Here is a 72,089-nt window from a genome sequence, read left to right on the forward strand (position 1 = left end):
CTGTCACAAATATGACTCCTCTCCTCCCTCGTACACACAAACCCAGCAGTTTCACCACAGTTCTGCCACCTCTCTCAAGGCCACCGAGTACAATCAACTATAGACAAACAGGTGGTTTTTCGTTTTAATGTATGTCCAAATTTGTGTCGCAATGTATGGTGGTGCAGTGTATGACTGGGCGTTCGAGACCAAGTGAGTTGGGAAGGGGGAATGTATTGTACTGCACAGTCTTGAATACACTACCTCCTACAGGGACGCCTTCTGACTCTCCTCTTGATACTCTTCTGCAGGAGTAAATGCACAAGCCAGTTTTCATCGTAGTGCAAAATGCTAACTGAAATAGTTGCAAAACAAATCGCATTTGCGAGAGATTAAGCTATTGCCATTGTAAATGACAATGCCATTTATTTATCTGTTTTCAAAACCAACACATAAATAAAAAGTTTGTCATTCACAATGCCAATAGCTCAAACTTTTCCAAAGGCGAAACCGTTGCATTATAAATGCTTGTTTTGTGTTTTTATCACAATGTGCTTTTATGGTACTGTTAATGAATAAAAATATGTATTTATTATTAAAAGTTATCTGTAGAATAAATATAAAAATGAATGTTACATTAAATAAAAGTACATTAACGTAGTTTATCATGAAGCAAAATGTAAGTTTTTGGTATGTATTTTTTTATTAAATGAGATACTTTTATATTTTTTTAAGTTAAAATAAGGTAATTACATGTAATAGTTCCCATCTCCATTAATTGCCTCCATTATTTTCTAATCAAGACGGTTGCAGTACAAGTGGTTGGACATGTGTGATGCTGGAATTTCTCCATCTCTTAGCTAGAGAGCATTTACAACTTTTGTGGGCAACTATCTAAGTACAGTTTGTGAATACCAATGCACTTACTCTTTTGTGGGTGAGTGCATGTCCCTACATAAAATCCTTGTAGACCCCTTTAAACTTCCTTACTCCTCCCTAACCCCTCCCATGTATTTATAAACAAGCGCCCACTTTCCAGCCACACACCCGTGCATCGCACATTTGCAACTAAAATGCATACCTGTATGGGCGAGAATCTCTATAGTTGGAGTGGGGATCTCTACACATAAAAGAAAGGAAATAAGGAGGAATAGACCAGGGTAGCGAACAGCATTTTGCAATTTTGTAATGCATTAGTAGTACTATTGTAGTACTACTGAGCATGCTTCAAAATGTATTTTGTGAGCAAACCCCTAATTCATGATTCAATTTATATGGACAACTGACATGATATCTTGTTTGCCCTTTTGCTAGTGTACTATTTGCTTTGTGTCAAGATCATATTCTCCTTCGCCATGGTAAGTGAGTGTTACTTCGTTGTACATACTCACAAGAAAGATCGCATGCACAGACAAAAAAGATGCAGCCTATTTGTGGAATGTTGCTTAATGTCTGTCACGTTATCTGTGCGTCTGGTGCTCCATGCTCTCAAAACGTATTTATTTAAGGTGTTATATAAGTGCTTACATCTCGCCAAACTGACCACATCAGAGGACTGAAGAGTAGGATATAAGTGAGAGTAGAGGAGAATCTCAGGGAAGAAAATATGGAGGGATCCGAAGATGAAATGAAGAGGATTCGTGCGTCTAAATTATGCTATGTCGCAACATTTGAAACAAGAAAATAGTGAGTGTCTTTACATTATTACCTTACGAACGCTTCTGCGAAGAGGATGTTTTTCGTGCCTTTCCTGATCTGCCAGCTGTCTCCTTGAATTCTCAGTGCAGGTGGTAGGGTGTTCCATTGTCGTGGGCCTGCCCATATTAGTGATTTACCTGCGAATGCCAGACTTTTTGTTATCATAGATTGAATGAGATGATGAGAACTGGTAGATCTAAGATTCCTTGTTGGTTGGTACAGTGCAGCCAATGGTTGGATATATTTTTTTTTAGGGGGGGGAAGATTTCTGCTGGGCTTTATCTATAATACATCGTATTTTGAAAGTTATCTTGTATTGTAGTGGGAGCTAATGGAGATTCATCAGTGCCGGTGAGGTTGCTGTGAATTTGCTGATGTGAAGACAGATTCTGGCTGCTTGGGTTTGAACCGTTGGTAGTTCTTGGTTTACGTTTTTCAGCCCTCCATGGCTACTGTTACAAAAATCCACTTTAGGGACGATCGGCCCTTCTAAGCTCAATGAGATGGCTGGAGAGATCAGATGATTCTCAGCTTGGACAGCCGACAATCCGTGCTCTTAACTGAGTTTATCTACGGGTCAAAAGACATGTCCGTGTTGAAGATAATTTTCTGATTTTTAGCACTTGCGGATGCATAGGAGATTGACTCAAGCTTTTTGGCTAACTAGATAGAAAAGCATTTTGTATTTTTGCGCCGTAATTGAAAATGAGGACTTTGGTTTTGACCCCATTGCAGCATAAGAACCTTTCCATCATTCAAGGGATAATCAGCCTGATTCATGAAAACCGAATTCTGCGAATCCTAAATTGCGATTGACAGCGAATCGCAATTTAGAATTCGCAGACCGGCATTCATCAAAATCTGCGAGAAAATAGAGCGAATCGCACGCGGCCTCAAAAAGCGTTAGCGATTTTCAAAAATCGCAGAAAAATTGATATTTCCGTCAAAATCTGTGTAGAAATTGCGATATCGCAATTTGCGAGATCGCTAAATGCGATCTCGCAATTAGCGAGATCGCAAAAAACGGGAAGTCGCATTTCGAGCACAGTGATGACATCACAACCAGGAAGCAGGCAGTTCCCACCCCCATTCAGAACAGTGAGGCAGATCTCGAGGCTGCGCCTCACAGAGCTCCTTCCAGGACACCTCCAAACTTGCAAATCCTTCACTTTTGTGACTGCAGCAATGGCAGAGGATGCAGCACCAGGGCCCAGTGACACCGGGCGCAAGCGGAAGCTCAAATTTTCTGAGCAGGAGTTGGGGCACCTGATAGACGGAGTGGTTGAAAACCACCCAAAACTATTTGGAAAGGACTCCAGGAGGGTGCCTGAGGCGGAGAAACGCCAACTGTGGCTGGGGATCGGCGCAAAAGTCAACGCTGTGGGCATGACACACAGGTCGATCGAGGAGCTGAAAAAGAGGTGGTACGACCTCCGAGGTCGTGCCAAGGAGAGGGTGGCAGAGAGGCTGGGCAAGACCCTGGCTACGGGAGGTGGAGATCCTACAGTCCCTCCCAACACCCCCTTGGAGGACCGTGTGGAGGACACACTTGAGCGAGAGGCGTGTATAGGGGTCATCAATCTGGACTCATCCCGACCCACCCAAGACAGCCAAGGTAAGTGGCATGCGACTGCGACCCTGTCCCCTAACAATGGCCATGACCCTATAGCCTCCCATAATCATCCCAAGTCATGCAATCCATGCACATTAGGTCATGCCCAAAAGCATTGTGGGACATGTAGTCTGCCCACAATGTACAAAAACCCCAATGCAGCCAGACATGCCCCAAAGTACGCAATGCCACAGCCAGTCAGGGAATGTCAGCCAGCATGCATGTAGCAACTGCACGTGTGACAGATGCATGCAATTAATCTACGTCCACTTCCCCTCACAGGTGGCGCTGACAACAACAGCAGCGACAGCGACAGGCTGCTCATAGACGAGGCACCAGAGGATGCAGAGGAGGTGCCAACAGCCACACATCCTGCACCATCAGGCGCTCCACCAATCCCTGCTGCCAGAGCACCACCATCTGCGCCAGCAACATCAGGCGCTGCACCAATCCCTGCTGGCAGAGCACCAGCATCTGCGCCAGCACCATCAGGCGCTGCACCAATCCCTGCTGGCAGAGCAACAACATCTGCGCCAGCACCATCAGGTGCTGCACCAATCCCTGCTGCCAGAGCACCACCATCTGCGCCAGCACCATCAGGCGCTGCACCATTGTCAACTGCAACACCACCACCAGAGGGACCCTCTACATCTGGTGCTGCCAGTGCGGTGACAGTGCGCACACCCACTGTGGCCAGCCAGCACAGCAGGCATGGCAGGTATCGCCAGCAGAGCACAGCACGCAGCGGCAGGAGGGGGATGGCTGCGCGCGTGCCAGGGCTCAGCATAGAGCGCCGGATGCTGCGCATCATTCAATTGCAGGCACGACGGCAAGGGTCAATACAACTCCAGCTCCACAACATTGGCCGCAATGTAGCTAATGTGTCGGACAGGATAGAGCGGATGACAACTGCCATGGAGGCTAACACTGCGGCCATCATCTCGCAGCGCAACACCGCCCGCCGCCGCCACCGCCAGCTACTTACGCGGCTATCAGCCTACACGCGCTCAAACTATGTCATTGGGAATGCCACCTCCCAGCCCTCACGTCGGTCCCTGGCTATGCAGCAGCAGATGGTGCAATGCTGCGAGGATGTGGCACGAGTCTTGGGGCAGGTCACCAGTGCCGTACTGGCACTACATCCTACTAGCCCAGCCAATGTTGGTGGGGACGACACCAGTGAGGGCACCTCCAGTGTCAGCAGCCTGTCTGCCTCACAGGTCGGTGTGCTACGCCGCAGCACCAGGCCCACTACAGGGTCACCTGCCGTCCCTGAGGAAGAGCCAGAGAGGCGATTGGGTGCCGCACGCCGGAGGCGCACTTGACTTTATTGTACATTGGCAGGGACATGCTGATGAGAGAAGCATGTCCTGTGTATTGTTTGGAGCAGTATGGCGCAATACTGCTCGCATGTAAAGAATAGCAAAATAACATTATTATTGTGCCTTCAACAATAATATTTATTCTAGCATCGTACATCGGCCTCCTGTCATTATTTCCATTGGCATGCAAATGTGATTTGTTGGATGAGGGGAGTGTGTGCACTAGAAACTGTTCATTGTGATGTGGTTGCGGCGTCTGTGTCCTTCAGCTGGGTTCTCCCCGCGTGCATGACGCACATGTGCAGGTGTCCAGTCGTCCCCTTCCGACTCACTGCCAGAGTTCTCTACAGGTATCCGGCACTTGGTAGCAATGTTGTGTAGTATTGCACACACAGCCACAATGCGGCAGCACACATCAGGACTGTAGTACATGGCCCCACCAGTCTTGTGCAGTATGCGGAATCTGATCTTCAGTAGCCCAAATGTCCTCTCAATGCAATTCCTTGTGCGTATGTGTGCTACATTGTAGCGCAGTTGCTGTGGTGTAGCAGGGTTGAGGTATGGGGTGAGGAGGTATTCACGGAGGGCGTTGCCACTGTCATCTGAATGAGAGGAGCAGAGGGTGAGTGCCTGTGCAGCGCAGCTACTTCATCGCAGTGTAACATTGTGGGCCAAATGTACTTACCAAGTAGGTGTCCTTCACCAAAGTCTCCCCTGGCCAGTCGTGTGTGGAGGCCGCAGTGCCGGATTATGAAGGAGTCATGTGTACTCCCCGGGTACTGTGCCACTATGTCCGTGATGTATGTCTTAGCATTGCACACCATCTGGATGTTGAGGGAGTGGTAGGACTTGCGATTGCGGTACATGTACTCCGTTGCAGCTGGTGGGCACATGTGGATGTGGGTACAGTCAATGCATCCTATCACATGTGGGAAATGCGCAACATTGTAGAATTGATGCTTGGTCTCATCCAAATCCTGTTGGCTGGTGGGAAATTTGATGTGGTGGTGTAGCTGGGTCAGCATTGCGTCTAGGAAACTCCTTAGGCAGCGGGACATGGTGGGCTGGGATATCCCCCCAGCAGCCGCAACTATCCCCTGGAAGCTCCCGGAGGCCAGAAGGTGCAGGCTGCACAATACCTGGACATGTGTGGGCACGGCATTGGTCCGCCTTGTTGGGTGCTGCATCAGGGGGTCAAGGTCCTGAATTAGCTTGATGATCATTGGCCCATTCAGGCGGTACTTTGCGTATATTTGCTCTCTGGTTTGGCCCAGCAGGGTGACCCACTGGCGGAATATCCTCTCCTGGATTCTGCGTCTCCTCCGTGCTGCTCGCTGTAGCCTTCGCCGCCTGACCACCATGTAGAGTCCTGGCATTGTGAGACTCCTAATGGTGCTGCTGCATCTCCTTAAGTGTGTTTGGTCAGGCCTGCACCTGTTACTGATTGGGCAACGGATTTTCAAAAAAAAATTTGCAATGGCTTTGATGGTTACCACCTGCTTTGGGTTGTCCTTAAATTGCGCCTCGCAATCAGCGATTTACGGGTTTTTCGCAATTTGCGATTTTTCATGAATAGCGATTGCGATTGTATTGCGATTTTGCTATTTTATTCGCAGAATCCGTGGTTTCTCGCAATTTCCGATTCGCTAATTTTCTACTGCCGGGATTCTGCGAATGTTTTTGCGATTTCGCTATTCTGTGTTTGCGATTTCGCTTTTTTCTTCTAGAATACCGATTTTGTCAATTGCGCTCGCAATAGCATTTTCGCAGCTATTGCGCGCGCAATTTTGCTTCATGAATCGAGCTGAATGTGTCTCATACATACTGGGAATTTATATTGGTCAGACAAGTTTTTGTAAAAGCGTAGTACCAGATACTGAGAGGCTCGTAGGATGGATAACCAGGGTTCTAAGAGAGAATGCAGTTCAGCAGCGGCTGTGCTGACATATGCTACAGTTTGAATTTAGTATGAGGAAGATTTGATAGGCATGGCTGACCTGGAACTGATAATAACAGATGATTTGTGTTAGAGAGCTTATATATGAATGTATTAATAATGGCGAAAGAGGAGATCCTTAGGGGATCATCGCAATGAAATTGTTTCCATATGGATTCTTCAGCACCATTTCTGACCTGGAGGCCATTTGCGATGTCGACGGACCAGAGTCCGTCAGACATTGCTCTAAAAATTGCACTGAACGCCCTCATCTCATCCATTCCAACCCAGCTATTAGGATGTGAACAATCCTATACTTTGCTATGAGAGCATTCATACTGAACGGAATGCATGCTCTTGCTGTAAAGAGCAGGGGTGGAGGTCATCCCTGGACACTGTGGCAGACACATCAAGGTGCCTGTCACTGGGTGCAGGGATCAACAGGGGGTCACCATAGGTGTCCACTAGGCCGCCATTTGACGGCCTTGCACCCATTGGGGCCCTGCTGGGGTTCCTCAAAGACAGTTTTCCATATATATTTAACAATGCCGTTTATTCCTCTTCCAAAAAGAACCAATGGGATTGGTGCTTGTATAGCAGGTTATTAATTTCCTTTTGCTGATAAATGATAGACTGTGGTCTGATCTGAAATTGGAAATTACTTCAGTGTCGTTAGTTTTCAAACTGGGGCATGATGTTTGCTTGGTTTAGCAATGACAGATTTCTAAACCAAGCAAATTGACAGTGACAGAGTGAGGGAAACTTTGAAAATAGGACTTATGCTGCTAGGAAAATTATTTTCCATCTGGATGCAAATCTATCGTGGATCTGGTTACACTAAACAACGACTGCAAAGGAGCTAATTTGATTACATCTTGGGCAGAGGCCCTTTTGACTGATGTTCCTAATACAATATACTGTTAATTTGTCACCCAAAACAAATTCCAGGACTATTACAGCATTAGGACCAAAATAACAGGGATCTTTAAAAAAAAATACGTTTTGAAAACTGACACAGTGTTCTATGTTGAATAAACAGTGATCCAGATGGATTATCCTATGTATACTTTTAGGATCAGTAAAAGTATCACCCTTTTTAATCTACAGATCTGCACTTGCTCTTGCTGAAAGGCCCTCCGAGCCCTATTCATACTACTTTGGATCTTCAGTAAGGCATGTCGGCAACTGTAAGCATAGAAATGTAACTCAGCTCCATAGTGCTTGCAAGATATTGGACATTGAGGGAATGATTTTGAAGGGAAGCATTGGAAGAGAGAGGGTAAAAGTATTTAGCTTTTCTTGTAGTGTTTCCATGTCACACAGAAATGGACACAATACAGTGATGTGCTGTGCCTGTAAAGCCGTTGCAAAGAAGCGGAAGCCGAAGCTGACCTTACCACAGAGTGGACGAGCGCGGACCCCGGAACCCTCGAAGGAAAAACCGAAGGAGAAAAATCTCCACTCCGGGGTTGGTCGAGGTTCTGTCAAGGGGGTTGCCACTCGCTTCTTGCCTGTAGCCTGCAGCTCATCTCGGTGCAGCACAGCCAAGTACCACGTATGCAATGTGTGGCAAGTGCAGCTGCCCTAGTCGGCAGCCACAGAATGTGTGCCCTAGTCAGTCTGTGAAGGCGGGCCGGTTAGAAGTGGATGCCGCCAGCTGCCCTTCACTCTTGCCCTTTCCTTTCGTCCGTGTGTCCGGTGAGTAGTCCGATTGAGGGTGGGGAGTGGCAAAGGTGTGGGGCCTCACTGTGTTGAGGTTCGCTGGTTTGTTTCAACCAGTACTGGACGTTTCCAGGATGACGTATTAAATCACTTTTAAATCCCTACTAGATTCCGATGCTCACTTATGCCCACAGAGCCATAAGATCCATATAGACACTGGCAATAAAATAAAAGTAATGTATAGGTCCTAAAAGCCTCCCAGAACTAGATACTGAAGCGGCCTGATTCAAACAAGTGTGGCTTGCAGCAGTAGTATTGCATGTATCTTCATATATTGTACCATATACTCTCATCCCATCATCACAATCCATTTTGAAGATAAGGATTACCTCAATACATTTAAGACAATTTTGAGATCTCTCCTTTTGCGTGGGGCAGCACACCAGCAATCCAAACAATGAAAAAAATAAGCAAAATAAATCTAAAATGGCGCTAGACATCGATTATTCAATCTAGCATCAATATCAGGTATCACTATTACAATCAGAATTTCAGGGTCCCGTACCTGCAAATCAATACAGAAGAAGCCAAGTATAGATAGGGATTAGGCTTGGCTATCGACTATTCTCACTAAAAGAACATCTCTAGAGAGTAATTGAAGGTTAAAAACCCCGGGTAAACTGCAAAGGTCCATCATCTTTTGTTCTTGGAATGCACATGGTCTCTCAAGTCTACTATAAGACCAAGAGACAAAAAACTTCCTACAGAATTTTTTTAATTCTTTTGTTCCAAGAAACATGGAAAATCGATAAAGAAGCTATTATTTGTTACAAAGAATATTCCACCATCGCAACCCGTACATCACCTTTGGTCAAGCGATAGGTGAGTTGTCTACTTATATTTCATTGGAACTAGGCACTAAACTCAAGGAAATTGCCTATCAACTTATGTGGTTACATTGTATTAAAATACAACATCAATAATCATAATAAATGTGTACCTAAGTACTAAAAAGTCGATCAAAATAACTCAGCTCAGTACCGCCTGGGAAGTAATTGATACTTTGACTCACCAATACCCTACTACGGGCCTGATCATTTCAGGCGATTACAACATGCACTTGGTCAATGGGTCCTCCTCAGATAAGCTAAATAAAGATACAAATCAGAGTTGCTGTTATCATCTTCAAAAATATGAACTTATGATGTTACAAGAAGATCATCAACTTAAGGTAGGTGTGCCAAACTTTTAAAAATTCCAGGCAAAATTCTATAATCAACTACACTATTCTCTCTAGGCGATTGATATCTGTAATTGAGGAGTATCATTTTGCCACCCAAGTAGAGAGTGACCATAATCCTCAAATCATATCATTAGCCCTAACTGCAGAATACCAACCAAAAATGAAAAATCTTGACCAATTGCCAACCTTCTTTGACATGGCATGCACATAACCAATCTGAAATCTTGGCTGCTGCAGAAACTAAAATAAAACTGACACTCAGAGATTTTCAAGCAGGAAAACAACTGACTCTGTCTATGTTCTTTACTAACAGACCTCTTCCCCCTCAAAACAACTGTCGGGTGCAGCCCAATTAAGCCAAAAAACAATAGGTGGTACTCGCACAAATTGTACCTTCAAAAGAAGGCCCTCAAGAAAGCAACACTGGCAACATATAAACAACCAAAGTTTGTTCATGAATATATCAAAATGCACCTTTTAGCAAACTTGAGAATATCATATCAGAACGAGATCTGGAAGGCAAAAAGGGCCTACCATGAAGAAATATTTATAAAGTTGCACTACGCTGGTAAAGCTAGCAACGCGAAAGCTTTTTGGGGAACAATTAATGATCTAGAGCATAGTAGTAGTTGAGCAAATAGAAGGAACATCTCAGAATCAAGTTGGGATTCTTACCTCTCCAAAGTGCATGGGGACCCACCAGCAATGAATACAGTAAATTTTGTTCAACACAAAACATCAGTATCTTGCGAGGGAATCAGAAAAATGAAAAACCCCAGGAAAAACCTCCATGATGAATACCAACTACTATTGGAGTCCATACAAGAGGAGGAGACCATAAAGATGATAGGTATGATCACATCAAACAGTGCTCCTGGCCCCAATGGAATTCCCAACGTGGTGTTTAAGAACAAATCAGATCTGTGGTCAAGAATTCTTACACCACTGTTTAAAGAAACCGTAATCCAACCCATCTACAAGAGAAATTCCCTCTGACAATCCTACTAATTATCACCTCATTTCTCTAACTGATGTGAAGGATAACATCTTAATTAAACAACAGGGGGTGGTGATGGACAGAGTTTCTGAATTAAGCAGAATACTCTCACCCAGTCAAGAGATCCGGGCTTAATCCAACACCGTTTTTTAGCTCACTGCACCATCCCAGCTCAGAACCTGGCTACATGCAAATTAGTCTGTCCCTGGCCCAGTGTATCATGGGAACAGGGCAAACCAAACTACCAAGCCAATTCTTTCACTTGGAAGGAAACAAGCTACCGGGGACCGGTTTCTGGCATTTCAGCCGTCTTCGGCCCGGCTTGCTTGAATCCTGATGGTGCAATGAGCTAGGGACTCACGTCTGAGTATACCCTTCCACGCTTATGGTGGACAAAATAATTAAACAACAGGGGGTGGTGATGGACAGAGTTTCTGAATTAAGCAGAATACTCTCACCCAGTCCCTTGACCCCCAGCGCCATGAGACACTTACATGTGAGTAGTCACGATCTATAAGAACCCTGATTGACTTGAGAGCAACATAAGGAGAACAATGAGAAGAGGTCAGATGAATGATAGGAAATGGGAAGCAAAATATGGAATATGGAGTAGGATGCACAGCATATTCAAACAATAGCTAAACATCAAATCAAGCAAGTGACACCACAGTTAGCTCATAGTTGCAAATATATGACTGTGATTAAAATATAGCAGCTCATATTTTATAGGATTATGTTGTTCTTTCTTTGGCTGCACACATGTTAGTTTCCATATTGACACAGTTACGTGAACATGAAATGACAGTGGTGTGGGTTTTGACGCAGCATTGGCCTAAAAGTGACTGAGTGAAATCTTGCAGATTTCACTCAGCCACTTTTAGGAGGCGTTCCAGCGCAGGAACGCCCTCCCCTGCGTCAGAACGCCTCCTGATGGCGCAGGGCTTTACAACGTGACACATCTCTCAGATGCGTCACGTTGATAATACCAAGCACCATGGCGCATCTTCTGTGCTGCCGCTGCGTCAAAAAAGTGACACAACTGCAGCGCAAAAGAGGCGCAAGCGGCTTGTAAATCTGCCCCATACTGCTTTTACTACACTGCAGCTGCGTAAAGGGCCAAAAGATGTGTCTCCAGTGACCATGTGTGCCTTTTTTGAGATTTTGCGGAGAAATCCGCAAATTCACGGAACGCGAATTCGCAAATTTCGCACATGCTTACTCAACACGGACAAAACAGAGGTACTCATCCTGGGCCCACACCCCAACACCTGAAAGGACACCTGGTGACCCCCGACCTCGGAAGCCCGCCCTCCCCCACGGACCATGCTTGAAGCAGGCGCAAGCCTTGACGCAGCATTGGGGAGATAGGGCCCCCCACAGCATTGCGAAGCTTGCGACGCAGATCCAGCAAGGCGCTGCTTTTACGACACAGATGCGTGACACATCTGTGCCATTTTTGCCACACAGTGTGCCGCATTGTAAATGCGGTAGACCATGGGTGGGGAAGCTGCGGCGCACAATAACTGGTGCATCCCTGGGGATGCGCCAGTTATTGTAAATATGCCCCTATACATTTTGCCAACGAGGGAGCACTTACTGATTAGACAGTAGAAAGTACTCCAGTTGTGTAGAGGTATTGCACAAAACGGTGGCATCTTCGTGGACAAACACGCAGGGCGGGATTCATTCTGCCCCCTGTTAGACTCGTTTTTCCCTTGTCTTTCTGCCCTTCTGCCCTCTGTTAGACTAGTTTTTCCCTTCTTTTTCTGCCCTTCTGCCCCCTGTTAGACTTGTTTTTTGTGCCCTTCTGCCCTCTGTTAGACTCGTTATTCCCTTGTTTTTCTGCCCTTCTGCCCTCTGTTAGACTCGTTTTTTGTGCCCTTCTGCCCTCTGTTATTCCCTTGTTTTTCTGCCCTTCTGTCCTCTGTTAGGCTCGTTTTTTGTGCCCTTCTGCCCTCTGTTAGACTCGTTTTTGTGCCTTTCTGCCCCCTGTTAGACTCGTTTTTGTGCCCTTCTGCCCTCTGTTAGACTCGTTTTTTCCTTGTTTTTCTGCCCTTCTGCCCTCTGTTAGCCTCGTTTTTTGTGCCCTTCTGCCCTCTGTTAGACTCGTTTTTCCCTTTTTTTTCCCTTCTGCCCTTTGTTAGACTGCTTTTTGTGCCTTTCTGCCCTCTGCATCACCACATCATCACTCAGTGCTACCGGAGCATCACTCAGCACCACCACATTATCACTCAGCACCACCACATTATCACTCAGCACCACCACAGCATCACTCAACACCACCACAGCATCACTCAGCACCACCACATCACCACTAAGCACTACCACAGCACCACTCAGTGCCACCAAAGCATCACTCAGCACCACCACATTATCACTCAGCACCACCACAACACCACTCAGCACCATCACAGCATCACTCAGCACCACCACAGCATCACTCAGCACCACCACAGCACCACTGAGCACCACCACAGCACCACTGAGCACCACCACAGCACTACTCAGCGCCACCACAGCATCACTCTGCGGCACCACAGCATCACTCAGCACCACCACATTATCACTCAGCACCACCACAGCACCACTCAGCACCACCACAGCATCACTCAGCACCCCCACAGCATCATTCAGCACCACCAAAACACCACTCAGCACCACCACAGCACCACTCAGCACCACCACAGCACCACTCAGCGCCACAACAGCATCACTCAGCACCACCACAGCATCACTCGGCACCACCACATTATCACTCAGCACCACCACATCACCACTAAGCACTACCACAGCACTACTCAGTACCACCAAAGCATCAAACAGCACCACCACATTATCACTCAGCACCACCACAACACCACTCAGCACCACCACAGCATCACTCAGCACCACCACAGCATCACTCAGCACCACCACAGCACAACTGAGCAACACCACAGCACCACTCAGCACCACCACAGCACCACTCAGCGCCACCACAGCATCACTCTGCGGCACCACAGCATCACTCAGCACCACCACATTATCACTCAGCATCACCACAGCACCACTCAGCACCACCACAGCATCATTCAGCACCACCACAACACCACTCAGGACCACCACAGCACCACTCAGCACCACCACAGCACCACTCAGCGCCACCACAGCATCACTCAGCACCACCACAGCATCACTCGGCACCACCACATTATCACTCATCACCACCACAGCACCACTCAGCACCACCACAGCATCACTCAGCACCACAACAGCATCACTCAGCACCACCACAGCACCACTCAGCACAAGCCCAGCATCACTCAGCACCACCACAGCACCACTCAGCACCACCACAGCATCACTCAGCACCACCACAGCATCACTCGGCACCACCACATTATCACTCAGCACCCCACAGCACCACTCAGCACCACCACAGCATCACTCAGCACCACAATAGCATCACTCAGCACCACCACAGCACCACTCAGCACAAGCCCAGCATCACTCAGCACCACCACAGCACCACTCAGCGCCACCACAGCATCACTCAGCACCACCACAGCATCACTCGGCACCACCACATTATCACTCGGCACCACCACATTATCACTCAGCACCACCACAGCATCACTCAGCACCACCACAGCACCACTGAGCACCACCACTGCACCACTCAGCACCACCACAGCACCACTCAGCGTCACCACAGCATCACTCTGTGGCACCACAGCATCACTCTGCGGCACCACATTATCACTCAGCACCACAACAGCACCACTCAGCACCACCACAGCATCACTCAGCACCACCACAGCATCATTCAGCACCACCACAACACCACTCAGCACCACCACAGCACCACTCAGCACCACCACAGCACCATTCAGCGCCACCACAGCATCACTCAGCACCACCACAGCATCACTCGGCACCACCACATTATCACTCAGCACCACCACAGCACCACTCAGCACCACCACAGCACCACTCAGCATCACCACAGCACCACTGAGCACCACCACAGCACCACTCAGCACCACCCCAGCATCAATCTGCGCAACCATTCAACAACAACTGGTTCAAATATGTTCTCTCAATGTTTCAAGCTTTATTACAAATTTCAAAAAAAGATGTTAATATTTCACTTCTGTTCTTGGATTTTCGTCACAATAAAATACACTGAACATAATCTTCACAAAAGTTATTTACGTTTAAGCTATTGCCATTATAAATTAAAATCACTTTTATTTAAGTATTAATTATTTAAAAAAATTAAAAGCCATTGTAATTTGTAATATCAATATATCTTAGTCACGTAAATACAAAACATGTTGCATTACAAATGTTATAGGTGTCACATTTGCGAACGTTATAACTATTGGCATTGTAAATAACAAAGCTATTAATTTAGCTATTTTCAAAACCAACACATAAATTAAAAAAAATGTATTTACAAGACCAATAGCTCAAACTTTCCTAATGCGAGACCTATTGCATTGCAAATGCTTGTTTTTATATCTGTCAGTGCTTCCTGTTGAGGTTTAATTTTCGTGACAGGCGCCTCATTGCCTACTTGTAACTATTCTCTGACCCTGCTTCAAGGGTCAGAGCAGGGTCAGAGAATAGTTGCAAGTAGGCAACGAGGCGCCAGGAAGCACTTACAGGCTTACAGCAGCAGGTGCCCAAGTTGAAGTTGATTTCTTTGTAACCCTTTTGTAAAAGGTTACAAAAAATTAGCTTCAACTTTTGCACCTGCTGCTGTAACCCTGTAAGTGCTTGGCTGAAAATTTGTCCCGCTAGCGGATTCGCAGATTTTACCGTGAATTCACGAGATTTACGGATCGCGAAATCGCGGAAAGTCTGCAAATTCCTCGAGCGGAACGAATTTTCAGCCCATGCTTAGTGTTGAGTTGTAGTACAAAAGGGGGCGGTGATGGACGGAGCATCTGAATCAATCAAACACTCATACCCAGTCAAAAGATCTGGGTTTAATCCATCACCGTTCTTTAGCCCACTCTGCCACCCCAGTTCAGACATGGCTATATGCAAATCAGTCTGACCCAGTGCCTCATGGGAACAGTCCAACCCGAACGGCAAAGCCATGTCTTCCCTGGACCGGAAACAAGCTTCCTAGGACCGGTTTCTGGCGTTCTAGCCGTCTTCAGCCCGTCTTGCTTGAATCCAGTGGCAAAGTGAGCAAGGGACTCACGTCTGAGCATACCCTGCCACACTTATGGCAGCCAAAAGCGGTACAAAAGGGGGTGGTGATGGACGGAGCATCTGAATCAATCAAACACTCACACCCAGTCAAAAGATGTGGGTTTAATCCATCACCGTTCTTTAGCCCACTCTGCCACCCCAGTTCAGGCATGGCTATATGCAAATCAGTCTGACCCTGTGCCTCATGGGAACAGTCCAGCCCGAACTGCCAAGCCATGTCTTCCCTGGACCGGAAACAAGCTTCCGAGGACCGGTTTCTGGCGTTCCAGCCGTCTTCAGCCCGGCTTGCTTGAATCCAGTGGCAAAGTGAGCAAGGGACTCACGTCTGAGCATACCCTGCCACACTTATGGCGACCAAAAGCGGTACAAAAGGGGGTGGTGATGGACGGAGCATCTGAATCAATCAAACACTCACACCCAGTCAAAAGATCTGGGTTTAATCCATCACCGTTCCTTAGCCCACTCTGCCACCCCAGTTCAGACATGGCTATATGCAAATCAGTCTGACCCTGTGCCTCATGGGAACAGTCCAGCCCGAACCTCCAAGCGATGTCTTCCCTGGACCGGAAACAAGCTTCCGAGGACCGGTTTCTGGCGTTCCAGCCGTATTCAGCCCGGCTTGCTTGAATCCAGTGGCAAAGTGAGCAAGGGACTCACGTCTGAGCATCCCCTGCCACACTTATGGCAGCCAAAAGCGGTACAAAAGTGGGTGGTGATGGACGGAGCATCTGAATCAATCAAACACTCACACCCAGTCAAAAGATCTGGGTTTAATCCATCACCGTTCTTTAACCCACTCTGCCACCCCAGTTCAGACATGGCTATATGCAAAGCAGTCTGACCCTGTGCCTCATGGGAACAGTCCAACCCGAACTGCCAAGCCATGTCTTCCCTGGACCGGAAACAAGCTTCCGAGGACCGGTTTCTGGCGTTCCAGCCGTCTTCAGACCGGCTTGCTTGAATCCAGTGGCAAAGTGAGCAAGGGACTCACGTCTGAGCATACCCTGCCACACTTATGTCGGCCAAAAGCGGTACAAAAGGGGGTGGTGATGGACAGAGGATCTGAATCAATCAAACACTCACACCCAGTCAAAAGATCTGGGTTTAGTGTTGAGTTGTAGACATCTGCTCTTCATCCATTTGGCGACTGCTTCCATACCTTCTTGAAAGTTATGTTTGGCTGCATTGGGTTAGTTGGATAGGGAGAGGATGAGTTCGGTGTTGTCTGTGTATAAAACAATGCTGAGTCCATGGGTTCTGATGAGGATCCTTGGGGACTCTGCAGGTGGTTTGTGTGGGTTTCGAGAGGACGGGAGGGAGTCTGACCCGCTGCAATCTGCCAGAGAGGAATGAGCTGATCCAGTCGAGGGCGGATCCCTGCATAATGAACTCTGCATGTTAGGGTGCGGTGAGAGACTGTGTCAAAGGCTGCTGAATGGTCGAGGAGGATGATGGCTACTGTCTCTCCTCTGACGAGAAGGGAGTTTATGTCGTCTGTTGAGGCGAGGAGGGCAGTTTCCATGCTGTGATTCTTTCTGAAGACGAATTGGGAGGAGTCAAGGCTGTTTTGCACTTCGATGAAGGTGGCAAGTTGGTTATTGATTGCTTTCTCATAGACTTTTGCTAGGAACGGGAGCAGGGAGATTCGTCTGTAGTTCTTGAGGTCGGTGGGGTCCGCCAAGGGTTTCTTCAGGAGAGGGTTGATCTCAGCGTTCTTCAAGTCATAGGGGAAGGAGGCATTCGCGAGGGAACGGTTGATGGTGTGGCAAAGCATGGGGGCAATGGTGTTGGTGGCTCTGGTAGATTTGGTGGGGGCAGGGGTCCGTGGGGGCCCCGGAGTGGATTGACTTAATCATTTTCAGTGTGTCTTCGGAGGTGAGGGCTGTCCAGCTGTCAATCATAGGGTTCTTGGTGTCAGGGGTGGTTGGAGAGGGTTCTGTGTATTGGCTGTCTTTGTCGAAATTGTCATAAATGTTCTTGATTTTGTGGTGGTGGAAGGTGCTGAGGTTGTCGCTGAGGTCTTGTGAGTGAGGGATGTCTGTAGACTCGCTGATGGGTTAGGCGATCTACTGAAGAGTTCTTTGCTGTTGTGCGAGTGTGTGGAGATTCTGTCTTGGATCGCTTTCTTTCTTGTATTTCTGATGAGTTGTTGGTGGGCGTTGGTGGCGGCTGTAAAGTTGTTGTGGCCTTCTCGATATTTGGATTTCCACCAAGCCTTTTTGAGGTGGCGGCATGTGCTTCTGGACTCTCGGACTTCGGTGGTGAACCAGCTGGCTTTCCTGGCGTGTGTGTTGTTGTTCTTTTTGAGGGGGGCTATGGTGTTGGCGCAGTCAGAGATCCATCTGTGCAATGTTTGGACTGTGGTGTTGGGGTCGTCGTTGTCCATGATGGTTCGGGTGGATTTGCCGAGTGAGGTGGCGTCAATGGCTAATTAAGTGATCAGTAGCTTAAGTGGGTTCACCCATTACCCATGATGTGTGCTGTAATGGATATAAGTAAAATGTGAATGGTACAATAACTGATCAATTCTTAAGTGGGCTGACACATTGATCTATGCTGTGGTAGGCAGAAGCAGAGGGGGACTTGGTGCATATGGCTACCTTCATTGAAAGCCACCTGTATTTTGCTCTTTTTATAAGGACACATCTCACAAAGAAGGGAGACAATGTGCTCCCTCTTTTTCTCCTGGGCTATGGGACAACTTTGGGCACAACTGCTTTTGTCTTTTTGTGTGTGTTGTAACTTGAAGTAATTTACTTTCTGTTTGTTTTCTCGATTTTGCTTCTTTGTAGAAGTTGTTCATGTAACAGTGTGGAGTGAGAATTTTTTTTCTCCATTTTGAGACTTCTTGTGATCACACCTTACTACACACTCACAGCATTGCACTGCATTCTTTCAGTTCATTGAACAATCACAACATTCATTTCTATGGGTACTTCTGCATTCTGCCATGACCAGTAAGTTTTAGATAGAAAACATAGATGGAAAGTAGCTGAATCACTGCTTTCCAGGACCTAATTAAAACAATAGTAAAAAGCTCTGAGGCAGCCTCTGATACTGAGGCAGCTTCTGAGGGGTAGGGTCAGAGAGCAGAAAATGGAAGTCATATTTTAGTCAGAGTTCCATCCAATGATGACTCATCTTCCAGTTACTCTGAGGAACATGCCATGCCAATTGGAACGCCCCTTTGCAAGCACAATCTGTGTAGCAGAGAGGCACTGGTAGGGTATCCCATTACAGAGTGCAGACAGGTACCATACTGAGCTCAGACAGAATGCTCACTTACCAGCCTCCTACTTTAGTTCACCCACAAATTCCTCCATTCACTGCAGATGTTAAATGTGAGGGCAATACTACAAATGTGTTGCCTATTGAGTACTTCCATCTTTATCTAGATGAATTCTTTCTTGATGAAATTGTGCAACGCACAGTTTCTGAGGTAGTATGGAGGCACTCAGGGTCTCATTTTAGGGCACAGCTGTAGACTCCCATTTCATTGTGGGAGTTGAACATATTCCTAATCCTAACGCTCAACATGGGAATAGTGCACGAAGTGTAGTGTCCTACTAGTGTCAGCTGGTTTGAGTAACATCAAGATTTGCACTAGCCATGAAGATAGATAGGTTTTTGATTTTGTAGCATATGCTGCATTTCAATTAAATTCAGCTGCATTGCCTTGGGACCACCCAGACCATGACTATGAGACATTCTTCAAACCTGGCGAGGAACATTTGTCTGCCAACTTTCCTGAGAAGTATATTCCATAAAAGACCATAGAATTGATGGGTCATTGATCTTGTACAAAGAGTGACTGCTTCTCAGGCAGTACATACCAAGCTAAAGAGCTGTTAAGGCATCAAAATGTACATGTTGTGTGAGAGCTTTTTTTAACTCTCCGAAAATACGATTGGTGACAGCCGGAGCAGGTTGGCCAAACTTCATTTTAACGAGTGGCTAATCTATTGCCTTACTACGGGAGGACACCCCCTGTATACCATATGCCGTTGATATAGGCAAATTGAACTGCGACTGCGGCAAAAGACAATCTTTTAATACGAGTCTTCATAGAGACCCAAAAAGTACTGGTGGCTCCGCTGTATATTATTGAATCTCGACAAATATGATCTGAGGAAAACTATTTAGAAGTGATGATCAACTCCCACATATCTCCAGTTGGGGTCTGATGAATTTATGAATCGAAAACGTTAACATTGATCGTTTTCTGGTACCTCTTGAAAGTTTTAATTTGAGAATTGTCCTGAAGAAATGCTGCGTCGACAACTACTTCTCGAATGTTTTTATTATTACTAAAGAAATGTTATTTTAACATGTGATTTCAATTATTGTTTCTTATGAGTGTTATATACTTTTTTTGTATAACTGTACTCAATAAAATGAATGGAATATTTTAAGATACACTTAATTTGTTTGTTTGTAATAGACGTGTGTCTACAGAGATACATTGCAAATGTGGCATTAGCATCTTTATCTGAGTTTCTATATTAGTGTTTAGCTTGACTTTATAGCATCTTCTGACTGGGACTCTTTAATTTTGTGCTTCTCAGGCAGTACATACCAAGCTAAAGAGCTGTTAAGGCATCAAAATGTGCATGTTGTGTGAGAGCTCTACTGGTTATGTATACAGCCTAAGACCATATACAGGGAAGGGTTCCACCACAAATTCTGTGGGTTGTCCTTCCACAAGCCCATCTGTATACTTGATCACAACAAGTACATGGGTGGAGTGGATAAAGATGACCAGCACCACTGGGGGTGTGGCCAACAGCCGAACATGGTGGACGTGAGCTAGGATCGCTCCATCCACGATTCCCCTTAAAATCCTGAAAATCATCCTGTAATAGAGGTGTCTGGCCCCTACCCCCTTGCCTGCAACCTGTCGACATATGGTCCGCATTGCCGATGACCGATCGACGGTGCTGGGAATCTTGAAACACGACGCCGAACAGAGACGCCGCATACAGGAAGAGAGGCCTGCGACCAGCGAGGCGACGCGGCCCACAGTACACTGGAAGGCGGCCCGGAAGTGACCTGCGCCCGGCTGTGTGGAGGTCCTTGAGGGCGGCGGAATGGCCCAAAGTGATCCGGAGCTACCGGACCGACGCCACTAGCACCTGCTACAAGTACTGCAATCGAGTGAGGAGGAACGGACATCGGAGCTGCCGGGGGCCACCGGAGCTCCGGATAATTGACGTCAGAGCCCAGGAAACCGGCGGGGTCTAGGGCGGCTGGGATTACAGACGGCGCCCACCACACAGTCCTGCGGAGTACAGAGGGGCACACCCTGAGGGAAGACGGCCCGATCAAGGCAGGAGCCGGGCTTGCTGGTGAGTCCAGTCGGGGCTGAATGAAAGACCATAGACGGGGCCCGGCGCTTGGAAGTGAACCACGGGGCCCCCCTCTGTAACGGTGGGAGTCGATGGCTTTGGCAATGGATGGGCTCATGACTACATGCTGGGAGGACAATTACAAGAACGAGGCAGGAGTGTAGATCGTGAGGCATTGACTGGAGTAACAGGCCTTCCCTGACACAAAAGCATTAAAGCGGCAGCGCCAAGGAGAGGAAGAACAGCTATAACAGCGGCGCTCCCCCGAAGGCACTGGATGCTACTGCGGAGCCACTGAGTCATAAGGGGAGGTGCGCCACCATTCACAGTCGGAGGGAGCCGGTCACCGGGCCGCTGCTGGACAGCCCCGTCATTGGACAGCCCTGCTGGGATCTGTCGCGGCCCGAACGTTCTGGTGCAGAGGGCTTGTCACCCCGCGCCCTATGCCACTCTTCCACCACCTCGGATGATCATCACAGGCCCACCCATTGTTTCAGAGTAACGGGATCTCCACAACGCTGCTCTCCTCCCCAGCGTAGGGGACAAAACGCCGGTCCTGGCTTCAGCAGTGCCTAGAGTCGCTGCCCGGGCAGAATAGCGAGGCACCAGACCAACCACAGGGCGCCCAGTTGAACGGTGCCGCACGCAGCTGACCCGACCCGGTGGTGAGTGACCGGAGGTGACAGAGGAGGGTGGTCGGGACGACAGCATATCACCCACAGGGAGCGTTGAGGTGGTACAAGATGGGCAGGAACAGAAACCCCGTGGTGGCGCGCAGGCCTCTGGCTCGGACGATCCTCTGGTTTCTTCCACCGAGGACGTGATCCCGCCTACGGGAACTACCACACAGAAGGCCAAGCTAGACCTCATATTATCGGAGATCAGGGCATCCAGAGAGGCACTTGAAACCCGGATGGACTCAATGTCAACAGGCCTGTCACTACTCAAAGACGACCATAAGAAACTAGCAGAAAAAGTGTCAGAGCAGAAACTTGCGCTTGCCGATTTGATACCCCAACAAACGGAACACTCCACGAGACTGGAAAACCAAGAGAAGCAAATGCAAAACCTGAGAGATAGGGTCGACGACGCGGAAGGGCGCTCAAGACGTAACAATGTACGCATCTTGGGCGTACCGGAACGCAGCGAAGGGACTAATCCGACCCGTTTTATGAAGGAATGGCTAAAGACTGTAGAAGACCCGGCAGACCTAACCCAGATGTACAGCGTGGAGAGAGCACACAGGGTCCCCCCCAGGCCGCCGAGACCAGGGGCTCCACCTCGCCCCTTGATAGCACGTCTCATCCACTTCAAGGACAGAGACACCATCCTGAAGGCCGCAAGGGAGAAAGGCCCCATAAAATACGAGAACCACTCGGTCTCCATTTACCCAGACTTTACGCAAGCGGTCCAGCGAGCCAGGGCGTCCTTCTGGGGAGTGAAAAGAACACTCAGGGAGCGCAACGTGAAATATGCCTTGTTCTATCCGGCGCGCCTTAGAGTCATTCACGACCACAAAACTTACTTCATCGATAATCCTGAGGAAGCTTCGGAGTGGGTGGAGGTGACACTCACCCCACTGCAATCCACATGTGAAGAACAGGAAGTGCCCGAAACACAGAGGTCTGACAGCCGGACGGAATCTCAGGGCCGCCCTGGACACCCGGACACGGAAGGGCCTCAAACTGTCCGACCGGGCAGGGAGGAAGGTGACAACTCGACAACAATAGCGCGACTGACTGCCAACGCACTGGCGGAACATGATGCAAACATTGGGTCACCATCAGCGAGCCGAACAAGTTCCCATACAGCGGCCTCTGACACGGAAGTCAGCCTACAGTTAATTCCCCGAATCACGGCACAGATGGCGGCGGACATGTGATCATAATCCCAGCAGACGGCGTTCTGGTAACGTAGCGGATGTTCTTCTCTGTTTAGAGGGGGGGGTGGGGGTCAGGGACTTGGAACACTTACGACCATAGGGGACAATGGTTACGAGACTTTCAGAAGCGAACTGTTGTGAACGTTTGACTGGGCTCACACCCCCAGGCCTAGGCACGGTTCTAGAATTCTTATACCCATGTTGGGTATTACAGTTTGGTCCTCTTTGGTTATAGAAGGGGACCTACAAGTTGGGGTAATGTTTGCATACGTAGCACTGAAAATTTCCATTATGTGGTCGATACTGCTGTGGACAATGGTTTTGGGTCATATCGAAGCTATCTGGGGTAATGACGTCCCCTGATGATTATATGGTCTGCACTTGGAACGTGCAGGGATTGGGCTCGGTACACAAACAACACAGGGTTCTAGCACAACTACATAGGAGACGGGTGCACATAGCATACTTCCAAGAGACACACTTAAAGGGCTCGGAGGGTGCTAAAATGCTGCGAAAATGGAAGGGCCAGCTATACGCCACAAAATACTCTGCATTCTCCCGGGGGTCAGCCATTTGGATTAGGAACTTGGTTCCGTTTAAACTCATTGAATCCAAAATAGACAAGGAGGGCCGATACGTGCTTGTAAGAGGGCTGTCAAACGGTGTGTGTGTAGTACTTGGATGTTTGTATGCCCCAAATGTGGAACAGTGGCAGTTTTTTGCGGAACTAGGTAGGGCGCTAGCGGATTGGGTGGAATATGACTGGATTATAGGCGGGGACGGTAATGCGTTATCCGATCTCACGCTAGACAGATCACATCCCCCTTTACATGCAACTGAGAGTAGGAGGCAGGCAGACGCGTTGACACAGTGGGCTGAGGGGTGGGACCTAGTTGACACCTGGCGGGCACTCAATGCATCCAATAGGGAATACACATTCTACTCCCCACCGCACAAACTCCACACTAGGATAGACCGCATCTTTTGCTCCAAGACACTCACGCCATCAATCGTGAAGGTAGGACACATGGGGAAGACGTTGTCGGATCACAACCCGGTGGAAATGTCACTACAATGGGGAAGACTACCCATCCCTATACCGACATGGCGACTGTCCCCGAGCCTTCTAGAAGACTCGGTCTTTAAGTCCACACTGTCAGAAGCCGCCACGCATTACTTCACCAAGAATACGGGCACGGCAATTTCCAGACAGGTCGAATGGGACCCCTTTAAGGCTACCATTCGCGGAGTGGTCATGGGTACCAAAGTAGGCGTCAAACACCAGGTACTGGTAAGGCTGAAGGAGGTGGAGAACAGTCTGGCGGTTCTGGAAAACGAGGATGCAGGCACGGGCGGCGCCCTCATGCAACTGCAGGAGGCTAATACACAACATGCGGAACTCCTGGAAGAACTAAGAGTACTAGACCATAGGGAGTACACCGCACGACAGCACACACAGGCAGATAGAGCGGGTGCGCTTCTGGCACGTCTGACTAGGGACGCCACGGCAGCCACCCCTATTATGGAGATACGGGATGCCTCTGGGGAGTTGATCCAGGAACAGCGGGCGATCAATACCGTATTCTGGCATTATTATGCTACTCTATATGGCCCACACGCTCTCTCGGAACTGGCATTTGAGGAATTTTTCTCCGATATATGTGTTCCTCAACTGAGTGCAGCACACAGCGCGGAACTGGCGAAACCCATTACGACAGCAGAAATTAGAATGGCATTTCGGGCTCTGCCGAGAAACAAGGCACCCGGGACAGACGGGCTCCCGGCGGAATTTTACCTGACATACATAGACCTACTAGCCTCTCGCCTTCACGCGTTATACGGCGAGGTGCTGGAGAGAGGCGGACTGCCTGACACGACACTACAGGCCCTGATTGTCTCCCTTTTGAAACCAGGGAGGGACGCTCTGCGCCTAGACAACTACAGACCGCTGTCACTTCTGAACACTGACTCCAAAATCCTCAGTAAGATACTAGCGGTGCGCCTGTCCCAGCACATTCCGGAAATGGTACATCCCGATCAATGTGGGTTTATGCCGGGTAGGAGTACGGCTCTAAATTTACGAAGACTCAGTCAACTGATGTCTCCAGACGCAGGGGGAAGTGACACCGAGGGTTGTATCTCACTGGACCTAAGACAGGCATTTGATACACTCAGATGGGACTACATGTTTGAGGTCATGACCAGATTTGGGTTCCCAGACGGATTTATAGCCTGGGTGTCCCTGCTGTATCCGAATCCCACGGCACGGGTTCGAACAACCAAATGCATCTCTGACCGGATTGAGATAGTGAGAGGTACGCGGCAGGGATGCCCACTCTCGCCCTTGCTGTTCATAGTCGCCCTGGAGCCCTTACTACTGAAAGTTCGATCAGCAGCAGCCTTGGTGAGGATAAATAGGCTTAACACTCACCATGTCATATCGGCATACGCCGACGACATGCTGCTGTTCCTAAGGGACATGAATAACCCGGTGACACCACAGCCGCGGATTTTTGAGGACTTTCGCGAGTTGTCGGGCCTCGCCATCAACGAGACGAAGTCATACGGGTTTGGCTTCCGGGGCCCGGTGGCAGGAACACAAGTCCAATTCCCACCACACTGTCTTCAGATGGCACCCGTGACCTTTAAGTACCTGGGTATCCAGATATACCGACAGTCACGGGACCTGATGGACGGTAACCTGGGACGAGCCCTGACTAACTTAACTACACAGGTGCAATTCTGGAATACCCTGCCACTATCGGTGGCAGGAAGAAGGGCTATCTCAAAGATGGTGGTGTGCTGCGTTTGTTGTATTTCTTTACGAATTTACCAATTTTTATCCCTATGCCTTTTTTTAAGAAGCTAAATACCCTACTAATCGAACTAGTGTGGGGGAAGGGCAGAAGACGCATAAGCATGGCCTAACTACAGCTTCCCACGGATAGGGGCGGCTTGGGAGTGCCTGATTTGTTCGCCTATGGCTGTGCGTGCCAGCTGCAGTGGCTAGCATATTGGCTAGCAGGCCGCAACTTACAAGAGCTGAACATGACGGAGGAAGATAGAAACCGGGGGGTTATACATCATTTGCTACTGCCAGGGGCCAGAACACCGGCAATGACTCCACCTCTACTTAAACTGGCTCTCGCGTACTGGAAGAGAGCGATCAGGTACACCAATAGACGTTCGAGTTATGCACCCTCGATACCACTGTTGGGCACCCCGCTGGGGACAGGCACATTGACGGAATGGAGACTGCAGGTGTGGCAGGATGCGGGAGTAGCGCAAATCGGGGATTTTTTCTCGGATAACAGGCTACTGCCAGGTTCGCCAGGCTCCATCAAACACCTAGAGCACTATTTCTGCAACATGCACAACTGACTCACTACATAGGCACCCACTGGCTGGAGGATGGAGCGGAGCCCGTCACCAACACATTGGTCACTATGCAGTACCTTATGGGAACGGGTAGTCACCTGACAAAATGGCTGACTGCTGGAATACGAGAGGGCAGGGCTGACCCCCTGCAACCCCTGAGGTTACGCTGGGAGGTAGATATAGGAAACACATTGAGTGACAGGGAATGGGGGATGGTACTGAGACTGCCAAGGAAAGTGTCCCGAAACTCTAGGTTTAAATTTATACAATTGATGATTGTACATAGGGCATATTTGACTCCTCACAAGATACATGCAATGTTCCCGGCAGCGGCCGACAACTGTCCCAGATGCAAACTGGAAGATGCAGGCATGATGCACATGTTCTGGGATTGCCCTAAACTGGGACGCTATTGGGGTACGATACACCACATTTTGAATGACATAGCACCAGGTAGACCTTACACATCCGCTTCTTATTGCTTACTGGGGATAGGCTACACAGAGAAAAAGAGAAGTGTGGATTCCAGATTCGTAGATATGGCACTGTTACTGGCGAAGAGGACGGTGGTGATGAGGTGGAAATCGGACAGGCCGCCGGAAGTAGAGACCTGGAGTGAGGAGGCGATCAGGTGGGGCAAAGCTGAGGGACAGGAACTATATAGGGAAGAATGCAGAGGACTCAGGAAACATCCCATCTCAATGGAATGGAATGCTGTACTCCTAGCGTTGGAACAGGGCGTACAAGACCATGGGGAGTAGTACGAGGCTACCGCCCGTTACAGGGGAACTACATGCACACGACCAGCCATGCCAAGGAACCGAGGTGCAGACCTTAAAGACGCAAACCGTTGTAACTGTATGATACAAACATGGGGACCGGTATCCCCGTCGGATGCCAACTGTAACGTAGAAATTGAAGCAAAACCACCATAGTACTGATTTGAGGATTGAGTAAGTGCTGGGGGAGGGAGGGATAAGTGGAGGGTATATGGGAGTTGAGGGATATTACTGTTCACAGAAAATGGAAAATGTTAATGCTGAGTTACATTTTGAGATGAATGTCACGATGCGGAGATACACTAATCGGAAGACTGTAAAGTATGCAGTGACCTTATTTTGCCAATAAAGAAATTTTCACAAAAAAAAAAAAAAGATGACCAGCACCAAGTTGTTCAACCATATAATGCATGTCGTAAAACTTGCACATCATATTAGAAGGTGGCTACCCAATTGATTCAGTTGGCAACATACAATGCGCAAGGTGTGGCACTTTTCTGATAGTATTTCTATAACAGAGCAAAAGAGGAGCTGATATCACTAATGCAGAGTTTGTCCTCAGTAAGGGAAGAGGCAGGAAAGTAGTCTGAGTGCCCATCACAGCCTGGCCTGTATTTTTCAAATGGCTTCACTATTTACCACACAAAAGTGAAGTTCTGGGAAACTGACTAAAGTGGAGCAAAGAGAACAAGAGTTAGTATCTGTTTGACCTGTCAGCCTTAGAGAGGTCTTCTCTCAAACCTTTTACCCATGTTTGTTTTTGTTGGCCCTAAGACTCTGTGCACTGCCATCCAGTGCTAAAGTGCTTGTGCTCACTCCCTAAAACATGTAATAATTGGCTTACACTTGATTGGTATATTTAATTTACCTATAAGTCCTTAGTAAAGTGGTATACCTTATACTCAGGGCCGGTTAATTAAATGCTACTAGTGAACCTGCAATACAAAAGGGGATGCTGGACGGAGCGTTTGAGCAAATCAAACACTCACCCCCAGTCAACTGATCTGGGTTTAATCCATCACCATTCTTTAGCTCACTCCGCCACCCCGGTTCAGACATGGTCATACGCAAATCAGTCTGACCCTCTTCCTCATGGGAACAGTCCAACCCGAGCTGCCAAGCCATATCTTCCCTGGACCGGAAACAAGCATCCTGGGACCAGTTTTGGATTCATAATCCTCATCAGCCAGGCTATCTTGAATCCAGTGGCAAAGTGAGCAAGGGACTCACGTCTGAGCATACCCTGCCACACCTAGGGCGAACAAAGAGATACAAAAGGGGATGATGGACGGAGCGTTTAAGCAAATCAAACACTCACCCCCAGTCAACTGATCTGGGTTTAATTCATCACCATTCTTTAGCTCACTCTGCCACCCCAGTTCAGACATGGCCATACGCAAATCAATCTGACCCTGTGCCTCATGGGAACAGTCCAGCCCGAACTGCCAAGCCATATCTTCCCTGGACCGGAAACAAGCATTCTGGGACCAGTTTTGGATTCATAATCCTCATCAGCCAGGCTATCTTGAATCCAGTGGCCAAGTGAACAGATCAGTTGACTGGGGGTGAGCGTTTGATTTGCTCAAACGCTACGTCCATCATCGCCTTTTGTATCACTTTGTTCGCCCTAAGTTGTCAGGGTATGCTCAGACGTGAGTCCCTTGCTCACTTGGCCACTGGATTCAAGATAGCCTGGCTGATGAGGATTATGAATCCGAAACCGATCCCAGGATGCTTGTTTCCGGTCCAGGGAAGACATGGCTTGGCAGTTCGGGCTGGACTGTTCCCATGAGGCACAGGGTCAGACTGATTTGCATATGGCCATGTCTGAACTGGGGTGGCTGAGTGAGCTAAAGAATGGTGATGGATGAAACCCAGATCAGTTGACTTGGGGTGAGTGTTTGATTTGCTCAAACGCTCCGTTCATCATCCCCTTTTGTATCGCTTTGTTCGCCCTAAGTAGGCAGGGTATGCTCAGACGTGAGTCCCTTGCTCACTTGGCCACTGGGTTCAAGATAGCCTGGCTGATGAGGATTATGAATCCGAAACCGGCCCCAGAATGCTTGTTTCCAGTCCAGGGAAGAGATGGCTTGGCAGTTCGGGCTGGACTGTTCCCATGAGGCACAGGGTCAGACTGATTTGCATATGGCCATGTCTGAACTGGGGTGGCTGAGTGAGCTAAAGAACGGTGATGGATTAAACACAGATCAGTTGACTGGCGGTGAGTGTTTGATTTGCTCAAACCATCCGTCCATCATCTCTTTTGTATCACTAGTGAACCTACAGCACTTACTTTGCCACCCACTTAAATAACCCCTTAAGACATGTCCCCGGCTTGCTCTTTCAGCCTACGTGCTGATTCGATTTCACAAAATAAACCTTTTGTAAAGCTTAAAATTCCCTTAGGGTAGTCCCTAAATAGAAATAGGGCAAGGTGCATTCCATTTAAAATGTTGGACATGTAGTCTTCATTTTTACCTGTCCTGGTAGTGAAAAACAAACAAATTCATTTTTATTCCTGTGAGGCCTACTTTTCCCATAGGATAACATTGGTTTACCCTATTACATGTAATAAGTGTTAGACTGTCAGCCTTAGGGTGATCTTCCCCCAAACCTTTTGCCTACATCCCACTTGCTGTTCTCTTTTGTGCTGGCTTTAGGACTCTGCACACCTTACCACTGCTAACCAGTGATAACAAGAATCTGCTACCTCCTTAAAATGTTGTAACATTGACATGTGCCCAGGGTCTGTAGATTAATTGCTATTATTGGGCCTGCAGCACTGATTGGTCGCCCGCTTAAGTAGCCCTTTAAAGATGTCTCAGAGGGCAAGGTGCAATATATTTAAAAAGTAGGACATGTGATTTTAAGTTTTACATGTCCTGGTAGGGAAAACATCTTACATTCATGTTTCACTACTGCAAGGCCTACCTCTCCTATATGATAACTTTGGAGTTGCCTTATTACATTTAATATGTTGTAACTTCCAAATGGGAACAGGTAAACAGTTCATGATTGTTGTATTTTTGAATTGTAATGAAAATCCTCTTTAATGGTAAAGTCAGATTTTAAATGTTTGAAAGTTCGCATTATCCTTCCAAAGCCATTTATTGGCACCAGCCTGTCTCTGTGTCACATGACTGGGGGTAGCCGACAATTGGGCTTTGTGTATTCCTTCTAGACAGCTACACACAATGGAGAGGTTCTGTGTGCCTGTATGGGCCATTACTGGCAGAATGGGAGGGCATAGCATGGCACAGCCCTACTTACACTTGAATAGATCGTTTCCTGCCTCCACAGAAAGGGCTAAAAAATCCCTGTAGTCAGTCTGGATCCAGGGCAGGAAAGGCAGGAAGCCCGTGGGCTTCAAAGTGAAACCTCCAGAAGCATCTCCCACTTCAAGGGAATGACCAGGTATAAATATTGGGCCTCAGACACCATCCCCTCAGTACACTTCTGGACCTTTGAATACTCTGCCAAGAAGAATGACTTCGGTGTTGATGAAATGACTGCCACTCTGTCAGTCTGCTGATCTGAAGGACTGCTGACTTACTGTGCTGACCTGCTACCTGCTGCCCTCTTGCCTGTGTGAGAAGGACTGGACCGGCATCTGTTGAACCCAGGAACCCAGAGTGACAACAGGGGATACTTGGCTTGCCTCCTGATTAGAGCCCCAGGGACAAAAAGCTCCAACAACTTTGAACATAGCATCTGGACTCTGCCATCCATGAGTAATACTCTGCCAAGTGGTACCGCCCAAGCTCTGAACACTTAGAGGTGGCCCAGACAATGCTCGGCCTGCCCATCTGTGGACCCAGCAGAACCATTGCATCTCCTCTGCTATGCGGTGCAATTCTGAACAGAACAACACATCTTGTCTGGTGCTTGGGTTCTCTTAGCGCAAGGACTCCGCATCGACCACACACCCTACCCCTGTAGGGGCTAGCATCATTTGCATCAGCAACATCCAAATTGTAAAATACTCAGATGCAGACACCTCTACCACATCCTGTGAATTCCTCAAGACGCACATTGATTCTATCACCTCCTGGTTCTCTCTGGAAGGCCCCTGTCTCAGTGGCACAAGAAAAGAAAAGAATCCAAGCTTCTATTATGGGAATGTTTGGGCAAGTGGGGCCCTAAAAATGTAATCACCAGAAGACATGTCTGTACAACAGGAAGCTGGCTATAAAGCTAACGTTGGACCTCCTGCATTTTTCTTTTGTGGTCCGGGTGGGATTTTTAGAATTTGTGGTGGCCATCTTCCCGAAATGCAACGTTCCCACCGGGACCTATTTGCCAGAGTTTCTGTTCTAGCAATCCATCATGATGTTCTGTAATTGGTTGGCCATGCTATGCAGCAGAGTACTGTTCATTCTATCCACCTCACGTCAAGGAAGCAATTGATTGCATGTATAGCACTGCACACTGGCTCTCTTTTGTGAGTGTTAGGCAACAGCTATCTGCAGGTCTCAGCGCTGAAGAAATTTTTAAGTGGAACCCAGCTGCAGGCAGCACAAGCGTTGGTGTGGCTGGAATGGAAGTAGGCCAGGCTGGCGACCCAAGGAACTGAAGGCATGTGCCTCCTCCTAGGCCACCAGCTGGATGTATTTGCCCACCACAGCCTACAGCCTCTGGCACCGCAGTCAGGCGGCGTTCTCCTGAAGGAATGGGTTACCTTCAGCAGCAAGAGTAGCTATATTAAGAAAGAAACAAAACATGAATTGTAATGCTGAGTGCAAACGCTTGTTTATACTAAATTGGCACAATAGCAGAACATTGCTGGTCCAGTAGGGCTATTGGAATTTGTGATGCGATTAGTCACATTGCCACATTTTTCCTGTGCATGCATCAGAAATGATATAGGACTGACTGCAAGGAATTAAGCCAGAATACCAACATATTCAAATTGTGATTTTATTTTAAAGGATTTTTATAGTGAAACTGAATAGACAATTTGTGTGTTATGAATTACCTCTGATTAATGAGTTAGGTGTGTATGCACCACAATTAATAGTGTACTTGACTATAGTATATGTGCAACATTAATGGAGGTATGCTGTTGGGTCTGCTACTTTGTTTTATTATAATTAATTGAAGTGGCCCGCTCTTCTCTGACTGCCTCAATTCTACCCTGACTCTAAACATAGGGGCAGATTAGATGCTCAATCACACACATGATGTATAAGGCATATCCCGCATGCCATAAGGGGAGAGCGCACAGATGATAAATAATGGGCTGTAGTACAGCAATGGAGATATATATTTTATATGGCACAGTTGTCACAGAGTATCCCATCTACCATACTCCACATCCAGCACTTTTTAAAATTGTTTTCTATTCTTTTTATTTGCCTTTTCAGTAACATGTACAACAATACCCAAAATTGCAGTGCATTACTCGTATGTTGATCTGCTGGATGGAACAGAATACCATTGCATTTGCCGCCTACCATAGATACCCACACATTTCCTGGGACACAATATGTTAGGACACAGTTACATTGAGGAAGACAATAGAACAATATGAATTTCAGGGGCATCACTGTACATCACGATTTTGGAGACATTTCTAGACATATATGGATCAATCATTTTGTTACCCTATTCGTCCACAACAGCAGAGGAAAGCCACTGCACACAGGGTTCCCATATATCTCTCGGACGGGATCGGGCCGGCATAAGCTCTACTGTATGTCACACTCTTAGCCCACGCCTTCTCTGTTGGAGGCCTGGCCACCCCCTTTTGTAGAGCAACCTGTCTTTTAGCCATTAAGAGTAGGATTTCCAGCAGCTTTTGGTGGGACTGTCTCGAGGGCGGCCAGCAGAGATGTCAATGGTGTGTGGGGGAGATCTTGCCCAGCGATGTCTTTTATGTGGTGCAGTATAGTGAGCCGGAAGTTTGCTATTGGTCTGCACTGCCACGCCAAATGTAAAAGGTTGCTTGGGGGGCACCAACAACTATCATCGCGGAGCCCCATCTTGTCTAGTTGTATGGGGTGCGAAACAGGCGATGTAAATATTTAAAATGTATGAGTTGGAGACAGTAAGAAGGCGACAAGTGCTCCAGCTGCTTACATCCAAGACTCCACTGTTCATCTGTGAGATCAATCCCTAGTTTTTCCTCCCAGGCCCTATGTGCAGTTCGTATAGTGATCAGAGATGTCTTTTGTGTAATTTTGTAGATGCAATGGATGAGTTTTCGCCCCAATTCTACCACCAGCAGGTTTTCAAGTGCCGACAGCATCGGCGGCGGGTCTGGGAATGTGGTGAATTTGCTCTTGCAGGATGCTCGTAGCTGGTAGTATAGGAGCATTTCTCTCGCTGAAGGTGCTTCAGGGTCACACATCTGCTGCAGTCTGAGAAGGTTATCTATTGGGATATAGGTCGCCACCTACCATTAGGTTAGGTCAGGCAGTGCATTCCTACGCCTTGCAATCCATAAGCGGGGGTACAGCGGGTTATTGATGAGTGGCATGGTCGGAGCGTATAATATATCCAAGCTTGCCCGTTTTCTGAGACCTTCCCACGCCAACCTCATGGCTTGTACTGCTATTTCGTCACAAGGACACTTGTAAGGTTGAAATAGGGCTATGGATAGTGGGAGTGGTGCCACCCTATCAAACTCTATTGCCACGTGTGGCTGAAAGGGCATGCCCAAAAGTGCAAGAATTGTGCCTGTACACTGTACGTATAGAGGACAAAGTCTGGAGCCACAATTCCCCCCTGCTCTTGTGGCAGCGTCAGGATTTCCCAACCTATCCTTGGCTGTCTCCTGGCCCACACCAGTTCAATCATGAGCGACCGAATGTGGTTAAAGAAGTACATTGGGAGTGGTAAAGGGATGTTAACAAAGAGATATAGTAGTTTCAGTATTATAATTATCTTGGCCACCGCTACGCGGCCTGCCAGAGAGAGAGGGAGGGTCTTCCACCGTTGACTGGTGAGTGGTCCGATAGAGTGTGGGCGTTTTGCAACGCCTTCAACACCCAGGAATGTAGGTCTGGGGATGTGAGCCAGAAATCTAATCGCAATCATGCATTATGTTGCTGTGTGATACAAGTGCCCTCACGAGTGTCAGGATGGAAGCCTTTCCGGGTATCAACCAATCTATAATCAGCCATCAATCCCTTCAGTACAGTAGCTGCCTGTAGGTGATGTGTGCGTGAAGCGCCCCGCCTATCCACCTCTAGTGACAATACTGTGTTAAAATCTCCACCCCATATTAACGCAGGGTCACCCAGTGATTGGATATTGTGCCACACCTGTTGGAAAAAAGCAGGATTGTCCACGTTGTGCCCAGTACTAGCAGGTAACGCCCTTCCGGGTTGCTTACTACTTTTGTGGATTTCCATGGGACACACCTTTTGATCACTGTCGATTCCCCTCTGGAATAGTTAGAATAACATGAAGTGTATACCTCGCCCATCTACTAGACTTCAATCTATTACAGGCTGTACCCCTAAGATGGGTCTCCTGTAGCAGGCATACCTCTACTGAATGTCTCATGAGATATGATTGCACCAGTTGCGTTTTCCTATGGTCATTTAAACCACGTACATTCCAAGTGATGCATGTTAAGTGAGTCACATCTCTAGTGTTCTAAATAGGTTTCCTTGACATCTAAAGTCCCTGAATTTGCGTGCGTCTTCTGTTGCTCCCTGTAGTGTCCCACCCAGAGTGCGGTGACAAAGCCTAAACAGTGACATGCATTTCCAGTTTGCAAGGTATCCAGTAGAGCAATCTATTTGCATTGCAATAAACAACAAACAAATAATAACGTATCCCGCCCACCCACCACCCACTCCAACCCCCCAATCAGGTTGAGAGACTAGAACTGACCACCCCATAATTAACAGAGACATCAAAAGTTATCCTACTAAGGAGAATTATCCCAGAGGGGGCGTGAGGTTGTCGGCATACTGCCCTGTCACATCACAAGCATGGCCGAGCATAAATAAACTACCTAAGTACAGGGGACTTAAATCTTCTTAAGACCAGGAGAATTAGTGGGACAGCAGTGAGAGACAATTGTGCTAGTCATTGTCACTTAGCTGACTCTGCGATGAGTTGTCTTTGTCACAACCTTTTTCCTACTGTTGACGTGCATGTTGCTTGGTGAATTTCATGGGGCACTCACCTCCATGAAGATTAGAGGTTTACCATTGGCATGTACCCGTAGTTTGGCGGGGTACAACATCGCTTACTTGTTGTGGTTTTCGGTAGCAGTTTCTTTGCTGGTAGGAACTCGCGTTGTGCCGCCTGGACTGCCTCTGTGAAGTCTGGGTACAGCGAGATGGCATTGTTCTGGCATCGCACCTCACCCCTCTCTCTCGAGCCAGGTGAATTTCGGTATCTCTGTCCCTGTAGTTAAGCAGCCACGCCTGTATTGGTCTTTGCGGGGAGCTTTGCTGCGGGCGAGGGCCAAGAGTGCTATGTGCGCACTCCACCAGGAACATGGCAGACAGGTCAGTTCCAACAAGTCCTGCAATAGTCCCTCGACCTATTTCTCTATATTGGGTATATTGGTGGTCTCTGGAACTCCAGTAAAGCAGACATTATTTCTCCTAGAGCTGGCTTCAAGGTCTTCGTTCCTCGCTTTGATGACTTCTAGTACTTTGTCCATTCGGAGAAGATGATCGTGAGTTTCCGCCTGTCGGTCATCTGCGTCAGAGACTTTTGTTTTCAACTTATTCAGTCTGGCTTTGTGCTTGTCCACTCTGTGCAGCATGCACGAAGGCATGAGGACTGTAAGGGAGCCAATTTTAGAGTCTATTTCCTTGAGGCAGACCTTTAATTCTCTCAGCATGGTCCGCATGTCTTCCTCCTGATCTGGCTCCAACTGCGTCTGTGGTACAACTTTTTGAGAAGTCATTTCACTGTCCGCTTGGCGGGTGGTACATTTATCAAAAGTTATTTTGGGCTGTTTGCTATCTGCTTTTCCAATTGCAGTTTTGTGTTGCAGTAGTACCATCCAGTACCAGCTAAATCTACGTTTGCTTTCCAGTAGTTGCGGACCAGTAGCAGCGGGCCGTCACTCTTCCGGAGCCACCTTAGGGCATTATGGACGGTTGCAGTTAGTGCCCTTTCCCTGTTATAAAGGAGGAAGGCAAGGTTTCTGTGTAGTGCCCCAACTTATGTTCCACTGGACTGTAGACGGCCCCTTCTGAATCGCTCCACAAGGATGCAGCGCCACCCCGCCACAGCACCAACCACCATATTGCGCCAGCTATCCGTTGCTGCCCAGTTATGTCTCTCCTTCTGTGATTTCCTTTACGGGCACAAGTGTCATACCCCCCAGCCGTTCTCTGTGGTCCCTTCTGTTGTTGTACCAAACTTTCGTGAGGACACCCTCGTGGTCAGCTATCTGCGTGCCCACGGTCATCAGATCTGTTCATGTTTCGGTGCGGCACAGCCACCTCCTCAGCCAGATGCACAGTCTATGCCCAGGCTCCAGGGATATGATCTATTGCACCTCTTGGCAAGCGCCTTTCCCCCCCTGTGTTTACAGCACAGTGCAGGCCGGTATATTTCTCCTACTGGTGGCTGAGGTAGCTCCTACGCTGGCCCCCTCCCGCCAATGCACTCTTTATCCAGTCACACTATCCACTTATGCGTACTATCCGCTCCGGAGTTAGTGTAAGTGGGTCCAGCTCAGCATCTAGGGTGTCAGGCATACTGGCCCGGGCCCTTCTTCCTTGGTTCTAGCAGCAGCAATTTTGTAGCGGCCCCCACCAGTCTTCACCACATTACCTTCAGGTAGTGCAGCCTCCTGCCTCTGCGCCACTGGGCCAGACCTGTGCGCCTCTCCCCCGGTTTTCTTTCAGTTCCTTGTAATGGTGGCAGCGGTCCCTCACCGCCACATAGTGGGGCGGCAATGTCACCAGTCTCCAACAGGAGGGGGGATGGGGAGCATTTGATCAGCCCTCTCCTCAGCGGCGTCGCTCCCTGTCGCCTCGGAAACGGGCCCCACCTCTCACCCCACGCACGTCAGACGGTTGGCGATCAATACTCCGGGCCTCGAGGATCTCCGATGCAGCGCCACTTACCTGAATGTTTATATTCACCACTTTGCCGTGTCTTCCGTATTCAGGTCTCTCAGGTCCGGTGATCTGTGCCGCATGTGTAGAGCGTCGGCACTGTCTGTAATTGCGGCCTCGCTCCCATGGAAATAGGCTGCAAAACTTCCCACGGTGATCTCAACAGCTGGCAGTCAAATATCAAAGCGGTAGTTACCCCCCCCCGGGGTGTCGCTTTGCTGTCTACACATATGCCCCGTGCTTAGGAGCAGTATTTGGCAGGATAAATGTTGGATAATGTGCTCGGTCGGCAGACCCCTTTACCAAGTGGCCATCTTGCTGCTCGGATCGGCCACATCCGTCCCCCACATCCAGCACTTAGTCTCACATTACACCCTGACTTTCACCACAAATTATTTTCAACAAATGCTGTCACTTGAAGTAGGGTATGGTACCCTACAGTAGGGTAAGTTAGAAGGTGTTAGAAGTTGGGTTATTGGTTGGCTACGGTATGATCCTTCATCAGGCAGCAACCACAATCCTAGTCAGGGTAAAAGCAGGCAATCACGAAACAAATCCGTGCTTACCCTCTGGTAGTTTGCACGGAGCAGTCAGGCGCAACTTAGAGGCAAAGTGTAAACGTATTTATGCAATACTTCCAACAGTAAAAACACCATATAAAAAGATTCCACACCAGTTTAGACCAATAGAGAGTAACGTGCTAAATAAAACAAGGCCAAAATTACAAACATCCAATAAGTAGAACTTGAGATATGAATTTTTAAAGAATAAACTGTAAACAGCACTTAGTAGCAATTATCTCTTACTTGGCATATCTGGTTGTGCATGACCGGGACAAAGTCAAAAGTTACACTCATTGAACAAAAGCTCCATCAACATTGAAGAGGATGTGGGGTGCAGCCGAAGAGATGCTTTGGCATCAATCCTCGCAATGGCGGTGATGCACTGGTCCTGCACTGGGCAACAGTGGCCCTGCAATGGTCCGATAAGCTGAGGGACCGGCGATGCGGAGTTCTCTGCATCATCGCTTAGGCTGTAGTTGATGGAGATGTGAAGACACCTCAAGTATAGTGTCACACAGTGCTGGTTCTGAAGGTGATGCATTGGGATGATTCACGCAGCAGAGGAGATGAGCAGGTTCTGGACATACAACAGGGAGCAATGTGCCAGTTCCAATCCACAAAATGGTGCCAATGCAGCAGTTCTAGGGAGGGTGCATGGGTTTTACTTGTAGCAATCGCCTTAGGCCTCACTTCCAAAGGTCCAGGACTAGAGCGGCACCACTTGGCAGGGCAGACTCACAGATGGCAGATTCCAGTTGCAGCAGCAGAGGAGTTGGATGTCTTTTATGTCCCTGAGACGTCAGATCAGGAGTCAAGCCATCAAGCCCTTGAAATCACTCCAGGTTCAAGTGATGAAGGTCCAGTCCTTCTCACCTGGGAAGGGAAACAGCAGGCAGCAGGACAGCGCAGGAAGGCAGTAGTCTGGTTAAATAGCAGTCCAGCAGTCCTTCAGCAACACAGCAGTCCTTCTTCCTGGCAGAGTCTGCCAGTTTCAGAGGTGTACTGAAGAGGGTGGTATCAGAGTGGGGGAGCCTACAAAGAAAGGTCTTTGTAGTGCACAGCGGTCCTCCCTTCCTGCCGTGGTTCCAGAATTGCTACAGGGGTAAGGAACCATGTGTGGGGGAACAGGAAACAGCCTATTCAGGTGTAAGTGAAAGGTTGTGCCCAGCTCCTCCCTCCATCCTCCCAGGATAGCCCATCAATTCATACCTATGCTCACATTATGTGTGGCTGTCTGGGGTTGGCACAATGAGTGCAGCAGTCCATAAGACATTTAACTTACCAGCCTTAAGTGCACGCAGTCCCATATACTAATGACTTACAAGTAAGCTAAATATGCCAATGATGATTTCAGCCATGTTTTAAGGGACAGAGCACATGCAGTTCAAAAACGAGCTGCATCAGTGCAAAAAATGGGTGACCATGCAAAAAGAGATGTTTTCTTTTACAGTCAATGAACTTAACGGTGGACATGACATTGGCCATGTTTTTACTGAGTACCTTGTCTGACATTCTCTAAGGCCCTTAATCTTTTTTCCCCAAGGATGTTTGCCCCAGTTTAAAAAGGTAAATTTGCTCACACTGTTTGAGGAATGGGCCATCCTCAGATACCCACAACATACTACCACACACTCAAAGGAGTTGGATTTACAGCTGTGAGTGCACTGAAGGCACGTGAAAGACAAGTGTTCCTAAGCAGACTGGGGATGTTAGTAAATAAACATTTGACTCGGACACAGTATTAGCCAGAACAGTAGCACACAAGGGAGACAGACACAGAAAGAGGTAGTCTAATATTGGCCTAGATTTCTTTTCATACTATCGCATGCTAGTAGAAATCAGATGGTCAAGCTAGTAGTGAAACACAGATTACTTTACATACCAATGGTCATGTAGGTCATACTTGTTGTCTGTTTGCCAGCTAAATCCACTGTCAGAACATGGCAGATATTCTGCCCGCTTGTTTACTAGTGCTTTACAATCATTGCACTGCACATAATGGTGAACAGAACATGCACCAGGTTTTTCTGGAAGTGATCACTAGGGAAATTAGTGGATTCTGGTCCAGCATGATTACCCCTTTGTTACCCTGTATATATTCTCACAGTGCCTGGCCAATGGGTATCAAAGGATTTAGGGGGCCCCCTAACCTACTACCACACATTGGAAAAGTGTGATTGTAGTGCTACCAGTGTGCTAAAGGAGCATGAAAGACAAGTCTTTCTGAGCTTAAGCAGGCTGCCACAGGGAGGTGTTAGTAAAGGACACCTGCCACCCTCCTGGTGCCAATACTCTGGGAATATAGACATGAATAGGTAGTCAAAGATTATCTAGGTTTGGTTTAACAGGGATCTTGTGCAGGTAGAAAGCAGATCATCAAGGTAAGTGTGAATCTCTGGCCAAGGGACTAACCCCCAATAGTGGGTGACTTTATGTGTAAAATGATGATTATGTGGTTGTTGGGTGGTGGAACGTGTGACTGTTGACTGCCAGTATGTGTGGCTGTTGACTGTCAGAATGTGTGGCTGTTGGCTAGAGGTATGTGTGGATGTCTGGCAGTATGTGTGGAGGTTTTCTAGCACGATGTGTGACTGTTAGCTAGCAAATGTGAGCGTTAGTTTGCTTGAAGTGTGTTTGCTTTAAAGTTGGCAGACAACTGGTTGAGTGGCAGCGTGATTTGTGTTTCAGCTCTGAGGGCATAGAATGTGATGCACTATTGAATGAAGGTGGTTGCTGATAGGAGTGTGTTGGCCCCTTGACTGTTGGTGAGAATGGCTTTTTGAGGCATGAATGAAAGAAGTGACTAGTGCCTTGACATGGCTTACCACTCGCTACCAGAAAATGATGAATTCAATAGTCTGATACTGTTATTAGCATTTACTTTCACCCTATTACTACTAGTAAAACTTAAACCAACCGGTATAAGTCTGTACCTGAGTAATGGATGGACATCGAAGAAACAATAAAACCCCTTGGCATTTTTTTTAAACTGAACAGCTAGAGGATTCCAGGGTGATATTACTTGTGTGGATCATGCTCCTTTGTACAGAAGCCCGTAAAACTTAAACTTTGCTTAAATGGCTAAAATCATGTATATTTCTCACATTACTGTGACAGAAAAATCCTGAATCTGTAGGGATCAGAAACATTCTTGTTACCCAATGTTCCCACACTTCACTGGACAAAAACTCTACCCCACTTGTTTAGCTCAGCTTAGCACTCATTACACAAATGCCCCAAAACGCAACATGGAGACATAAGAGATGAGGGTAGCTGCAGAATTAGGACCCATACTTATGTGCCAACCAGTGAAACCTCCCCCAGCCCAGATATTGTCTGCTATTGCTTTTATAATAAAGGAAACCAGGCAGTTAAAAAAAAAATGAAATTTCTCTTAGAGTTTGCAGTGGTCGCCTTGATCAATGCCTATTCCCCTAGAAACATTTTGCACAATTTGCATAGGGAAAGAGGTCTAAAGAAACTACGGTCTCAATTTATTGATACATATGTTATCAAATCACAGTTTGGAAGAGACAGCCATAACTCGCCTCTTCAAAATTGCGATTTGAACTCTTTTGGAAATCAACTGTAGAAGTCAGTAGGAGTTTACCAACTCATCTACCAAAAGAACAACATATGGTGACACATTTTAAAGTGCATTATTTGTTTTAAACATCTGGAGGTTTGTAAGTGTATAAGTACCCAGACAGGTATTTGTGTTTAGCTTTTATGAACTCCCAGTACACCATCAGGCATAGGAAGTTTGGTATATAGAGATATTACTAAGGTATGCCATCTCACAATTAGTTATTTTTAGTATTATAATAATAATAATAATAATAATAATAATAATAATAATAATAATAATAGTTACTGGAAGCATTATTTTACATTATAGGAATCCACTACAGCCTAAAGACATCCTTGAACACAGAAATGATGAGACAGGGTGTGAAGTCTTGTTCCTCTTTCCCCACTTCTGCAGATACTCCTAATATATGTGGTCATTGGTAGGGATGGTGAGAGACTGAGGAAAATATTGCATCTGCTTGATCTTTCACACAAAGTTAGTGCAAAACATAACAGGCAGCCAGGAAACATAAGAGAATTATTCAATCTCTGGACTTCTCTGGAATGGGTCAAGAGACTAGAGGATGGCAACCATCAGACTGCAACGGTCATACAAGTAAGTAAGTAGTAATTTTATTTGCACAGTTAATTAAAACCAATGCAATGCAATACAAAACATGAAAATTAAAACACAATATAAAATCACCTATGTTTAAAACCATCATTGTATGAGCATTTATGTTCTGTTCTTAGTAATTATAAAATCATATCAGCCATTCAGTTATCTCTCAGTATTTGAAATTAAGTATAATTTGTGTTACAAGACCAGTTGGAACCAAGTCAATTCAAGATTCTGGCCCTGGCATTTTTTCCCCCACAGCCTTTAGAAATTTTACCAGGCCGCAGCTCAATTGAGGGTCCTGAGATGCAAAACAGGTTAGTACTGCGCTCCTTCGTGTACGTATCCCAAGCCGAATGAAGTGTTGTTTTAAAAGGAGTTTCCTCTCATCCAGCAATTTCTCGCAAGAGCATAGTAAGTGAATCATGTCTTCTTCTATATGACCGCATAGCCGGCATGACAAACCTGCTTTCTTTTTTAACAAGTGCGGGAGATGCTGATGCAGGGCAGCAGCCCAAATCTGTATTTTAAGAAGCACATTTTTGTCTTTTTGGCATAGCCCAAGCCCAAATAGATCTGAGGACCTTTTGCCGAGTAAGAATTCAAAATCATCCAGGCATGCGTTCTTTTTGCAAAAACTTTTTTGTCTTGTACCCACAACTGGTGTTTGAAAGATTTCTTTACCAGTTTATTGAAGGTTTTATGGTCTAAGGAGGATGCCCAGAGCTGTTCCAGCCCGGTGTTTACAAGACTTTTTGCAAGATATTTAGCTGCAGGGGAGGTCGAAGTCTGCTCTATTTCCCTCCATAGATGTTCGCTCAAGGTTCCCTGTTCAGATTTCCTCACTTTGTCCCATACACAGATATAGGCCCCCTGGCGTGCCAGGAGCTGTTGTTGAATGCCAAACTCCAGCCTAATCTGTGATGGGGAGGTCCACTTAGGAAGACTAAAGATGATTCTATATGCAGCTGTGATTGTATTGTCAAGTATTGTTGCATCTCTGCCTCGTAAAACCTCACTTCCAAGTGATTGTTGGCAGTAGTTTTGCTCGGAAAGCTTGTACCAATGGTGTTAATGATGGACCAGATAGCTTGTTATTCAAGGTTTTTAAAGCAATTGCCAGAGCTATCCCTTTGAGTTTGATGCAAGACCTTTGTGCAATGAATCGGCCGCCGTTGTCAATTTTCACGCCTAAATATTTACATATTGACGTGTCTTTAATGCGAGATTTGTTCCAGAGCCACATGAAGGTTTTTCTTTTTCTTTTGCTGATGGTCATAGATTGAGTTTTCTCAAGGTTAACTTTTAGATCATTTGCCTCGGAATAGCTCTGAGTGATGTTCAGGAGTCTTTGAAGCCCTACTTTAGTATGGCTTATGAGAACAATGTTGTCCGCATATAAGAGGCATGGTATATTAAGCCCTCCTAGTTTGGGGGCATGTGAGTTGCAGTCAATCAGATTTGGCGCCAGGTCGCCCAAGAACAGGTTAAACAATGTTGGGGCCAGGACGCAGCCCTGCTTAAGGCCGTTGTTTGTCGGTATACGTCTGGACAGCAGTGAGCCGTCCCCCACCTTTATTCGTATCCAGGTATCCGTGTGCAGGTTTATTAACAGGTCCAGCAGCGGTTTTGAGATCCCCCAATTCTTTAGTTTAGACCACAGGAGATTCCGATTGATGTTGTCGAAAGCCGCTTTATAATCTATGTAGCAGAGATGTAGTGGCAGTTTTTTCGTCTCTGCCTTATCTATTAGTAGGCCCATGGTTAGGATATTAGTCATCGTGCCCGCTGTTTTGACAAAGCCTGTCTGATAAACCGGTATCAGCGATTTCTTTGCAGCCCATTCCTGTAGTTCCTCCAGCAGTAATCCGGCGAAGTACTTCGCCTCATTGTCTATTAGGGCCACCAGTCGGTAATTTTGAGGAAGAGCCCTGTCCCCTGCTTTGTATATTGGGGTTATAATAGAGCCCTTCCAGGAATCTGGCAAGATGTTCGAGCACCTGATTTCCAAAAAAAGGGGTTCGAGAGCTGCTGCCCAGTAGCCCGCATCTTGCTTGAAGAGGATCGGGGGGATTCCATTAGGTCCCGGAGCTCCTTCCCTTCTACCTTTTTTAATTTGACATTCAATGCTGTGTTGGAGCTTTGAGATGTTGTTAGGTTCGTAATTGTCTTTAGTTTCGGTGCGCAATTGGGTTTGTTGTGCAATATTGAGCCGAGTTTTGAAATGCACCGCTCCAACAGTCAGATTTACACCATATGTCGGTGATGAAGTCTGTGTTCAAAAGAAATGTTCCAAATAAGAGAACGCTGAGTCCGTAATTGCAAAAAAGTGTTCACAATTCCTTTAATATTCCAATTGAAAAACCAGCCAACGCGTTTCGTTCCGTCAGGCGGAACTTCTTCAGGGCTGTAAATCATGAATAAAACATACAAAAAAAAAAAACCACGTGTAAATACCTTCAAAACAAATAATGTGCTTCATACATGAAAGACAAACAATATTAGCTTCACCAAGTCAAGCTAAGGTTAAAATCATACCACCATTTAAAAATGCAGCAATTACATCCTATCAAAAAGAGAGAGAGGGGAATTGTCCTGTCCTTTTCACTCAATTCTTAAGCTGCATGAAAAGTTTAAAAAGAGAAACAGTTCTCAAGTTTCACCCTCAGGCAAAGCCTCGGGTTTAGGCCAATATTGTCTAGCAGAAAAATCATTTAGTTGGACACATAATATTTTTCCACACATTCAATTTGCATATAGTGATGCTACCAAGATTGCAATTAACAGAAACAGCGTTAACATTACTTAGCCTTTATATCAGAATTTATGACTGCAACACATTTCTACGTCAGACACTTAATTGACCAATCAGATTAGATTCATTGTCCCACATCGGAGATGTTTGTTTGTAGACTCAAAAACACCAGCACTATTACCGAGGATGGTTCCAAATGAAAAGGTTGCATTAACATAAATAGACACTATGTGTAATGCTGTATCACCCCAAAGTGTAGACCTCTAATGCATCCCTGTGGAAATACATTATAAACAGAAAAGGGCACCCACTTTTCAAAGAATGAGCCCGTTATCTAAGTGTGTCTCTATCAGGGACAGTTCTTTCATACCTATCGTCAAACATACCGGTCCAAAGAACGCGTGCAGCGACATTGCAACATCTCCACAAATTAGGCATGGGCGGAAAATCCGTTCCGCTCGCGGATTTTGCGGATTTTCGGGAAAACCGCAATCCGCGAGATTTGCGAATTTCCTGCAAAATCCGCAAATCCGCGAGCAGCGGATTTTGCTCGCACTGCTCGCACTGTTCGCGTGAGTTCGCGCCCCGCGAATAAGTGCGAAATTGCAGAAATACGTTCTAAGCAAAACTGAAAGTAACTACTTACCAGGTTCAAAAGTTCAGGCACATCATTAGTAGCCATTTCCTGTAGTGCTTCCTGAGGGGCCCCTCCAGAGTTCAGTTGCCAGTTGAAACTATTATGTGACCCTGCTCTGAACCTCAGAATAGTTACACATATGCCACAAAGGTCATGAATTACAGCTAAGGGAGACAAGCAGGAGCCAGGCTGGAAGTTAAAATCCATTAATCAGCCCCTAATTCATTATTGTCAGTTGGGGCAGGGCAGGTGTTGTAACTAATTTTGCAACAATGAAAGCACTTAGCAAGTGCAAAAGATCACTAATCAGGGCGCACTAAGGAAGCAGGTGCCAGCTAAAAAAATATTCTGTGACACATTAATCAGCCCCAAATTAATTCAGGTCACTTGAGGCAGGGAAGGTGTGCTTTGCTTTGCCGAAAATAATGTACACTGGACAACCAGAGGGTGTGGTGATGAAACAGAGGGTGGCATGGGTGGGCCAGAGGGTGGCATGAGTAGTCAGAGAGTGGCAGTGGTGACAGAGAGTGGCAGTGATGAAGAAGAGTGTCCCAAACAGGTTGGACACGTAGAAACAACAAGTTCGCAAAACTTGCGACCCGACAGGTAAGTTCGCAAATTGCAAAATTGTAAAAACCCTCGCGAACTGGCAGAAACACGGGCGAACACAAAAAAAAAAAAAAATCCGCAAATTCGCGGGAATTCGCGGATTTTGCGGATTGCGAGTTCGCAAATCCGCAAATTCGCGGATTGCCAATCCGCAAAATCCGCTCATGCTTACCACAAATATCTCCAAATCAACAAAATAGCGGACCCTTATAGGTTGACCCTTTGTGTGTAACACATATAGAGAATATGCAGAAGTCTCCTACCGTAATGGTAGTAGACGAATGTGGATATTTCCTGAGCCGGGATCACGAGATGCGGTAAATATCTATGTCCTTTATCTGGATTTTGATGACTAAAGTAAGTCACGGGATGCAAATTGCGAATATGGTATTCACCTGGAAAAAGTATATATAAAAAATAGACATGTGTGTCCAAGCAAAACACATTTTCAAAACTCTTCAAATTTATATGCATGAAGTGTCCAAAACCATGTCTTAACCCTAACTACAGTAGATACATGTAATCAATAAGTACCTTATAGCTTCAAAGAGAAATACTCCTTGGGAAGGCCCTCCTGCTTTTTCATCCACAGTAACGATAAGCTGTGTAATTTATTGCAGGCTGTTGACCTGCAATAATATTCAGGGCGTAACTAATTCGGTTGCACAGATACATATGGACTGCATAACTCGTACTTTATTTAAGAAAAACGTCTAAGTTTCACATGAAGTCTAGGATATTAGAGTAACATACCTTAGAGCATATGGTGTGCGTGTTATTCATTGTCACTTAGTTAGGCTCGTAGATCCCTAGTCGGCTCCGAAGACACAGTCACATTAAGGTAGTTACCTAAAAACCAATGTATATATGACCATTCTTGCACTGTATTAAAAGAGAGGATCTTAACACAAATACGGGCATAATGCGCTCCCAGATGGAAACCGCAATCCAATAGAAAACCACCCGTGTTGTCCTATCATGGCGAAATGAGAGAAGTCTCTATTGCCCTTAGTTATTAAAACATTGTGCCGTTCTCTCGGGTATTTATAACTTCCAACCAATAACAATGAAGTATAAGCATATGTAAGCCCGTGTTATAGACAATTATACGTATATAGCGTGCCAATAGGCATCGCTAATGAGGAACGGAATAGTTGAGAAGTCAGAGAGATGCCCTTATAGTAAGAAAAGGAATCAATATTTTACTCCCAAGACGTAAGAAAGCATATGATTCTCAAGGCACATGTCACAGTTAACCAAAAACCATAGCTTATTAAATAACATCTGCAATGTGAGAGGGGAAGCTCAAAATCTTGGAAAGCTATCCCTATCATAAATAATGATACGTTCTATGATTATCGGCATGGTAGTTGTATGCGGGCGTAATGTAAACGAAATGGTCAGATAAGGGTCCTCCCTGTCAGGGTCCCATTCAATGCCCCCAGTCGGCGTCTCTGCACGTGGAGAGGGAGTGACCTTTTAAACCAATCCCATAGATAGGGCGCCGTAATACCGTTCGGAGAAGATTTGGCGCGTGAATTGCATATTTATAATTGATAATCATAGAACGTATCATTATTTATGATAGGGATAGCTTTCCGAGATTTTGAGCTTCCCCTCTCACATTGCAGATGTTATTTAATAAGCTATGGTTTTTGGTTAACTGTGACATGGGCCTTGAGAATCATATGCTTTCTTACGTCTTGGGAGTAAAATATTGATTCCTTTTCTTACTATAAGGGCATCTCTCTGACTTCTCAACTATTCCGTTCCTCATTAGCGATGCCTATTGGCACGCTATATACGTATAATTGTCTATAACACGGGCTTACATATGCTTATACTTCATTGTTATTGGTTGGAAGTTATAAATACCAGAGAGAACGGCACAATGTTTTAATAACTAAGGGCAATAGAGACTTCTCTCATTTCGCCATGATAGGACAACACGGGTGGTTTTCTATTGGATTGCGGTTTCCATCTGGGAGCGCATTATGCCCGTATTTGTGTTAAGATCCTCTCTTTTAATACAGTGCAAGAATGGTCATATATACATTGGTTTTTAGGTAACTACCTTAATGTGACTGTGTCTTCGGAGCCGACTAGGGTTCTACGAGCCTAACTAAGTGACAATGAATAACACGCACACCATATGCTCTAAGGTATGTTACTCTAATATCCTAGACTTCATGTGAAACTTAGACGTTTTTCTTAAATAAAGTACGAGTTATGCAGTCCATATGTATCTGTGCAACCGAATTAGTTACGCCCTGAATATTATTGCAGGTCAACAGCCTGCAATAAATTACACAGCTTATCGTTACTGTGGATGAAAAAGCAGGAGGGCCTTCCCAAGGAGTATTTCTCTTTGAAGCTATAAGGTACTTATTGATTACATGTATCTACTGTAGTTAGGGTTAAGACATGGTTTTGGACACTTCATGCATATAAATTTGAAGAGTTTTGAAAATGTGTTTTGCTTGGACACACATGTCTATTTTTTATATATACTTTTTCCAGGTGAATACCATATTCGCAATTTGCATCCCGTGACTTACTTTAGTCATCAAAATCCAGATAAAGGACATAGATATTTACCGCATCTCGTGATCCCGGCTCAGGAAATATCCACATTCGTCAACTACCATTACGGTAGGAGACTTCTGCATATTCTCATATATGTGTTACACACAAAGGGTCAACCTATAAGGGTCCGCTATTTTGTTGATTTGGAGATATTTGTGGAGATGTTGCAATGTCGCTGCACGCGTTCTTTGGACCGGTATGTTTGACGATAGGTATGAAAGAACTGTCCCTGATAGAGACACACTTAGATAACGGACTCATTCTTTGAAAAGTGGGTGCCCTTTTCTGTTTATAATGTATTTCCACAGGGATGCATTAGAGGTCTACACTTTGGGGTGATACAGCATTACACATAGTGTCTATTTATGTTAATGCAACCTTTTCATTTGAAACCATCCTCGGTAATAGTGCTGGTGTTTTTGAGTCTACAAACAAACATCTCCGATGTGGGACAATGAATCTAATCTGATTGGTCAATTAAGTGTCTGACGTAGAAATGTGTTGCAGTCATAAATTCTGATATAAAGGCTAAGTAATGTTAACGCTGTTTCTGTTAATTGCAATCTTGGTAGCATCACTATATGCAAATTGAATGTGTGGAAAAATATTATGTGTCCAACTAAATGATTTTTCTGCTAGACAATATTGGCCTAAACCCAAGGCTTTGCCTGAGGGTGAAACTTGAGAACTGTTTCTCTTTTTAAACTTTTCATGCAGCTTAAGAATTGAGTGAAAAGGACAGGACAATTCCCATCTCTCTCTTTTTGATAGGATGTAATTGCTGCATTTTTAAATGGTTATTTGATTTTAACCTTAGCTTGACTTGGTGAAGCTAATATTGTTTGTCTTTGATGTATGAAGCACATTATTTGTTTTGAAAGTATTTACACGTGGTTTTTTTGTATGTTTTATTCATGATTTACAGCCCTGAAGAAGTTCCGCCTGACGGAACAAAACGCGTTGGCTGGTTTTTCAATTGGAATATTAAAGGAATTCTGAACACTTTTTTGCAATTACGGACTCAGCGTTCTCTTATTTGGAACATTTCTTTCGAACACAGACTTTATCACCGACATATGGTGTAAATCTGACTGTTGGAGCGGTGCATTTCAAAACTTGGCTCAATATAGATTTTTCCCAAAGTTGTTGGGATATACTCTTTGGACAGGGAGTATTTTGAAAACTGCACGCTATTTGAAAGACAACTTAAACGTATATATTGGTGATAGATGGATTGGTGCTTATAGGGTGTCAAAAGTGGTCCACTGTCCATACTGTGTTTTAGAAGGTTTGTTGTGCAATGTTGGCATTGTCGACTATTCTGTAAATAGGACCTTGTTTTTAGGAGGTTCTTGATTGAAGTGCGTGTCAAGATAGGATGCCCATATTTCCTCTGTGATGTTTGATGAGACCCCCAGGTGTGCTGGACGTATCAGCGAGTTAATGGTTTTCCAAAACCTCGCCCCATCATTCTGTTTAGTGTCTGAGTGCAGTTTTGCCCACAAGTCCTCCTCTGTTGATTTGGTTGCTTCCCATTTCAACTTTTTTAGATTGGATTTCAGTGTCCGAAGGTGGTTTTGCTTTGCTATTTCTTTTGGGTCTAGTTGTATTTCCCTCATTAAGCGGTATATCATGTTTTTCGCTTCCTTGATTTTTCCTCTGTACTCTCGTGATAGGGTGTCAATTTTGCCGATCTTTGCAGCTGCTTTGGGCTGTGTTGCGTAGTTCGACATCATGATTGTAAATTGTTCCCATTTTGTAACCTCGTTTAATCCAGTCCGCTCCAAAAAGTATTGTTGTGCACTTCCTATTAACATCTCGCCCATTGCTGCTGAGTACTTGATTTTTTTTGAATTGACAGTATGAATGGACTCTTTTGGGGCGTTTGATCGCTCAAGTGTAGGTTTCACTATATTCAAAGCCATTTCCTGAGGGCAATGGTCGCTATCAGTTTTTTTCCCTATCTGGAACGAGGTTATATAATGAAAAAGAGGTAGTGAAACAAAGGTATAATCTAAAATGCTGTTTGACCTTGTAGAATGATAAGTTGGAACTGGCGGACTGTCTCCAGCGAATCTACCATTTAGGGCTCTGATATTAAAATGTTCCAATTCTTCAAGAGTCTGTGCCCCTAGTTTTGTTTGCTTGGTTATTTGAGATTTCTCTTGTAGTGGTAGTTCCCAAGATATGTTTTGAGCTAGAATTGCCTCTTCTTGTGGCGTACCCATAAGGTTAAGATTGAAATCCCCTGTAAGCACAATGTTAGTTGTTGACCTTTCCATAAGACATTCCTCCAAGAAATTGTATAATTCCTTAACTGCTTTTTTTTCCCTTTAGGATGGATATAGGCATTGATGAACAAGCATTCACAATTGACTTTCTCCTCATCTTGGGGTGCTAGGGCTAGCTTAATTGCAAGATTGGTTTCTGAAGAGGAGCCTATTTCTTCTATCCTGACAAAACTAGTAGCTGCTACATAAATCGCTAATCCACCTTTGAGGTGCCCGTACTTAGCTGACCTTTTGGCATTTGTAAAAAATCGTAAGTATCCTTGGAGATGTGGAGGTTCGGCTAGCCATGTCTCCTGCAGGGCCACTATGTCGAAAGATCTTATGTAGGCTATAAATTCTAAGTCCAGCATTTTAGTTGATAGCCCATTGATGTTCCAGGAGCATATGCGCAGTTGGTTTAGCGTGTGCTCCCGGAAGTTATGGTCGGGTTGTCAGTTGCTGTTTTTTATAGTTCTCACAATCCGTCTTAGATCTTTCAACTCAGTTAAAACTACCCTGTCTACTCCTAACCAGCAGGTGCTTTCAGTGTTCTCATTACTACCTGTTCTACATGGCCCTGCCGCGCCTCTAAGGACCGAGAATCTGTGGCTGGAAGCGTTGTCCCTGGGCTCCGGCTTTGCTTCTGGGAACAGGATGTCTGGGTATCTTGGTTTTGTATTTGGTTTTATCGTGATTCCCCAGTTCTTAAATACCTCTGCTTCGGATAGAATTCTCTGCGTTGTTTTTCCCGAGGCCCACGTCGCCTTTGTCGCTTCCCTTCCTGTACCTTCTAAGTCTACAAATTAAATGGATAACAGGTCTGTGCTTGATACGTTTGCCAGTGGGGGGATGTGAGATAATAGTCGTAGTATATTTGTTCTGTTTAGGATATCATGTCGTCCTTTGGAGATGTATTCTGGGATAAACCATATGGCCTCTGGGGTATTCCCTTGTTCATTTATGCGCCCCACTTTATTGTAACTGACTAAGGGTGTTTCCAGATCCACATAATCTGTTGATCTTGTTTTTACCATGTAAGTGTCAGTATTGATTGTTCCGCCTGAGGCTTGGTCAGTTGCGCTTTGGTGGGGCACGAGAATTTCGGGATCTGTGTGTCTCACCCTTTCGCCCAATAAGTGCACATTGCTTGTCCAATTTACTGGTGCCGATTCTATTGTTATGTGGTCTCCCCGTGTATGTAATGTCGCAGTTTCTTGATTGATATCGTATATTTGACTTTCCGTCGGTCCTATGCCTGTTCCGTGACTTTCTACTCCTTTATCAATTCTAACCGGGGTAAGACCTCGTTCTGTATTTTGCAGGAGATTGTGGTTGATCTTTGTGTTGTTTATCTGCGCATTTGACGAGCCGGTGTCAGCAGACTTTGGGGGGTTCCTTGTTGGTTGTGCAGGTGCTGATTTGCCGTTTTGAAGGTGTTTGTTTTGTTCGTCTAATCCAATATTAACTGGATTCTCCAGAATTTCAGATATTTGGCCTGTTGCATTGGATTTTTGGCTTGAAGTTTTCTCTTCCCCAGATTGTGATTTGTTTTGCTCCATGGTAATAGATCGACCAAAGAGTTGCCTAAATCCTTCGCGTTTTGAGAAGAGCTTATGTTTTCTGCCTTTACGTTTTTTTGCTCGTCTCTGTTTCGCGTTCGATTTTATATCACTGACATCTTCATCTATGGTGTCCGTTGGTGAATGGCACTTTTGGGCCCGAATCTTTATCCACTGGGCAGTTGCTTAGATCGTTCTTTCTAGGTTGTGCCTGAGTGCCTGTGCTCGTCTATTCAGTCTTTCTAACGACTTCAGTATCTTCACCAGATTTTTCTTTAGCAACCACTTCTGTTTGTGTGTGAATAGCAATTTTGGTGTCTTTTTTTGATGGGTGATCCCGTATCTCGTTGTGCGGTGTGTTGTTTTCCTGGGGAGGTCTTTTGAGTTGTGAGCACAGGTCTGTTAGTAATGTTGGGAGGGTGGATAGCTTGTCAATAATTGGGCCGCATTTGCACCCACTACTGGTGCTCCTCTTTGTATCTTGTAGATGACCCAATTTGCTCTGGAGAAGCGTATTTAATGCACCCATTTTCCCATCTATGGCAACCACAAACACAGCTAAAGTATCTAATAGCGTTAGTTGGGCGTCCATTTTCTCCGATTGATAGTGTAATGCGTCCACCAAGAGTTGTACTGTGTTTAGGAGACTGGGCCAGGCGCTTTCCTGCCCGTGATGATTTGGGGTTTTTTCTTGGCATCCAGGTGGTCCCTTAAAATTTGCTACTCCTTCTGGCAAGCTTGATTCCTCTTGTTTTTCCTGTGCACCTTCAATTCTAGTGGACCGTGTATATGTAATCTTTCCGCTGCTGTTCTGATCTTGAGGGTATGCAGCTACAAGCTCTTCCCACTCTTCCTTCCCCAGGTAAGAGGATATTTCTATTACCTCTGACACTGAGGTTATTTGTCTTTCTTCTTTGCTGGGAGTCCTATCCGTCTTTTTATCACCAAGCTCTTGTTGTTTGTAAGAAGTTTCCAGGACTATCATGGACAAATCCTTCTCTTCACCGCGTTCAATTCCGCTTCCAGCTTCATTCTTGTTTATAGATTCCTCCAAGAGGCTTATGACCTCTGACCTTGTATTGTTCCTCATGTTATCATCCTTAGCGTTGTCGCTGATGTTGAGTATGCTATTGTCAGGTGTTCTTAGTGGCCTATCCATTGCTTTCTTAGGCCAGTGTACTTGAACTAAGTTGGAATCTATAGTCAGTTTTTTCCCGGTACTGGGTCCCACAGACCCGATCTTTCGCTTTGCCTCAGTATTCTGAGGCTGGGGTGTTGATGTGGTTTGAGGTAAGGAAATAGACATTGTGCTGTTTTTTTCTTTGCTCTTGTCCTTGTCCTTATCCTGTAGTAGCTGTGTGCCCCCAAACTGGAAAGGCGGAGGTATCTGTGATGGCTCCAGGGGCGATTGTAATTCTAATTCCTCATTGATCTTTGAGAATAAGGTGTCCCCTGCGTTTTTTAAGAAACAGAATTTTGTATAGATTTTAGGTTGGTATGAAGATTGGTTTGTTTTTTTGCTCCTTTTCTGCGTTAGCCGTAGAGTCACTTCTTAAGTTGTTGGAAGTTGATTTGTCCGACGTTATGTCTATTAAGGAGCTCTGTTTGGCTGGCTGAGACCCTTTAGTTTCCTCGGGTGTCTTATCCGTTTGCTTGCGTTTTTTTCCGTTGCTTGTTGGGCCTCCTCGTATCCTTCCTGATCTCATTTTATGGGCGCAGCCCCTTAGTTGCGAATTAATAGATAGATTTAAGTGGTGTCAAGCAGGACCCAGAAGACACGTCTCCTTGTCAGCCCTGCCCTGTCGGTGCCGTTTGAGCTGGGTTTTTTTCTGGTTGCTCCAACTTTGACCCCTGTCAACACAACAGGCGCAGGCCAGCCCACGTGACGCACCCCACCAGTAAACTTAGGCTAGAGTAGTTGGTGTTGGTGTTGGGTAACCAACCAAGCCTGGGGGTTGGTAGTCACTGAACCAGAAACTGATTGATGGAGGTGGTTCAATTACAAAATAGCGCTAGAGGCTCACCTCTGGTGTACTAACGATGCCCTGACGACCGAGTAGTGCGGGCGGCAGGTCCACTCCTCCTCTCCTCCTCTCCTCCTCGCTGTCAACTGCAGCTTCTGTTGCGGGATTGTGCTATGAAGCCAAGGTCGAGGCGGGGGCCGGAGCTCTCACGCCCTCCGCGGCCCGCAGCTCTCCCCGTCTCCGTCTCCGGTTTGCCTCCGATTTGCCTGCTTTACCTGCTTTACCTGCTTACATGCTCAGTAGTAACAGGTATAAGGTAATGAGTCAGGGTCTCAGCAGGTTCTCAGCAGTGTCCCAGCAATGTCCCAGCAGTAAAGGACCTGCGGCGTGTCAGCAAGCTGGCCTGTACTGACCAACGGCTCCCTGCAACAGAGCAAAACACGAGCAAAACACGAGCAGCTGTCTTGGCAGATGCCCAGCCTCCTGATCACAGCCTGGTCTTGGCTTTCTCCAATGCCGGCAGCCCCCCCCGCACCTGCTCCAGCAGCTGACAGCCGCAGGTGTCAGCCGCACCCACTGTTTCCTCTGCTCTGCTCTGTGGCTGCCACAGCTCCGCGGTGACTCCACCCAGCGGCGTCCTGCACAGCACAGCTGGTCCCAGTGCCACAGCTAGTCCGCAATCCACAATCCGCTCACTCCCAGCGAGCCAACCAACAAGGGACCAGGTGAGGAAGATGTGCGAGGACGTTCGGCAGGCTCAACAAGCAGGCTCCCGTGCAGGCTTCCGTGAGGTTATCGCCGGGCGGGGCCGGGGGCAAGGCGGGTGGAAACGCTGTTCCAGAACTAGTTCTTCTGTTGTTTAGTAGCCTGCTCCCGCGACCTGCACGCTGCTTGATTCTGGCGTTTCTGGCGCCTCTCCGGCTCTTTGCAGCTTTCTAGCTCCCTCTAGCGACAAGTGGGGCAACGGTCAAACAAATTGACGTCTTGTTACTGTTTCTCTTTTCATTCCTATTTCCCCTTCAGCATACTTGCGGCTTACCTGTTTTTATCACAGGGCTGGAGGTAAACAGTAGAGAAAGTTGGGACACACTTGGCTCCGTAAAGTTAAAACACTTGAGGTCTGATGTACAAAGTCATCTTGTCGTTGCAAAGCCAGAGATTTTCAAAATCACAGATTTTGTGACTGAAAAAATACTATTTATTAAGTACTAAACCCATTTTGTGATTTATTGACAGGTTTAGAAACCTATAACACATTGCTATTTGGAAGAAGCATGTTTAGAGCATGCCCTCAAAACAGTGATAAGAGATTTATCAAGGGTCGTATCAAAGTTTTATGAACGTAATCTGGTCAACAACATTGAAAAGTTGTCAACTTCCCAATTAGGATGGTGCAACATTTGCAAATGTGTCTCATCTGTGAATCTTAAAAAAAGTTTGTTGGGAAGTAGTCAGTGGCAATGGTTCAATGCTACCTCTCAAACAAACTTTTAAAACATAACATTTTCTTTTTAAATGCAGTCCTGTTTCCATTACAAAAGATGGTCTGCATTAAAAAAAAACATTGTGTTTATTTAAATGCAATCACAGACTTGGCGGCCTGCTGAACCTAGCAGGCCACCATATTAGTGATGTCATCCAATTGCAGTGAGTTGCTATTCATGACTTACCGCATGAATATTGAGGTTGGATGGTGACCCACCACGTGTTGAAAACTGACATATTGGTACACAGGTTGGTTTGCAAAATACTTTTCTATTCACAAATAGTTAATATACAATTTGGAACCACTTTTTGCAAAGGGAAATTTGCTACATCAGGCCCTTGATTTCGACAGCCTTGCACATGGTAAGAGGTGATTCCGATGTCAATGGTGAGACAGATCCTAAACATAAGGATTCAATTGTAAAGCATGGACACATTATCCATGTGTAAGGCAACTTCAAACAAAAGGCCAAAGAAGTAACTTGCTGAGTATTGAACTATGAGCCAAAATATTGTAGTTGAATATTGGGTGGTAAAATATAGACAGGAAGAAAATGAGACAACCAAACTTTAGTACGAGAACCAAAAGAAGTGAAAGAAAGTCTTGTCATTTGTCACCATTTTCTTTTTGGGATAACTTAGATTTTCTGGTTCCCTCTTTTCTGTAAATGATATACATTTTCATTAACTGCTGGGAGCATAGGATCAATGTGATGTAAAGAAGGGAAAGTCCATGGATGATACTCTTTTAATCCTAAAAATAGTGACACGTTTGATTAGTTTGCTCTGTTTGTCCATTAGACTGAAAATGGTAAGAAAAAGAGAGAGCTGTTTCTAGTGACTTGTAAACAGCCTTTGAGAAGAATGAACAATATTGTGTTCTTCTGTCTGACATTGTTGTATGTGTTAACCCAAAAAGATGTGGATGAAAGTTTATTTAAAAACTGATCAATCACTTCATATGCATGTAATTTAGGCAAAGGGGTGAAAAGATCCACTTTTGAGAAAGCATCAACTGTAGCCATTATGACTTAAAACGATTCTGCGGGGATTTAATTCATTTTGTTATAAGATCTGTTAAATATATTATGATATTGTGCAAGTTTCTGAAGCTACTAGGAGAGGTTGCAAATATCCAAGAGGTGTGGAATATAACAATTTGTTTACATCACAAATGGGGCAATGGATGGATGACACATTCTTTCACATCAGAATTGACTTAAAGCATCAAAAAGAATGTAGCAGATGATCTAACATAGTCTTGCCTCCTCAATGGCCTGGCATGCTGAATCATGGCACATATCACATTCATTTGCAGCCTCTTACTAGCGCTGAATCTAGCTTGTGGCTGAACTCCAGTTCTTACGTCATGTGCGTGAAGCTTGAAGCGTAAGTCTTAAGATAAAGATCCTCTAACGACTCAGGCTACATTTGATCTAGTACCTCTTTGACTGTTTGTAAAGAAAATACAATACTATTGATCCAGTAAAAGGCCAGGGATAAACACTTCACAGTCAACACAAATTTCAAATGGGCCCATATATATAGTCAAGTTTCCTGGCTGTTTCGCTGGGGGTCACGTTTTGTAATTCACTTTGATCTTGATTAGTTAACTCACTGCCGACTCAAAATTATTCTTGAGAATTTGTATTCAATGTCTAACTAATCTTCACAGATCAACACTCTTCTTTTCGTCGATGGAGAATTAGTTGAGTGGTTGATGGTGATATTAACAATGAACTAACTAACTTACAAATCTTAGTGAAATAACCAAAGACTCTGCGTAATATTCAATGAATTTTATCTAAATCTCAGTCATAAATGAATGCTCATTAGTACAAATTCACAGTACAAACTCCACCAACTTTCATGGGAGAGAAAATTCATTTAGCAATACATTCAATTCACAGAATCAATCAACAAATCAATGCATTAAGAGTGGATAGATGACGAGACAAAAGGCATAATAAACCATTCATTTGCAAAAGATATGCAAATTTAGGACAGGATAATAGTTACCCAATGGTGATAACGGGAAAACCAACCATCTGCCCAAAGGACTGGTGGAGGTCCCCTGATTAAGAATCAGGAGACAAAGACTAAAGTACAGGACCAGGATAGGGCAATACTTGCTAATCTTCTCTACAGACCTGACGCACCAGGGCGCATTCCTCTCTTACACTCTCTCCATCCCGATATTCTTCCAGAATCTTCAATCTAATCAGGTTGTCATTCCGGTATGAATCTTCCAAGTCTTTTCTCTCCTTTCCTCATCAGTAGCAGCTCTCGTCATTCTCTCTCTCTCAGCATCAATGTAAATGAATTCCTCTGCTTCTTGTGCAACACACACACATTCTAAACGTAAGTTACTCTAGTTATAGTTTTATTTCTGCATGTCCCACCCTCAAAAGTTGCAAATATTGCTGGATTATGGACTGTGATTGGGCAGGGTCAGAGGAGTTGTCATCACCTCATGCTGAGATGTTCAATTTCTTAACAAACTCTTTTGTCTTCCCCTTTAGCTCCTTCATTATTCTGTCTTATTTCCTTTCCCATATATCTATGTTGCAAATCAAATGACATCTTGAAAGAAGTTCCACAGTTGAGAAGAGGTTTCACACGACTTTCGTCCTTGACTTTTGGTAGTCTGTCAAGTCAGAGGGTCAGTGCGTCATTGCGCATACTTAGCTTCCCTCCATTTTCACTGCCATCTTTTTCTCTTGCATGCCACAATAGGCTCAAACGTACACTATTAATAAAGGAATCATTAACAGATGTTAATTTCTCAAATATGTGATTTTCACTGTTCACCACCCACTTCTACTCCATCTCATTTTATTATCTCCCAAAATCATTAGCAGCAACAGTTCTCTTTAAAATCGGGCAAGCATATGTCAGGCACGTGGTGCCTCAAGACCTAATGTTAGTAATTCCCACACATGCATGAGAGTTTTCTATCTCAAACGGGTTAGTCACGTTGTTATCTACGTAATTCTGGTTTGCAAATTTTCCAGTTTAAAGCGGGTTTTAGTTGTGTTGTATTTTATTCTTCATTACTTAAGCGTGCATAAAGCTTATTCTCTCATATGTAAATGTTGTGCATAAATATATTTTTTTTCTTTACTATTTTTTCCGATCAGTTCACTTAATGAGGGATTGCTCTGAGCAAGTTTTATTTTCTTGAATCCTTGCTCCATAAATCCCCCCTCTGATGGCATGTTATGCCATCATAAAATACCCATCATTATCAAGTGCCAACTATATTATTTAATTTTGGTATCTAAGTTGTTCTCTACACATTCTTTATTTTTCTCTTTCATTTTTCCATATAGATTTTCTTTTATTTCCTCTAACTCAATTTCTTCCCTTTTTCTCTTTCTTCCCATCCTTTTATTTTTGGTTTCAATCATTGATCCAGTTCTCAATTTTCCCTTGCAACACTTATAGGTCAATATTATCATCAAAATTACTAATGGTATTGAAATATAGGAATTAATATCTTCCCTAATTAGCTACTCCGAAAAGTGGAAAACCAGCTACCTATAGTGGAAATACTTTTACTGAGACTTTCCCAATCACCGTCAAAACCCATTTGGGTCAAATCTTTGTAATATTCTTGATATATTCCTCTATATCTTTAATTTTATCTGGGATATATGTACAGCAGTGTTGAACTTTCAACATGTCATAAACCACCCTTTTTTGCCAATACAATATCAAGGACAAGTTGCTTTTGGAAAACCATAGATCTGATTTCAACCACTTTGGTATTAATCATTAAGAACCATCCAGCAGTATCTTTTGATAAACGGTCAACTACTGTTGATAACACACCCGGCACTAGGACCCAGGAGAGACGGAGACGGAGTCAGGACGCGAAGGAAGCCGGCAGGTGAGGTAGTCGCAAAACGCTCTCGGCGGTGTGATATGAGCGTGTTCAGGCTCCTTCCCATACCTGAGCTCGGACTCACGGTGGAAAAGGAAGCCCGAAAGGAAGCCCAAAAGGCAGCTGGTGAAGCGACAGGAGCAGGTATCGCCCCGTCGAAGGAGAGGAGGTATTCCGACGGTACAGTGCGGGGTCCGGGTGACTGGGCTTGTGCTTGGGGGCATGCTAGGCAGCTGCTGGCAAGAGTAAGCCTCAGCTCGCCATTAATTAACAATTTTTTCTACAGCGCACTGTCTAAGGAGGGGGATAAGGAGGGGGATCAAGTGTTTAAGCACCGGGGGGGTATTGTTGTGCTAAAACTGTGCAGTGGAGGGATATTATGTGAGTTGCAGAGTTTGTCACGGGACAAGGGCATGGACTTAGGAGCAAGCCCTGCTTCAGTGAATTCACACACATATCCTCGGCAAGAAGAAGATATAGTTGTTCTCTCAGAGAGCCTGGATGGGGAGGAGCATAAGAATAAGACTATAAATAAGGATAGGGGAAGGAATAAGGAGCCTTTTAACGCACCCCACGTCCCACCGGCCAGGAACAGGTATCAGCTGAGGTCGAGACTTGCGCTACAGAAGACAGGAGTTGAGGTCCCTTGCACTGCTAAGGCAGGGGCCATCCCAATCTCCCCAATACTAAGAAGGAGGGACAGAAGGAGTAATATCGCGGGGGAAGTGAACAAGCAAAAGCAGAAGCCCCTGAAGGTGCGCGGGACAGTGCCAAAGCCCAGCCCTTCCTTAAAGGCCTATTTTAGAATTATGGAGAAGGTGGTTGATACTACAACAGGGGGGGGGGGAGCAAGAAACTACCCGGGTTGGGACTTACAGCTAATACAGCGATACCCTGAGTGTTCCTTTCCCCAGCCCCTACGGCTCCCCTGGCCCACCCAGTCACCCTCCGTCAGAAGACCCGAAAGGAACAGTCGCACCGAGTGCCTGCAGTTTACCTAATCATACTTCTCCCAACATACCAGGTGTTTCCTTCACAGTTCCTCTCAGAAATAGTTATACGGTGTTGGCAGAGTTAGAGGATGCCGTAAGTCAGGAGAGGTTGGAGGAAGAGCTAGTGCAAGTAGAAGAAGATAGAATAGAGGGAATACCCACAGGACAGAAGTCATCGCAAGTAGCTCAAGCTAGTCCCTTGCCTCCTGTAAGAACGCTGTCAACAACCCCCAATGCAGGCTTGTCACAGGTTGGGGCTCTCCTTTGAAGTCTCAGAGGACCTTTTGACAAAACTTGATCAGAAATTTGATACATCCGAGGCTAACCAAAAAATCATTCATGACCAGTGTGCCAGCTTAGAACAAAAATTGGTGGATGTTAGCAAACGCACAGAGGTGCTTGAGGAAGAAGTTAGTCTGTTAACGGGGCTTCAAAAAGACATGATAGGGACATTGAGACACTAAGAGTACAAAATAGGGCTCTACAGATGGACGTGGAAAGACTTGAAATTCACTCAAGAAGGAATAATTTGAAATTCTTGAAAATACCGGAAGGGATGGAAAATGGGGATGTCAAGGCCCTCATTTGTAAAATTCTTAGAGAGGGTGTCCTAAAGGATAGTCCAGAAATAGACCTTGAGGGCGAGATACAAAGAGCCCACAGAGATCCATTTAGGCAGCGTCCAGGGAGGTCAGGTCCAAGAAAGATCTTGGTGAATTTTCTGTCCTTTTCGGTCAAGGAATTAATCCTGAGTAGAGCTCTGCAGGAAAAATCCCTACAATTCGGTTCAGCTAACTATTTGATCCGATCTGATGTGGGGAAGGTAACAGCACAGAGGCAGTGGGAGTTGGGGAGCCGAATGCCTGAGCTGAGGAGTTTAGGGGCGCAGGTGCAGATGAAGTTCCCTGCTTTTTTGAGAGTGGTTTGGAAAAACAAGACACACAACTTTACCTCAGCCCAAGATGTTGACTCCTTTCTCACTTTGATGCGAGAGAATACGCTTTAGTAAGAGATACTAAATTGGTAAAATGTAGAAAGACGTAGGAAACCCCAGGGGGTAGAGATTATAATCAGCTAGAAATAAAGTTCAAAATTTAAGTAACACATGTATCAAGGTGAACAATGGGGTGTGTGGGGGTTAATGGGTGTAAGTAGTTTATCGAGAGTGAAGAAAAAAAAAGGGGAAAAAATATACATAAAGGGAAAATATAATTTGAAAAAAAAGAAGAAAAAAAGAAAAAAAAGAAAAAATGAATGACCTCTTTCTATTTTTCGGGAAAAAGAAAGAAAAAAAAAAAGGAAAAAGGGCCAAACAGCCGAATCTGAACATAACCTGTCGGTTAGACGGTTGGGTGATTATAGTAGGGTAGGACGATTAGCAAGATTATCCTTTTTTTTTGTACCTTTTCTTTGCTCAACTAATAAATTTATTTATTCAGCTTTTGTCGTATTCACAAAGTCAAATAAACCACAAGGGTCACCATCCAGGGGTCTGGTGAGCTCCCGACTGGCGACAGGATCGCCGTAGGAGTAAAGGGGGGGTTCCTCAGGGGAGGGGGGGAGGAGGGTGGGGAGCAGGGGGAAAAAGAAAAGAAATTAATCCTCATATATGTTTAAAATTAAATCTCACACACAGGTAGGGAACCGGCTTAGAATGCATAGAGTGATCATAGAGAATTATGGCCAATACGATATGTAGTATAAAACTAATAAGCTGGAATGTTAATGGGTTAAGGGATAGGAAGAAAGCAAGAAGGATTATTGATTTTTTGTTTAGATCAGGGGCATATATCTGTCTACTCGAGGAGACGCATTTGGAAAGGGAAGAATGTAATCAAAAGTTTGGGAGATGTAGATGGGTCCAGGATGTTGTCTCCTCGGGGCAAAGCGGTAGTACACAGGGGGTGGCCATAATTATTTGAGCAGGCATGGGGATCAGGCTAATTAAACATGAAGCAGATAACTCAGGCAGATGGTTGATAACTTCCCTGATTGCAGGAAGTACCCCTTTTGTTTGTGCAGTCTAAAATGGCCTGAATTTAGATGCTCTGGGGGCTCTGCTGAAACTTAAAACCAACTTAATAGAGACAGCAGGCCCCATAATTTTAGGGGGAGATTTCAACTTAATATTCGATAGAGAACTAGAGAGAACATCAAGAGTGAGATTTCCCCCCCCCCCCAAAAAAAAACAAGTCAGGAACTGAAGAACATTATGAGGGATTTTCACCTGATAGATATTTGGAGACTTAAAAACCCGGGGGGAAGAGATTATTCTTTCTACAGCAGAAGGTATGGGCATCATTCTCGGATAGATTTTTTCCTGCTAGATAATAATCTCTCATCGGCAGTTGACTCCATATCATATGTTCTGGCAATTCTGTCAGACCATTCAATGGTGGAAATGGTGGTCAATCTGAAACAGGAAAAACAACAAAGGAGATGGACATTGGACCGGACGTTGTTACTAGAAGAAGGGGTCAGACAGGACCTAGTGACCCAGTCTGAAGAGTTCTTTAGGGTCAATACCGGGTCAGCAAGTAAACAAATCGTGTGGGAAACGTATAAAGCCTTTTCCCGAGGTTTGTTAACAAACCTGATGATCAGGAGGAACAGACTGAGGAAAGAGAAAAGGGAAGCTTGGATTCTAAGAATCAAGCTCAAGGAGCTGGAGTTGCAGAAGGCATCAGCCGAGGAGTCGGATAATAGGCCACTCCTCCAGAGGGAACTGGGTGGTCTGCAAGCAGAATTCCAAGCGGGATGGATAAGGCTCTGAAGGAAAAGTGGGACACAAGTAATCTACAACAGTTTGCCTACGGTGAGAAGTGTGGGCGTCTCCTAGCCTGGAAGGCCCGAGCGGACAGAACTAGAAACCAGATAGACAGTTTGGTATTAACAAGCACATGGGAAAAAACCAACGAGGATGACCTCACCAGGGAAGAAGCAAAGAGATACATGCAGTCTTTATACGGAACTAACCCTTCTCTGGGTAGGCAACAAGCAGAATCGTGGTTTGCAAATGTACAGCTCCCTGAGTTGTCGGATTCAGACAGGTCTTATCTTCAGAAATCAAGGAAGGGGAAGTCAGGGCTCAGTTGGTGAAAATGGCTAAGGGCAAAGCCGCAGGTCCAGATGGGCTTCCAGTGGAACTGTTCAAGATCGTTCTAGAGCAGATTATAGGGGTTCTGACTCTATTGTTTAACGAAATCTTACTCTGGGGGGGCAGGTCCCTAGGTCATGGGCTGAGGCGACCCGAGTAGGATAGAGTCCTATAGGTCCATTTCATTATTGAACGTGGACTATAAGATATTCTCGGGGGTGCTGGCAACGAGATTAGCAAAGGTAGTAAAATCGGTGGAACATTGTGACCAAAGGGGCTACATTCCGGATAGGCAGCTCAACGACTTGACCTTTCAAGTTGTGGCAGCGATAGATGTTGCTCAAGAAAAGAAGCAGCCCCTGACCATAGTAGCAGTCGACGCCGCAAAGGCATTTGACCAGGTAGACTGGGACTACCTTTGGATGGCGATGGAAAAATGTGGCTTTCCGATGAGTTACATAACGGCCATTAAGCTCCTATACTCAGCCCCGACAGCGAAGGTTCTAGTAAATGGTTCCCTGACTGAGCACTTTTTTATTTCCCGAGGCACACGACAGGGATGTCCCTTATCCCCCCTTTTGTTTGATTTGTATATAGAGCCTTTTGTTTGTCTGTTAAGAGCGGATCCAATAATTAAACCCTTTAAGATCGCGGATATGGAGTTGAAGCTTGCATTGTATGCTGATGATTTGCTAATGTATACAACAAATCCGGATGTAGCGATACCCAGACTATTAGATCTTGCTAAGGGGTTTGGTAATATTTCAGGGTATTCTATCAATGCTGAAAAAACTGAAATAATGGAATGGAATCAGCTGATTAGCTCGATGGGGAAAAATAATAAAATGAGGTACTTGGGAATCCATCTGGTCAACAAGATTGAAGAAATTCCCAAAACTAATCTAGAAAGGGTCATGAAAGACACAATCGCTCTATTACAACACTGGTCCTCTCTACCTTCAAATATCTACAGGAGAGTGAACCTCTTGAAGATGATAGTCCTTCCTAAAATTACTTTTTTATTTAATGCTATCCCATTATCTTTTCCAGTACCTTTAATCAAAAAACTCCAAGGAAAATTGGGTTCATTTATTTGGAATGCCAAAGGCCCTCGAATAGCGTGGAGAAAATTAAGAAGAGGTCTCAAGACAGGAGGGCTAGCCTTCCCTGACCTACTGTTGTATTGCCACGCTTTTCATTTTAAGCATTTTAGAACCATGGCGGGCCGTTTGGACCAATCATCGATGGGTTTGCTATTCTCTGCCTTGTTCCTCAGGGATTAAGTTTCTTCCTTTATAAGTTTGGGGACCCAAAATTCTTTAAAAAAGTGAGGTTGAAGATCTTGAGGTCAGCTTTGAAAAATTGGGTATTTGTAAGGAACAAACTAAATATTTCTTATTATGCGCCGCAGGCACCCATATGGGACTCACCAGGCCTCCCAGCCTGTCTAAATGATCATTTATCTTTACCATTGAAGCAGACAGGGTTGGAGAGTTGGGGAGACTTGCAGGGAGATGGCCAACTTTTAAATTGGGATATATTGTCGAATCTAACTAGGGGATCTCTGACGCGGTTTAAATATTATCAACTATCAGGTTGGTGGGCAACGAGACCTGTGACACCCGGAGATAACAACCCCCCTAACCCCAAATATGATGCAGTAACTAGAAGGGGTAAGTGGAAGAGTCAAATATCTTTTTGGTATTCGGCAATGTTAGAGGGTGAGGATGTTACGGAGGCTGAAATCAGCAAATTGTGGTGCAACGCTTTTACCCCGGCCAGTGGGTCCTTCATGGATTTCTGGCACGACTCTTTCAGGGTGTTAAACGCTGAAATCAAGCCGGCAGCGCTGAAAAGAACTGGAGTGGAGGGGGAGCTCGCACAGCTTAGTTTTTTACAGGTGATCCGTTTTGTAAATGTGTGGTGTGCTACGAGAGGAAACTGTCTGGCCAAGCAGTGTGAAATCCAAGGAACTCGTACAAAGTATTCGTCGTTTAATCTGCATTAACTATTGAAGTTTAAATGAATTAGACCAACGAGTCTTTCTTGTTGTGCACAGAGGTGCTCTCTCTCAATAGAGTGAGCTTTGTACGAGCACTGAAAAGAAATCATATATACACTATGTACAGGGTTTATAGAACTCATAAAAAACTGGCCAAATTTTCAAATATAGACTACAACTGCCCAAGGTGTGGCCTTCTGAAGGCAGATGATGTACATATGTTCGTAGATTGCCCTGAATTGGTGGAATATTGGAGCAAGATAAGGGAATTCCTAGAAGAAGTCCTCTTAATGTCTATATCAGTCCCAAGGTTTACAGTAATGTCTGGGCTTGTCACTAACTATCAGGTGAATGATATTCCCACGAAATTTGTATTTTACATTATCCTGTTAGCAAGGCGTGAGATCTGCAGGGCGTGGAAAGATCCAACTCCCCCCACCTTTGCTAACTGCCTGAGGCAGATTATGATAACTAGCAAATCAGATGTGGCATGTGATCCCAGAAGTGAGACGAATGTTTGGGCGGCCTTGGCGGCATGGCAATCTCGATGATTGGTATTCCAATGATTTGTCTGGAGCCCTGCTGGTTCCCCGATCTCCTAAGTAGCATGGGGCGCCCAAAGATCGGCGAAAAAAGGAGTATGGAGGGGAAGGTAGTGGCTACTTGAGGGTACGGGCAAACCAACTTGCATCTGGCCGAAATCAACAAGGGCCGGTACAGAATGACCATTGGTGCATGGGGGAGCCAGTTTCCCATCAAGAGTTCCATCTGTGATATCTGAGGATTACCAAAAAAAAAAAAAAAAAACTACTGTTGATAATTGACGTATTTTATGTGAGTTCAATACGACTCCAACTGACAGTATCAGTGCGCCAAAATATGTCACCTACTATTTTTGAAAAATGTGCTCTTTTATTTCTTTTTAGTCCTTAACTTATTACATCCATGTCATTGTTCTTATTTATCTGATAAACCTTTGGGAATACAATGCCAAAATAACAACTACCATACCATTGTGCAGGCAACCTATAATAGGCATGTTTACCGCACATGTAATAGATACCTGGGAAAACAGGATCAGTTCCCCTTTCAGCCCCCCTCCCGCCATTATAAGGAAGGTATGTTCACATTCACTAGTACCAATGAAAATACTGTTATACTCTGACTTTTAGTCTATGTAGACAGATTTCCCCAATTTTGACAAGTCTAGGGACTTTGCAGCATGAGTCTCACCTTTCTTATAGTCCCCTCCTGAGTAGGCCATGGCAGTACATGTGACTTCTGCTCAACAGCCTTCTTTTGAAAATCCTGCTTTCTTTCCTCTACTAAATTTAGAAAATCTTTCTCTTCTCACGCAAAAGACATGTTAAGTTATTTCTATGAGCATGTGTTATATCTACAGGATGTGTTGTTAGGAAAAATTCACCCACAAACTCTGCATCTTTACTACTAAGCACTCGATTCAGGTTCCTTCAAATAGGGATTTCTAAAAAGACCAAATCCATATTAGAATAATAATATTGTTACTTGCCGGTTACATAGAACAAACTAGACACAACACTACAAGACACATCATATGTTAATGGAAGATGGTGATATGTCACACCTTCTGAGACAGAAGTAGGTGGTTTCATGCAGACATAACAATCACTTACATCCATCGTATTAACATATTGATAAATGAGTTTAGTAAATACATTTAATAGCAAATCACTATTTGATTTGTCACGATAATACATGCTCTTAGCCATTTGTTCTAAATCTGTAATAGTAGTTTTCTTAGTGAATGCATTCATTCTTTCACTAGTATTTGTATTATTTCAATTGTTAGTTACTAGTAGAACAGGTAGTATGACCCTTAGTAATAACCACATCAACATTAGTATTAAAATACTACACAAACAACATTTAACACATCTCCATTTTAAAATAGATTTAGGATGTTCAGTCACTTTCATTTCTGCCATTCTAAGGGGTCCATTAGGATGTCGGGCGGTGGCACTACCGCGGTGGTGGCGGGGCGGAAAAACAGCTTTTTCCGCTCTCGAGCAGCGGTACTCACGTACGCCACATTAGTATAGCGAACTATAGGTCATTTCCCGTCCGCCGCGGAGCAATGCGCACCACCATCAAAGTGCGCCCTCCACCGCGGCGGCGGGAGCCAATCAAGACTCTCCACCATGCCAAATGATGTCCGCCCCTCTCGAAAAATTAGGATGGCCCAAACAAGCTGACGCACCACAGCGGAGACACAGCCCAGCCTGAGCAGGCGGAAAGTCGACAGCGGAGCGCGAAATACGAGACCCGGTCATGAACGCCATGGACCCAGCCCTCCATATGCATCCGGTGATATACCTGCTACAACACTACCGCCATATGGGCCACCGCGGATGACGCCGCAGGTACGCAACTACACATATGCAACACACAACACACATGCCGACACGGGGCCCAAGCATCACACACACACCCTGCTGGGGGTCACAAAACATCCACAAGGGCACCCACACATCACCCACCTGACAACAAGTCACCCCTCTGCATCCGTAACACACATTGTCCGCCAACCAGCAGCAACGTCCCGGTCCCGGTAACGGTCACCGCCGTGGTCAACACATGCACACTATGCAGAAGGCAGGGCCACTACAAGGCATGGGTAGGGCACAAACACCATAGGGACACACCACCCCAACCACACATCAACACACCCCAACAAGTGACAGGACAGGTGGCCATCCAGTGCACCATCCAAGCACACCAACAAGCACTGCAACAACAAGCACAACACACACCCTCTGCACCACCCAACACACATGCCGTATAGGGCCCAAGCACCACACACACACCCTGCTGGGGGTCACAACACATCCACAAGGGCACCCACACATAACCCACCTGACAACAAGGCACCCCTCTGCATCCGGAACACACATCGTCCGCCAACCAGCAGCAACGTCCCGGTCCTGGTCACATCACCGCCGCGGTGAACACATGTGCACTATGCAGAAGGCAGAGCCACTCCAAGTCATGGGCAGGTCACAAACACCATAGTGACACACCACCCCAACCACACATCAACACACCCCAACAAGTGACAGGCCAGGTGGCCATCCAGTGCACCACCCAGGCACACCAACATGCACTGCAACAACAAGCACAATGCACACCGCTTGCACCACACAACACACAACCAGGGACACAGTCACTGCTGGAGTGGCTGAACAGGAACACACAACACCAGTGCCACACACACTGAAGGCTCACAATCCTTGCCAGCACATACACACACAAAAAAACACACGCCCTGGGTGTAGCCACAAACACAACACACACACACAGGGATGCCCCAACAAATGCCTGCACAAGAAAAACACACAAACACTACAGGAGCACATACTGAACTCCAACAGAAACAGACATACCCAGTCAGCCAAACTGGGGAAAAGCAACGGGAGCACAGACACAACAGGAGTACACAACAACATCACTCAGGAACAAAACACACACACCATAACACCAATCACACAAGAAATGCATCTGGACAAACACACACTGCCACATCAAACCGACCGCAGATGCACATGAAACTGCAATCAACAAACACCACAAGACAGCAGGGGATGCACATCAGGCAATGCCAAGGCCACATACACAGAGCTCTGCATGCCCAACAAGCAGTGTGTGCACAACAAGCACAACAGCCACACCCCCACATGATCGACACAACCGCATCACACTCACCACAAATCAGTACTGCACAAATACAACAGCACACCCAGGAACTTAAGCAATACCACAGCCAACATCCACACATCCAACACAACAACTACACATGGACCATTCTGGGATACAAGAGCCCAGCCACCTCCACCAGAGCACTGGCCAGCACACACAGCTGAAGTGCACATGGCCACTACAGCATGACCAATAGCACAAGGACAGCACACATAAACCATTGGGGCAATGTCCAGAGTGGAATAACACTCATGGCCCAAGAACTGCACCCAAAGCACAAGCCCACCAATGAAGTGATATGGAGGCACACACACATTGAAACCAAGGGGACAGCTGACATCAAAGTGAAACAGCCTGCATGTCAGTAGCAGACATGTAAGGGGTGTACCACACATAGATAGAGGGAGGGAACACCCACAATTGCCAGGCACAAGTGGCACACATAGTGGATGGTCCAAAACCACACACACCATGCCATACAGGAGTGGAAAAACCATCATGTGCCTGCAATGCATGACAAACACAATGGAAGTCTGGAGCAGCAGGTTCACACAGTTTACACAAAAACACCCGCAACACATTGAGGATCAACCAAACACAACACTGATGTGCAACTCACACACTTTGCACACCTCAAACTTACATACACAACAAGGAAGAGTCACACACAACATCATGGATTCACCAACACACAGCAGAGTGCACTACAAACAGCTCACACAAGTGCATACAATCCTCTATACAGGTCAAGACAAAACAAACAACAGGAATACAACTCCTGGGTGACACTTGTGTGTCCCCCACAATACAGGAGCACACATACATCCACTACAAAGTCACACCCTTCACACTGCACACCTCTGCTACACCCAAGACCACGTATCTCATGTAGGCCATGGTATCAGGACCAAGGGCCAACACAAGATGACCATACACATACAAGGCTGGGCACACAGAAAGGAAACCACATACATACTTCATGACATATCCCAGCCAGCTCCTAAACATTTGCACAGCACCACACCCTGTGCTGGCAGTGTCCCCCAACCAGGCATGTGAACAGTGTAGGCAACAGTAGCAAATCACTAACAAGATGGCTGCATGGCAGGTAAAATAGCCATTACACATGACAACATTATCAGGGTCAGAATGGCCTGAAGACCCTCTCACCCCTGTCCAAAAATATGATGCCTGCAAAGCTCCTTGCAATGTTGAAGTTATACTTGGAACATGGTGCACAGGCCATTAAATGTGAACAGAAACATAATTATAATCAGCAAGGACAATGACAAAACACACAACAGAAGTAACTGTATTTATTCACAGATTGCACAGATGTAGCAGTACAACAATAGTAGACAACAGCAAGGCTCACAATTATGTACGAATGCCAGATACCATGCACAAGTGAAACACAAACAGGAAGGCCAGTGTCCATAGCACAGGTGAGAGGCCAACACAGCAGAGCAACAGGGCCAGTGTCCATGGCAGGGGAGAGTACAGCACAGCAGAGCAACAGGGTCTGTGTCCATGGCAGGGGAGTGGTCACCACAGCAGAGCAACAGGGCCAGTGTGGTGGCAGGGGAGAGGCCAACATTGCAGAGCAACAGGGTCAGTGTCCATGGCAGGGGACAGCCAATGTAACAATCAAGGACCCCCTGTTTCTAAAGAATAATCCGTGATACAGGGAAATAATCAGTGCGAAAGAAATGACCTGGTGTCAACACTCAAAGAATAAGGGAAAATGTACAGAAAGCACACAACTGAAATAATTAAAAAAGTAGAAATGCATTTATTGTAAATGTAGAAATAAAACAATCATGTTAAAAACATTGCAGAAAATAATTCAAACTGCACCAACAATTCTATGAGTAACCTAATAACACATTAATCATATTCATATATCACAGTTGCAAAAAGCAATTTTAAAATCAAGACAACAGACAAAATAGGACATTAAACCACAATTATTGCGAGAATTTCATAAAAAAATCATGGCAGGGGACAGTACATCACCGGAGAGCAACAGGGCCAGTGTCCATGGCAGGGGAGAGGCTAACACAGCAGAGCAACAAGGCCAGTGTCCATGGCACAGCTGAGAGGCCAACACAGCAGAGCAACAGGGCCAGTGTCCATGGCAGGGGAGAGACTAACACAGCAGAGCAACAGGGCCAGTGTCCATGGCACAGGTGAGAGGCCAACACACAGAGCAACAGGGCCAGTTTCCATAGCACAGGTGAGAGGCCAACACAGCAGAGCAACAGGGCCAGTGTCCATGGCACAGGTGAGAGGTCAACACAGCAGAGCAACAGGGCCAGTGTCCATAGCACAGGTGAGAGTCCAACACAGCAGAGCAACGGGCCAGTGTCCATGGCAGGGGAGAGGCTAACACAGCAGAGCAACAAGGCCAGTGTCCATGGCACAGCTGAGACGCCAACACAGCAGAGCAACAGAGCCAGTGTCCATGGCAGGGGAGAGACTAACACAGCAGAGCAACAGGGCCAGTGTCCATGGCACAGGTGAGAGGTCAACACAGCAGAGCAACAGGGCCAGTGTCCATAGCACAGGTGAGAGTCCAACACAGCAGAGCAACAGGGCCGGTGTCCATGGCAGGGGAGAGACTAACACAGCAGAGCAACAGGGCCAGTGTCCATGGCACAGGTGAGAGGCCAACACACAGAG

Source organism: Lissotriton vulgaris, unplaced genomic scaffold, assembly GCF_964263255.1.
Source record: "Lissotriton vulgaris unplaced genomic scaffold, aLisVul1.2 SCAFFOLD_1554, whole genome shotgun sequence".
In the NCBI taxonomy this organism is placed as follows: Eukaryota; Metazoa; Chordata; class Amphibia; order Caudata; family Salamandridae; genus Lissotriton; species Lissotriton vulgaris.